The 50,490-nt window shown below is 46.9% G+C and overlaps 1 protein-coding gene and 1 pseudogene across 1 annotated transcript; both read left to right on the top strand.

The window, feature by feature from the left end:
- The first annotated feature begins 6,050 nt into the window (after window positions 1–6,050).
- SLC25A43 (solute carrier family 25 member 43) lies at window positions 6,051–39,478 on the top strand. Its single transcript, XM_021686248.1, has 5 exons — window positions 6,051–6,183; window positions 7,039–7,280; window positions 10,487–10,659; window positions 37,944–38,078; window positions 38,696–39,478. Exons 2-5 carry the CDS (start codon window positions 7,094–7,096, stop codon window positions 38,894–38,896), a joined length of 696 nt encoding a protein of 231 aa, XP_021541923.1. The 5' UTR covers window positions 6,051–6,183; window positions 7,039–7,093; the 3' UTR covers window positions 38,897–39,478.
- LOC123323565 lies at window positions 11,706–11,797 on the top strand (annotated as a pseudogene).
- Window positions 39,479–50,490: the final 11,012 nt, after the last annotated feature.

Here is a 50,490-nt window from a genome sequence, read left to right as displayed (position 1 = left end):
GGGGGGGGCGGGGAAGGAGTCAAGACCTCTCCAGAGAGATGGCTTCCTGACCATTCCCACCGTCCACTAACTTGGAAATTTTTTTGCCTTGGCTGGCGTAGGGGAGAGAGACCCTTCGGAAGGTGTGTGTATGCAGTTGTGCCTTTGTGAGCGAAGCCCACGGAAGAAAGTGCTTGGTAGGGGGAGAGGGCCCAACCCAAGGCCACAGATTTCTGCCCACCCCCCGACCAATGGCGCTTTGCCTTTAGGGCCCAACAGAAGCTGCTAACAGGTCCCTCAGCTTACTGCCTCAGCCCACCCTCTGCACACTGGCCTCCTCCTTTGTGCTTTTTTCACCTTCTCCCAACAACAGCTGCCTCTCGGGAAACTATCTAAATATGCAAATGCCAGATGAGTCTTCAAAGGTTCCTCAGAGCTCAGAGATCTTTGCATTTTAACTGAAAACAAGCCCAGAAGAATGAAATGGTACTGATGGAGCTTCAGGGAGAGGGGATGTTTCTGGACTTGGGGGGAGGGTCCCTGTGCGCCTCGTTCTGTGGGCACAGTGCCACCTCCGAGGACTGGCCTTGGCTCTGAATTAGACCACTCACAGTCTTCACCACCCAGCTGAAGCCTTGGAGGCTACCAGGCAGGATTCTCAGCTTTGCTGCTGGCAATCCGGATGGAATCATCCTTCTCACTGAGCCCTCTGGGCCAGCGCGAATTTCACCGAGGCTTGGGGAGGAAAGGTCCTGAGATCCTGGGGCATTTGTGTCAACGCTCTCTTTCCCCCTCAGCAACACCTGGCCTGATGTCTGTAAACAGTTCTCCCCACGTCCCTCTCTTCTCCCCAAAGTGGTATGGAAATCTTCCTTTGGAATGTATGTCAAGGATTAGGAGGCAGACCTTTACGAGCGGGTTTAAATATTGTGGCTGTCCTGGTCATCACCGGCTGAATGGAAGACCTTTTCCTCTGTCCAAGGTTCTTCCAGCCGGACTAAGAATTAAATGGACGTGAGACAGATTCACGGGAGAAAATCAAACTTAATTTCCTCCTTGCGGGGAATCCACACACACACGTGAGGTTTCCAAGACAGGCAAAATGAGGTATAGATGTCCTTCTGAACTGAGGAGGAGGAGGTAGGGGTCTGAGACTTCAAAGGAAGGAATGCAAGTCACACCAGAATGAAAGAGAGCAAATGTTTGGTAAACAAGTGTTTGTTGGGCCACTCAGAAACTAGGGGACGTAGAGAGGAATTTTAACCGACTTTGCTAACTTCCTCCCTGTCTATCACCCCTAGTTATTGTGTTATTTAGGGTGATCGCTTTCTTCCTGGAGCAGGTCCTCTAAATGCTTTTCAGGCAGTTGAGGGGGGAGGTCAAAGTTTCTGCCTGAGTCTTGGGCCTTGATTGGTTTCAGCTCAAGATAATCTCCATGCTATTGTTGCCCATCATGGGGAGGCCTGCCCTTGGCCCCGACACCCCCCAGTATATGTACATCATTGCATTTTGTTAACAGCCCTATTGAGATATCTTCAACATATAAAAAATATATATTTAAGGTGCACAACTTGATGTTTTGATGTGCATATACATGATGAAATGATCACCACAGTCAAGCTAATCAATATAGCCATCACCTCCACCTAGTTACCTTTGAGTGTGTGTGTGTGTGTGTGTGCGTGTGTGTGTACATCATTGGATTTCTACAACTCCTGCCTCCTGCCCTGTAAGGTCCATCGGGTGGGAAGTATCATGCCCATTTTACAGGTACAGAATTGGGCTCGGACTGGCCGCACCACTCCTCAGTGATAGAGCTGAGAGCCCCATCACCTGACCTTCTGCCTCCAAATCCATTACTCTACTATATCATGCTGCCTTTCTCTGCATTCATTTGACATTAATATAACCAGGCCTCTTTAAGTACCCACTGTGTGCATGATGCTGGGGACAATGCAGGGGTGAAAGGGGCGTGGTCCCGGTGCCCCAGGGCTTACAGAGGACTAGAAGAACAGAAAAAGATTATTGTGTCTCTAGCATCTGGCTGAGTGCTACAGAAACTCACACTTCTGGGGCACCTGGCTGGCTCAGTCGGTAGAACATGCAACTCATGATCTCGGGGTTGTGAGTTCGAGCCCCACATTGGGTGTAGAGATGACTTAAAAATGAAATCTTTAAAAGAAAACAAAGAAATTCACACTTCTGATGAGGAGGAAGAGATGTGAGGACCTCACAGAGGAGAAAAACCACCTGAGTTTGGTCTGGGGAGAATGAGTAGGAGTTTGCAGGGCACAGATGGAGAGAAAGAAAGATTGCAAGTAACGTCATGAGCCAAGGCACAGAGGTGGGCAGGCATGCAGCAGGACTGGAACACGGAGTGTGTCTACAGCAGTAATGGGAAGTACAGCCAGAAAAGCAGGTTGAAATTTTATCTCAGAGGGCCGGGTTAAGGACTTCGTTCAGTATGGCCAAGGTTAGCTGTGGGAGATTTTTGAGGAGGTGGTGATGGGGGGGGGGGGTGATGATTAAAGCAGCTCAACAGGAATTACCATCACCTGGTGGCAGGGTACGATGACTAGAGAGGAGGGAGACCGGGGATGGCTGGGCCAGTCAGGAACCTGTTGCACTCATCCATGTGGCAGCTGAGGGCACCTGACATAGGCTGGTGGCTGGTGACCGCGAGAGGAAGAAAGAAAGCGTTCCCCAGCCTAAGTTTGCTAATAATGTTTCCTGCAAGATTGTTTTCCTTCTGGAAACTAAAAGGGAGTATTTCAGTGAAGGGCTAAACATAGAAAGCAAAGTGGTTGATTAATCATGGTGTCATCCTTCCTACATAGAGATGGTACCTTTGGTCCGTCGTTATGCTGACTCATCTCTTTCCTGGCCGTGAGTTTGCAAAAACAGTTGGCTGAGGGTAATGGTATATAGCCTAGGAGCAGGGGTTTGAACAAAGCGTAAACATCTGGAACGTTCAGGAAATGGAGTGATTAATTGACTTGTCCCCAAAGAGAATTAATGGCGAGCTGGAGCTTGAAACCGGGTCTTCTGGCTCCTCAGTTCACAGCTCTGCCCAGCATTGTGCTGCTGATATATCTGCTCCCTTGGATTTATGATCAAAAGTCCACTCAGTAGAGTCTCTTAGGAGCTAGGCCTTGGCAATAAATAGCACGTAACACAGTAGCTGGCTGTCAGATACGTCAACCAGTAGATCCTCCTTCAACTTTACGACTGCTTGTCGAGCTGTATAAACATTGGTTTGAGTCCCTGCTGCTCTGGAACAGTTCGTGACCAGCACCACTTTCTTACTGTATAACCACTTCGTGAGCTCGTGTTTGGCTGCCTTGGCGGTTCTAACTACATATACCCAGGGGGTGTGTGTGATAGCCCATGGCTGAAAGGAAGGGGTTACTGCTACTCAACAGCTTAGCCAGTCTCTCTGGGGATTGCATTTGGCTCGTGTGGGGTGGGGCGGGGAGGAGAGCAGAAAGGGGCACGCTGTTGCCCCAGCCAATCAGACAAGACCTGAAGCCGCGGGGGCGGGGAGGGGCAGGATGATGTCATTGATGGCCTATCAGGGCTGCCTGCCTTGACTGCAATTCCCAGAGGAAGGGTTGGTGGTCCTTGTCTCTATCGATGGTAAGAGTCTGAGAAGAAAGGACTTGCTTTGGTTCTTTTGAATTTTGTCTATTTGATAGTAAGACCCTACTTTATAAATCAACCTGACCTAAGACAGGGTTCCTATTCCTAGTCTCCTAGTCCATCAAGTCGTTCAGCAAACTAGGCCTGTTTCCTCCCCCGTTGCCCTTCTGCGCCACAGCTTTGGCAGGACTATTGAGCTCTGTTAGGACCTCTGCTGAGCGCTAGCACAGGGGCGCATGGTAGATGTTCGATGAATGGGTCATGAATTACTTCATGCCCGGGAAGTGGCCAAGTGGGATAGGGAATAGGGCAAGGCGATGAGAAGGAACGGGGTTTCTTCTGGCATTTCAAACTCTCACCGTCGTCTAGATTGTTCCAGCTGGCGGCAGACCACCCCTCCAGTCAAGCATGTCCATTTCCTCTGTCTCCCCTGCCCCTCCTCAGGTTCCCCCTCCAACTCGACGGGCCAGCGGAGAGGAAAGGGAGAAGCAAGGAAGTGTGGAGGCAGTGAGGCCAATGGCCCATTGATGAATGCCAGCTTCAATGACTTGCGTCTTTCAAAAGTAGCTGGTTAAATCATGACTGGGTTTTGGGTTTTTTTTTTAAAGATTTATTTATTTATTTATTTGACAGGAGAGACACAGCGAGAGAGGGAACACAAGCAGGGGGAGTGGGAGAGGGAGAAGCAGGCTCTCCGCTGAGCAAGGAGCCCAATGCGGGGCTTGATCCCAGGACCCTGGGATCATGACCTGAGCCGAAGGCAGACGCTTAACGACTGAGCCACCCAGGCGCCCCTGGGTTGTTTTTTTTTATGACTGTTCCAATTAGTGCAGTTAACAGTAGTCAACAGTAGGCACCCCTTGAGAGAGATGCTTTTAATCAATGAGTGTTTACTTGGGAGCAAAGGAACAATCCTAGGACTCCTTAAATGATTTCACCTGAATACCCACTTGTCTTATTTATCACACAGAGGGCCCTGGCTTGCTGCCAGGATGAAGGAACAGGACACACGCCTCTTTATGGGAGATTTGAAAGCCAAAGAACTGGGGATGGTCTCATTTTTAAAAAGATACAGGGCACCTGGGTGGCTCAGTCAGTTAAGCGTCTGCCTTCGGCTCGGGTCATGATCCCAGGGTCGTGAGATCAAGCCCCACGTCGGGCTCCCTGCTCAGCGGGGAGTCTGTTTCTCCCTCTGCCTTTCCCTCAACTTGGGCACGTGTGCAGTCTCTCTCTCTCTCAAATAAATAAATAAAATATGTAAAAAAGATACAATACTTTTTTTTTAGCCTAGCCCTGTTCACTTTCCTTTTTTTTCAAACCCCTGCTATTCCTTTCCCTCTCCCCTACCTTATTCTCTGGTAGAAAATACTATTTTTCCTGGTTTCTAAGCCCTTCTTGATTTTGTCCTCATCAGCAAGGAGTAAAATTCCTTTGCTTCCTGGGCAGGGAATGTGTACCGTGAAAAAGTGCCCTTAGAACAATTTCTGCCAAGGTAGGTCCTCATGACTGGGGATGTGCTGCTTCCAAAAAGAGGGACTGTAACAGTGGCTTTCTGGCTTGCATTTGGAAAAGTCCACCCAAAGCCATTTTGACCACATTATAAAACTGTAGAGAAACACAAAGAAGAGTGCCCATGTACCCACCATCCAGAAGTAACAGCATGAAAGACGGCATAAGAGATACTTCCAGTATCTTTTTTTAATACAAGAAATAAAAGATTCCAGAGAAAGCTGAAGTCCCGTTCTTTCTCATTCCCAGCCCCTCCCCCCCCGCCCCCGCCACCTTCCTGGAGGGCTATATTACACTTTTTTTTTTTAAGGTTTTTTTTTTTTAAAGATTTTATTTATTTATTTGAGAGGGAGAGCACAAAAGCGGGGTGAGAGGCGGAGGGAGAAGCAGACTCCCCGCTGAGCAGGGAGCCGGACGCGAGACTTGATCCCAGGACCCTGAGATCATGCCCTGAGCCGAAGGTAGATGCTTAACCAACTGAGCCACCCAGGCACCCCTATTTTACACTTTTTTAAATATGTAGCTATATCTATCCATGAATAATATAAGGTAGTCGGAATTCATGGATTTAATCCATGCAGAGCCAATTAGCTTCATTCTATTCCATAGCCACTTTTATGAGTGTGTTTCTTAATTTAAATAGATGGTTGTCCTATACTGTAGGTCACCCTGCAACTTGCTTTTTTCACTCAACTTTATGCTTTTATGATTATCCCTATGAATACATAGTCGCAAGCTCATTGTAACTGTAGTATCCATTGTACGACTACTACAATTTATCCATTCCCCTACAAATGGACTTTTAGGTTGTCCGACTTTTCACACTAACATGCAGTGTTGTGTGTCTTCACATGTCCGTGTGCAAGAGCTTCTGTAGGATATGCACCTAGAAATGGAATCACTGGGGTGAAAGGAGGCGTTCCTTCAGTCGTCCTGGGTACTACAAAGGGGCTGGACCAGTACATTTCTACCAGCAGTGGGGGGGCATTCCTGTCTCCACGTGTCCTCCCCATCACTTGATACTATCAGACTTTTTCATCTTTGCCAATCTGCTGGGTGAGAAATGGTATCTTGTTTTTATCTGTCATTTCCCAGACAACTAGTAGGGTGGCACATCTTCCCTTATAACTGTTAAACCAATACTTTTCTTTAAGATTTAATGTATTGAGAGAGAGAGAGAAAGAGCACAAGCAGGGGGGAGGGGCAGAGGGAGAGGGAGACTCCCTGCTGAGTGGGGAGTCCTACGCAGGCTCAATGGGACCCTGGCATCATGACCTGAACGGAAATCAGATGCTTAACTGACTGAGCCACTCAGGCGCCCAAACCAATACATTTTTTAAACTCAGTTACTGGGGGCGGCAGGGGGTGTGGCACCTGGCTGGCTCAGTCAGTAGAGCATGCGACTCTTGATCTCGGGATCCTGAGTTGTTCAAGCCCCACGTTGGACATAGAGCTTGCTTAAAAAAAAAGACTAACATAAAATAAAAAAAAAACACCTCAATTACTGAGGATGATCAAAGTCATCATTTCAAGCAATTTCATTTAAGTTTCAACAGAACCAAAGGAGCACTTTCCAGTTCAGTATTTACCAAGTACTCCTATTAATTTATACCCCACTGGCAAGCCAGGATTGACAGTTATACAGATAAAGGGGAAAATGCTTAAAATGAAGTGGGAAGAACTTAGGGTAGACATAAAGAAGAGGGTCGGACATCTCCTTATAGCTAACAAAATTCTATAAATATAGTAGAATTGAATGTGCTATTCATGAATCCTAATACATTAGTGTAGTAATTTTTACCTTGTAAAACATTTCCAAATGCTGGGAGATATTGCAAGAAGTAGTATAGAACACTCTAGCACAATCCATAGCTGATTCTCTTGGGTTTTTCCTCCTTTTTTTTCTCCTAGGTTTGTCATACTATTCACGGATGACCTGGGCCATATTTCCCAGTGGAGCTCCATCATGGCTGGGAGTCTTGCAGGCATGGTTTCCACCATTGTGACATACCCTACAGACCTCATCAAAACCCGGTTGATTGTGCAGAACCTGCTGGAACCATCTTACAGAGGGATCCTCCATGCTTTTTCTACCATTTATCAACAGGAAGGGTTCTTAGCCCTGTATCGAGGGGTTTCCCTTACTGTTCTAGGTAAGATGGAACTTTTCACCTTGTCCAAGGAAAGGTGGTGTTCTTTGATATAGATGAAGATTGTATACCTTTGTTTGTAACCAGTTAAATGAGGTTTTTTGAGGTCAAGGTCCTATGGATTCAATCCATGTAGAGCCAATTAGCTTCATTCTATTCCATAGCCATATACCCCACTCCTAACTTTGGCCCGTCTCATCCCAGGGAGGGGAGGAAGAGAGAGGGAAGGTGGCTCAGCTGAAACTGATAGGAGGAAGATAATCCCACACACCCCATCTGACTGTGGGAAGGAGACTGAGCATGCATACACACATGTGTGAGCATAACCAGGGTCGCAACTGTAGCTTCCGTGGTCTCTGGAACCTTTGCCAGGGCTATACATGCACGAGTCACCAGAGTCCCCCCCAGCTGCCAAACCCGGCAGACTCTCACCCGATATTGGACATTTGTTGCAGCATTTACTAAGACTGACCACCCCTTCTTCTGGAAATCTGGCTTCTAGGACCCCACCAACTCCTGGATGTCTTTCCCAGCTCTCTGGCAGCTCTGTCTTATCTGGCTCATCTGATGCTGCTAGCCCCCCGCCCTCCACGTGTCACTGTTCCCCCGGGGCTCCTTCCTTGGCTTTCTTTACACCTCTATCCCCTCCCCAGGTGGCCTCAGCTAAGCTCGTGGCTTAACCAAGCATCATGATACTCTAAGGACTGCCGACGTCAACTCTGTAACAACAGTGACTAACATTTATTGGTGGCTCGCTCTGTGCCCGGCACTGTGCTGAACGCCTCGCATACGGTTTCTCACTTAAGCCTCAGCTTACAGACAAGGAAATAGATGCTTAGGGAAATGGAGAGGCTTGCCCGAGATCACATAGGGAGAAAGTGGAAGAACCTAGCGATGTGACCCCAGAGCCCTCTGTCTTAACCACTGACTGCTACCAATTCCCAATGGCAGGATGAATACCTGCTATTGGACACCTTCACCTGCTGCTCCCTGGGCGCATCCAGCTCAAGATTAAACCTGACGTCCTCGTTAGGCTCATACCTGCTCCTCCTGGGTTCCCTAAAGGATGCGACCGCCTGCCTTTCACCCAGTGGCCCAAGCTGGAAGAAACCTAGAACCGCTTCAGCTCCTCTCCTCTCTCCGCTGTGGCTTCCGTCACCAAGTACTGTCAGTTTGACCTCTCCACTGTCAGTCTGTCGCCCTCCATCTCCACCTCCTCTGCCCTTATCCTCATCCTTCCCGCAGACACTTACGAGAGGTTCCCACCGGGTCCCAGTCCCAGGCACTGCTGCCAGGGCCTGGGGACCCTCCGAAACTCAAGTCGGTCATTTCACCACCCCTCATTCCAGTGTCCTCCATTCCAGCCCTCCCTGACTCCTGAGCTACAGGGAAAGGCCCAAATTCTTTATGGCACACCATCAGATCCTTCAGACCTGGCCGCGGCCGACCCGTCCCACCTCACCTCCTGCCGTCCCTCTGCCGGCACTCATGCTCCAGCCATCCAGAAACACTTGCAATTTCCTGGAAACACCAGTCCCTTTGTACCTGCTGTTCCCTCTGCCTGGACTGCCTGTCCACTCTCCCGGTGTCTGACGAACTCCTACTCAATCCTCAAGGCCAGTGGGAACGTTCTCTCTTCTGTGAAGTCCTTCCTGATTCCCCTAGGCAAAATTAATCCCTCTGGTCCTCGTGTGCTTAAAGCACTTTGTATTGCCCCCCCCGCCCCCGACCCTGCCCAGTTCTGGCACATATCAGCTGCCTGTCTCCTCCAGGAATTAGCCTACACCTCTTTATATTCCCAGCACCAGGCATAGGGCCCAGCACATCACGTAAACTCCACAAATACTTTCCGAATGAAGGTAAATGGTGGGGGCTGGTACTTCATTTGTAATGTGTTTTTTTCTTCTTTTTTTTTAAAGATTTTATTTCTTTATTTGAGAGAGAAAGGGAAAGACAGCACATGCAAAGCGGGAGGGGTAGAGGCAGAGGGAGAAGCAGACTCTCCGCTGAGCAGAGAGCCCAACGTGGGGCTCCATCCCAGCACCCTGGGGTCATGACCTGAGCTGAGGGCAGACGCTTAACCGACAGAGCCACCCAGGCGCCCTCTAATGTGTTTATTAAATAGATAGTACATTTTCCTAAAGACAAGCAACCCCACTGATGCTAGCCCCTCTTTTAAATCTTATTTTGAGGGAGAAATTTAGCCCCTCTGTAAACTTAAGATAGCTCCCAAAGTTTCTGGAAGTTTCTTAAAAGGGCCACCTACAGCACACCTGCTTGCCATCTTTTCCTGGGCCCTGATACTGCCACATCATTCCCCAAAGCAAGGTCAAGTGCCCTCCTTCACCAGTACAGTCTTGCTTTCTAGTTCGCACAGAATGTCTCCTTCTCAGCCAGAGACCAGTCCCTCCCAGCCTCCGAAACCTGACAAAGTGCCACTCGCTGACTTTCCTCTGTGGGAGTGACTTTTTTTTCCCCAAGATTTTTTTTTTTAATCTTTTTTTTTTTTATTTGACAGAGAGAGACACAGCGAGAGAGGGAACACAAGCAGGGGGAGTGGGAGAGGGAGAAGCAGGCTTCCCGCCGAGCAGGGAGCCCGATGTGGGGCTTGATCCCAGGACCCCGGGATCATGACCTGGGCCGAAGGCAGACACTTAATGACTGAGCCACCCAGGCGCCCCCCCCCCCCAAGATTTTATTTTTTTAAAAATTTCTAACACGCAGAAAAGTTACAAGAATCGGAAACACCCGTATGCACACCATCCGGATGCTCCAATTAACACGTGGCTTTATCATGTATGTGTCCATCCCTCCGGCCATTCATCAGTCCATCTTACACATTTCTGGATGACTTCCATGTAATTTGCAAACATCAATGTTCTTCACCCCTTGGCCATTCAACATGTGTCTCATGAACTAGAGTTCAATATTTGTTTGCAGTTCTTTGTAAAGTAAAATTTGCATACAGCAAAGTGCGCCAACCTTGAGTGAACCGTTTGATGCATTTTGACAAATAACACACCCCCTATCAAAATGGAGCACATTATCATCACCGAAGAAAAGTTGCTTCTGGCGGCTCTGGCTGGTGTGCCTGTCAGGAGCTCGGAGCCAGTCCTGTTTACTTCACCCGGATTCCCCACAGGCATTTACCTTCTCGAGCCAGTAGCGCCCAGGACATCAGCAGCCTCTGTCTGGCCTTCTTTTTGCAGGTGCTCTCCCCTTCTCCGCTGGCTCCCTTCTAGTTTACATGAACCTGGAGAAACTCTGGAATGGACCCCGAGATCGGTTCTCTCCCCTCCAGAACTTCGCCAATGTCTGCCTGGCCGCTGCCGTAACCCAGACGCTCTCCTTTCCTTTCGACACGGTGAAGAGAAAGATGCAGGTGAGGAGCTCTTTGGGGGAATGGGGTGGGGGGGACATCAGGTAGAAGGAGTGCCTTGCTGTGCTTGCGGGCGGTAGCAACTGCAAAGAACAGTGACTCTGAGTGATGCCAGGTTTCCAGGGAGCTCACGAAGGCTCACACAAAAACGATGCGACCCCCCCACACACCCACAGACACACGGACACACACTCCATTGGCATTTCTGCTGCTAAACTCGGGGCTGCTGGCTCGAGCCCAAGCGGCCTCCCTGTTCCCATACTCTGCTCTTTTAGGTCTTTGATGAAGTCTCCAGATGAAGCCCGCTTTTCTTTCCTCTCTTCCTTAAAGCTGTCTCAGTGAGAGAGACTGGAAAGAACCAAAGTTGGCCAGGAACTACCGATCATAATTCAGTTGAATCCCATTTTAAATGATCAGTCCCAGCTGAGTCTGTTTGCTGTCTCTAACTCGTCCCTCTGCTGCCTCGGTTGCCCCTGGCTTCTCCTTGCGGCTTTCTTGGCTAGGCTTGGGCCTCACCTTCCTCAGCACTAAAAAGTCTGAAAGGACCCATCTCAACCTATAAAGAAAAACTGCCTTCAGAATAATACACATCACAATGACCCCCCAGTTCTGCTGCCCCCATCCATCAGACTTCATCTGTCTGGGTTGTATTCATTTCCTGTCTTTTGTCCAAACAAATAAATGATGGTCACATTATTGTAATTATAATGTAGGTGTAAGTTTAGCACCTGCTTGGTGCGCATCTATTCACAAAAACTATTATTCCTAATTTTTTAAAAGGTTTTATTTATTTGAAAGAGAGAGATAGGAAGAGAGTGCACGAGTTGGGGGGAGGGGCAGAGGGAGAGGGAGAAGCAGGCTCCCCGCTGAGCAGAGAGCCCCATGCAGGGCTCCATCCCAGGACCTTGGGTTCATGACCTGAGCCATACGTAGGCAGCCGCTTAACCAACTGAGCCACCCAGGTGCCCCCATTATTCCTAATTTTAAAAGTAATGTACATGTCATACCCTTAAAATGGTCAATTTTATGTTATGAATGTTTTTACCACAATCACTTCTCGGCCTTTTGGCTAAGATCAAGTGTAGTATGAATGTTTTTCCACAATAAAAAAAAAGTAATGTACATAGATTATAGAATATTTGGGACACACAGAAAAGTATAAAAAAGAAAATAATTACTTATAAACCCAACACCTATGCACTATGATTAATGGTTTTTCTGCATGTTTGAATGCGTGTGCATGTATATATATGTGTGTGCATAAATATATATGATGCATGTATATGGAAGGGTTTTTTTTTAAAGATTTTCTTTTTATTTATTTGACAGAGACAGTGAGAGAGAGGGAACACAAGCAGGGAGAGTGGGAGAGGGAGAAGCAGGCTTCCCGTGGAGTAGGGAGCCCGATGCGGGGCTCCATCCCAGGACCCTGGGACCATGACCTGAGCCAAAGGCAGACGACTAACAACTGAGCCACCCAGGCACCCCGAGAATACCTCTTTAAATTTTCACGTACTATTCCACCATATAGGGACGCCTGGTTGGCTCAGTCGGTTAAGCGTCTGCCTTCGGCTCAGGTCATGATCTCGGGGTCCTGGGATCAAGCCCCGCATCAGGCTCCCTGCTCAGCGGGGAGCCTGCTTCTCCCTCTGCCCGCCACTCTCCCTGCTTGTGCTGTCTCCCTCTCTCTCTCTCTGACAAATAAATAAATAAAATCTTAAAAAAATATATTCCACCATATTGGATGTCCCATAGATATTTTTTTAAAACAAAGATTTATTCTCGCAAAGTTCTGCTGGCTTGAATTTTAATATCAAGGTGTTGGCAGGGCCGGGACCCATTTGACGTTTGTAGGGGAGGATCCTTCCTTGTCTCTTCTAGCTTCTAGTTGCCCTAAGCATCCCTTGGTTTGTGGCTGCAGAACTTCAATCTCTGCCTCCACTGTGCATTCAATAACAGTTTCTCAGTTTTTAAATACTTAGGCTATTTCTAATTCTTCAGTATGAGAATATTGCAGTGAAAACCCTTGTATTTTTTTCACATCTGTGATGGCCCCCTTCAGCTATATTCCTACAAATCGACTTACGGGTCACAAGATAAAAATAATTCTGGGACACCTGGGTGACTCAGTCAGTTAAGCATCTGACTTTTTCTTTTTAAGATTTTATTTATTTATTTATTTATTTGAGAGAGAGAGAGAGAGCACAAGAGGGGGGAGGGTCAGAGGGAGAAGCCGACTCTCTGCTGAGCGGGAAGCCTGATGTGGGGCTTGATCCTGGAACTCCAGGATCATGACCAGAGTCAAAGGCAGACGCTTAACCGACTGAGCCACCCAGGCACCCCAAGCATCTGACTCTTGATCTTAGCTCAGGTCCTGATCTCAGGGTCATGAGTTCGCCCAGTGTGGAACCTACTTAAAATAAATTTTAAAAGAAAATTTTAAAAAGATAAAAATAATTCTGAGGCTCTTAATGAACTTTGCACTCCAGAAAGGTTGTAAGTTTACACTTGCACCAGCTGTGAGTGAGTGGTTCATCTCCTCAACAATCATCAGCAGTGATTACTATCACTTTTCAATTTTTTTTTTTTTAACCACAACACTACTATAAACCAGGGTAAGATACACTAGAAGTGGGTATTTGGAAGTAAACTTGATCATCTTTTCCCTGGTATGGAAACCTTCTCGTAATAGATACACAGAGCTTCAACAAGATGCTTTAAAATAAATGCAAAGTCATGGTGGTTATAAAAAAAAAAAAAAAATCCCAAAGAGGTAATTGCATGGTTTTCATAAAATATGATCAGCATCCAGTTATGAATAACATCACAAATACCATCCAAAGATGTAGGAAGTGAATTCTTAGGGTTGCGGCCAAAGTGTTATTTTACAGGCGTTAATAAACATCATAATACCTCGTCCACCCTATTTTAAAAAAAAAAAATTCGCTAGAACCGCAGGCTGCTTTTCAAAGAGAACGTGCAGTACTTCCTCTGGCCATTAGATGTCGCTGCAGTAAGTGGAGCGTTTCTGAGCCCTCTGAGGGGCTTAGCCTGGCGGCCAGTGATCTCTGTCCAGTCAACATCCTCCTTAATCCCTGCTTGAAATACACCTTCAGTTTAGAGGACAAGGAGCCCGGAAACAGCAGGCTAACCCTAAATTCTGCTGTGGGTTTTTTTTCCTGCAAAGCACACAATCCAGCTTCTCCGAGAGAGCTTTAGTAGCCGTCTCCCCTCAACGGGAGCCGGCAAGTTTTGCCAGCAGAATTTATAACGAGGGAACTTTGCAGGGCAGCCAGGCTGCTCAGAATTGAGCACACTTAATGGTAATATTTGCATTCCCCTGGCTTTCCTCCTTGCGCTGCCCGTCAGGAAGCAAATCAATGTCAGGTGTCTGTTAGATAACCAGCTAGACGGGGAATCTTCCCAGCTCTCGCACCGACTGGCCACTTTGTCTGAATGTCTCATTCTCCTAATACGCTTTTGTCCAGACACACACACACACAGTCTGCCCATTTAACGCCACAGCAGGTTGGGACTCTCTTAAACATTAATGACAATAATTAGAAGTCTTGTTTAACCAGCTGAGCCCTTCCTTCACCATGCTTCCACTCATTTTATTCCTTTCTCTTTTGCCCTGGTTCCTGGCTGGCATGCTAGAGAATGGAGAGGGAAATAAATTATGTATGTGCGTGTTTTGATGCAACGGTTTCTGGTGGGAAAGGGGTGCGGGTGGATCAGCCCTGTGCACAAATGGAATGAGGTGCCCCCCACACACAGCTGGTGTGCTTTCTCGGACCCCGCTTTCACCGCGCTTCAGTGCCTCGTGGCTCAAGCTCTTTCAGGTATGGCCTGGGCTGTTCATCTTCATTATCTCCCACGCCTGGCCCAGAGCGTGGGCCTGAAATGGCGGCAGCGCTTAGTGTATTGAGAGCACCAGCGGGAAGGGTGAAATATTGATGGAGGTTAATTTGTCTGATTAATCTGCGGGCCCCAACTAAGGACCAGGGAGTCCTGAGCAAAAGGTTCTCTGGACAGGTGCATGTGGAAGAGAGAGGGAGAAAAGCTGCTTTGAAACTCCAGGGAGCAGCCGAGAATGTGGGAGCCGTGGAGCCCCCGGTGGGCCCTCGGAGAGGATCAGGTGGGAAGCACCAGGCAGAAGCTTGGTGTCCCTGCCCCCACCCACACCCCGCAACTCTGGCACCCTCCCCTGTGGCCCATGTTAGGTGTCTCCATTTCATCAAATATAAAACCAAGTGTCCACCTGTTGCTCGCTACCCCAGGGGACTTTGACCCCATCAAGACTCACAAGGCAAGCAGGATTGGGCCAGGTCAGCATTTGAACTGAAAGTACATAAACTGAAGGACAAAGGTAGTATCCAAGGGGCACAGCTGACCGAGCAGAATACACACAGTCCCTGAGCGAAGAGAGGCCCCAGCCCTGTTCAAACAGAGATGCTTAACACCTCAGGCTGCCCTCGCCAGACTGGGCATCCTCCTGGTTTCTCATGCTCAACTCCACATCCTCAGCCCCAACCCAACACTTCTCACTGCCTGCTGCGCGGCGCCATCTTGGCGAGCACCTCTACGCTGTCTCCTCTGACTTAATGTGTATCAAACTGACCTCCCCTTCCCCTGAAATTCGCTGCCCAGAGTTTTCGTTTCAGTACCATCACCCCACCACCCAGTCACCCAGGCTGGAAGGCCAGAATTTGTCTTTGACTCTTCCTCTTGCCCCTCCCCCAGGCAACCTTGAGCCCAGTTGGTTCTTGGTGCCTACTCCGCCCACACTGGTCTTTCTTTGAGTCGCTGTCCCTGCCTAATCTAGGACCTGTTAACTCCTAACCAGGCTATGGCAGCCATCCTCTCATTGGGCTCCAGGATTAATTCTAAAAATGAACATAAGGAATGCCTGTGTGGCTTAGTCGGTTGAGTGTCTGCCTTCGGCTCAGGTCATGATCCCGGGGGCTGGGATCGAGCCCTGCATCGGGCTCCCTGCTCAGCGGGGAGTCTGCTTCTTCCTCTGCCTGCCGATTCCCCTACTTGTGCGTGCTCTGACAGATAAAATAAAGGTAAGATAAAATAAAAATAAATAAAAATGACCATAAGCATGGAGCACTAATGTACCAGGCACTGTGCTAAGTGCTTTATGCTCATTATCTCAAGGAATCCTTAAAACAACCCTACGAGGTGGGTACCATTCATATCAAGCCCAGTTTACAGATGAGAAAACAGAGGCACTGAAAGGGTCTGTAGCCTGCCCAACTCCACCCGCCCAGTACCCGAGCTGAGATTTAAGACCGGGTAGCTTGTCTCCAAGGTCAGTACTCACTTCAGTTCCTCCAGCCCCGGCCCGTGGCTCCTGCCAGACTAATTTTCTTAAGATCGGCCTGTGTTCTGTCCTTCTGTATTGCCCCAAGAGAGTAAAGGCTGAGGCCCTGCCCCTTGGCCTGGCATGTGGCCCTTACCCACTTTGCCACCCTCGTTGCACAGAGGTCTTATATTAGTTGTTGCAAAATCAAATATATTAGTTGTTGCAAAGTCAAACGCCAACAAGAACTTGGCAGTAACAGGAAGAAAAAAAACCGCCAGGAAACCGGCATTTCTGAGCCATCACAGGCTTTTGGCTTGCAAAGCATTCTGGAGAGCTAACTTGCTCTGTGCTTGCAAAGTGTGATTAGCATCTAAATACCGATAGCAGGAAGGAATAAAGCAGGCCAGTGGAGGCAAAGCAAGACCAGCTCCTCTTCTCCAAGGGTTGGTTGCCATTTTGAAATGTGGGCCCAGTTTTTCAAGGGAGATGAAAATCCCGATTTTTATGTAAAATCTCCCAATTTTTCAATGTTGGCAAATACAAATTGTCGAATCTTGCGTGGGCTAACTAAAAGACGCCTTTTTATAAACTCTGCTCTATTCAAGCCTCCAATTCCGCCAAAACGATCTTCGTCCCCTCCCCCCCAGCCCCCTAAAGAATAAATGAGTGTATTTCACATTCCTGTCACCTCCACCTGGAGTATTTGTCTTCATCTTAAAGGCTCCACTGAGATTTGCCTCGGTGGCTGCCTCTTCTCACTGAAGGTAGCATATATCTGTTGGTTTTGTCTGATAAATGAGTTGGCTTTTTCCCCACCCCCAAAACAACTATCCTATCCTGATGGATAAAGGCAGGTGTTTCGCCCTTGCAGAACCACAATGGGGGCATTCCAGACCACAGAGGGGGAGGGGACTGTGGGGCAAGAGAAGCCGAGTTAACTCACAATGTGCTCTATCAATATTTGCAGAGACTCTGTTTTCACTTTCACACACACACACACACCCAGGGTATAGTTATTTTGTTGCAAGAGCTTTGTGGGTGAGTAATCCCTTTTAAATGATGCCTTTAGTCTAGAAGGGCCCTCTGAGCCAGCCAGTTTAATTTCCTTAGCCTTTCTCTACGTGCCCCACCTTCTCCAGTGTCCACACCATTGTCTCCACCCCGTCTCAGCACCAACCCCTTCTGAATGCCCATAGCTCACTCGCGCACTACGGCTCTCTTCTGGCTCACGTCACATGCTTCCTGGTGTTATAATCTTCGGTGCCATGATTCCCTTGATTCTGCAAGCTCTCTGCCTTTGGGAGGCATGGCTTACCCATTTGTATATCCCCACAGCACGTAGCCTCATGTAGCAGGCACTTGGTACTTGTTAAAAAATAAATGAAGTTCAGGGCCGGCTTAGGAGATCTCACTGTCTGTGAGCACAGAATTGAACCTTAGCTGCTGTGGGGCGAGCTCCAAGTCCTGTGCTTATCCCTACCCATGGTGAAGGTAAGAACAGCCTTCCCCTCCCCCCGGCCTGCTGCCCTAGGTAAACCTCTGCTAGTCCCCTCTCTCAAAGTGCCTCTCATCCTCGCTCTGATTCCGCACTATCTTCCTTCACCTACCTTAGCGGTCAGGTTCTGCGTCCTGCAGCCCAAACAGCTGTGCATATTTCAACATAGGCAAATAGGCGCAAAGGACAAAGGAAAACCATTTTGACACCATTTTGATGTACAGCCCCTCTTCACGGCAACCTCCCACTGCTTTGTATGGTGCCTGCAAGTGCTTGACACATCACAGCATCATAGAATTTCTATTTGTTTTGTTTGTTGATTTCAGCAAAGGTGACCCAAGGTAAATGAATGGGGTCTAAATCTGTGCTCTCTTGCGATGGGGAGGCTTTCGTCATGGGTAAGGGTGGGGGCAAAATATGTCAGGAGGAGGGAATGAAAGGAAAGCCTTCCCTGGGATTGAGAAATTACAAAAACCTGAGAGTAACTACCATTTATTTGTCATTTAATGTGGGCAAGGCAGTTTATTATCCCATTTCATCCTCTCTATCGACCCTATGGAATAAGTGCCGGTATTATTCCTATCTTCTAGATGAGGAAGTGAGGCACAGAGAGGGTCAGTTACTTGCCCAACAGCCATAAAGCCAGTAAGTGGTGGAGCTGGGACTGAACACCCGTCTCTCCTTCCTCCGGCCCCTGGAAGGAAGTACAGTGCCTTGCTCCTAGATGCTAGGTAATCAGTTCATTTCTTTCCGTTCCCTTGCCCTGGGTACAGGAGTAGAGGAAGAGAAAGGAGGAGACCAGACCTTGGCAATTGGGAGCTCTCAGGCTCAGTGCAAGAGGGGTTGGGGGAAAAAAAAAAAAAAAACCAACAATAATGGGCAAGCTCAGAAATGGACAGGCAAGAGCCTGGCTTTGGTCAGGAAATGGTTAACTCAAATTAAAGGGGGGGGCAGTCTTCAGAAAACCAGGGCCCACTTTTAGTCCCTGGCTGCCTGACAATGGAAGGCTGGAAGCCAGCAGATCGGAATGAGGAGCATAGATCATTCCGCAGCCACGGCCCTCTGGCTGGCCACAAACTGACCATGGTTGTTGGAGGGCACTGGGAAGAAAACCCCACTGGCTCTCCGAGCCCCTGGGGAGAAGGCACAAAATCCCAGGAGGGAAAAGTAAATTATCACCACACCTCCTAAGAAGTGCTAACAGGTTTCAGGTTTTCTGCCTAGCTCAACATTTCTTGGTTGACATAGCATCTATTTTCAGTAGGGACAGAGCCCCATTTTCCCAGCAGAGCCGCCTCACCTGTCCCGAAGTGCAAACACTGCTGAGTTCTAAGCTCTGGGGAGGGTGGGAGAGGATGGGAACATTACCTTTACTTTGTTGCAATTTCAACTCCTTGTGGTCTGCGGGCTTACTTTGGGGTCTGGCCCCTCTGGGGACTAACCTCTGCCTCTGTCCATAGCATTGCCTTGGCAGTCTGCAAAAAAAGGCACTTTTCGGATCCAGGTAGGTGTCTGGATTTCCCTTAGGCCAGGTGGCTCTGTCGGAGCTTCGTTGTTTGGGTGTAGGGAAAGGAGAACTCTCCCCCTTGTGTTCCCAAAAGGTAGAGTGCCCTAAATACTTGAGGGATGGCCGTTGTTGATCATGGAAACAAGACTGTCCCTAGAGGACAGGCGAGGAGGGAGGAGGGAGGAGCCTGCCTAATTCCACTCTTGTAAAATCACTCCGTCCTTTTCTCCTGACCTGAGCTGGCTTACTCCTTCCAAGCGATCAAGGCTGGGAAGCCAAATGGCCGCCTCGTGCTAAGCAGGCTTCTCTGGGCTGCAGCCCAGCAGTAATAGCAGCTGGGATGGGAGCTGACCCCCCCCCCCCGCTCACCCACCCACCCCCTCCGCAATGGGGGTGAAGAAGGGGGTAGGGGAAAGGGAAAGAAAGGTCCCAGAAGAGGCCTGCTGTCAGCCAGGAGAGACAGTAGGTCCTGCTGAGGGACCCCCACCTCCCCCCAGCTGGCCTCAAGCCAGCTCGGAAACGCACGCAGCCCCGGTTGTCCCCTCCTTTCCCCGTGCTTGTTTGGTTTTGACAGCTGGGCTCATCAGAAAGCTCCAGCGGGCACAGGTGCTCGGCGGTCAAGGGCGGTGCGGTCAAGGACGGCGCGGTCAAGGGCGCGGGCTTCGCATGCCGGCCCTGCCCCTCCCCCGCCGCGTGAACCCGGGTGAGCTGCCCGGCCTCCCTGAGCCTCCTCCTCCTCATCTGAAAACCAGGGGCGTGAGCGCCGTGCCTCCCTGGCACACGGGACGGACGCGGCTTCACGCAGATACAGAGCTGGGCACGTGACCGACACTCGGTGCGGCCGAGGTGCTAGTTCTATTGTTCCTGAAGCATCTCTTCAGAATCTAGGCATGGCTCCGGGGGCCTGATTAGAACCACAAAAGCCAGCCCAGGTGTGTTTCTGTGTTTTCCATGAATGCTGGAAGCACAAAGGAACTCTAGCTAGCCTCACAAAACCTCAAAGGACCCTCGATCTCTATAGATAATGCTGAGCCGGGAAGGGAGGGGAGCTCATTATTCATCCGTTCGGTGAGCTGAACAGGCACTTAGCTAGAGGCCACCCCGTGCAAGCACTGCCCAAATCTGTATCTTGCCAGCCTCCTGAAAACGCCCGTGCGGTCTCTTCCCTGAGCCCCCCTCGGGGGGGACACTAGAAGTGGGCGCTTCGGGGTTACTGCTGCTCTGTAAGCGGCTCCCTTGGCCTCGGCCTGAGCGGCTCCACTCGCCTCTCAACGGCTTCCTGCAGTCTGGTTTCCCCACCCGGCGCGCACACACGCCAGCCAGCTGTCTTCTCCTCTCTCGCCCCAAGCACAACGCTAACCTGCGGGCCCTTGGCTCGCTTCCCCACCGTTACCGCTGCCGCGGGCTTCCTGAGCCACGAGTTGGTCCCCTGGTCTGCTGAGAGGTGAGGCGTGTGCAGCCGCAGGGCTGGAGGGTGGCTGGCAGGCGGCCCATGCTGGGGACAGTCGCCCACATCCACGTGTGCAGACACCCCCACCTCGGAGCCGGGGCGCTTCCCAGCTATGCAAGGACAGCTCCTGGGGGTCTGGCTCTGCCAAGAGAAACTTGGGCCATGTGGTTCCCAGGACAGAAAGGTCCTTTTACTGGACGCCTGGGTGGCTCAGTCCTTAAGCGTCTGCCTTCGGCTCAGATCATGATCCCGGGGTCCTGGGATCGAGCCCGGAGTCGGGCTCCCTGCTCGGTGGGGAGTCTGCTTCTCCCTCTCCCACACCCCCTGCTCCTGCTCTCTCTCTCTCAAATAAATAAAATCTTTTAAAAAAAAAAAAGGTCCTTTTACTCCAACACGATTGGCCTGTGTGACTATTGGGGATGGGCCAAAAGACAAGCTTCCTACCGCAACTGCTTCAGATGGTTTGGGAAGTGGGCAGCTTGGTCTTCAGGTTGTGTCTTATGCGTCTACGGAAGATAAAGTTGTTTCCAATAACAATCGAGAGGTTCTGAGCTCCTGTTTGCTCCAGCTAGAAGACTCCTCTTGTTTCCCTTTCCTTTCTTTTGTCTCTCCTCTTAAATACTCTTTTTTAAATTAAGACTTGATTTTTTCGAGCAGTTTTAGGTTCAGAGCAAAATTGAGAGAACGGTACAGAGATTTCCCATGCACCCCCAGCCCCCCCACACGCACAGTCTCCCCCACCAGAGGGGTAAAGTTTATCACAACTGACGAGTCTACACTAACACATCATTGTCACCCAAAGTCCATAGTTTACCTGAGGGTTCACTCGCGGTGTTGGACATGCTATGTATAATGATATATATCCATCATTCTAGTGTACAGAGGATTTTCACTAAATCCTCTGTGCTCTGCCTACTCATCGTCCCCCCAAACCCCTGCAAACACTGATCTTTTTACTGTCTCCATAGTTTTGCCTTTTCCAGAGTGTCCATATAGTTGGAATCATACAGTATATACACTTTTTTTCTCATTTTTAGAGTAAACTCTACCCCCAATGTGGGGCTCGAACTCACGATCCTGAGCTCAAGAGTCACATGCGCTACCGACTGAGCCAGCCAGGCGCCCCACATTATATAGACTTTTCAGACATGCTTCTTTCACGTAGGAAGACACATTTAAGGTTTCTCCATGTCTTTTCATAGCTCGATGCCTTATTTCTTTTTCATGCTAAATAATATTTCATTGTCTGGATCTACTTTATTTCTCCATTCCCATACTGAAAGAGGCCATCTTGTTGCTTCCAAGCACTGGCAATTGTAAACAAAGCTGCTTTAAACATCCATGTACAGGCTTTTGTGTGGCCATAAGTTCTCAACTCCTTTAGGTAAATCCCAAGGTCTGATCTGATCAGTGCAATCGCTAGACCCTGTGGTAAGAGTATGTTTAGTTTTATGAGAGACCCCCAAACTGTCTTCCAAAGTGGCCGTACCATTTTGCATTCCCACCAGCAGTGAATGAAATCCACTCCGCATCCTCAGATGGCTCCATAGCCTCAGCATCATTTGGTGGTGTCAGTGTTCTGGATTTTGGCCGTTCTAATATTGACCATTCTAATACACGTGTAGCAGTATCTCATTGTTGCTTTAATTTGCATCTCCCTGATGACATGGGATAAGGAGCATCTTTTCATATGCTTATTTGCCACCCGTATATCTTCTCTGGTGAGTTGTTAAGGCCTTTGGCCCATTTTTTAATTGGGTTTTCTTATCGTTGAGTTTTTTTTTTTAAGGTTTTTTTTTTTTTAAGATTATTTATTTATTTATTTATTTGACAGAGAGAGACACAGCGAGAGAGGGAACACAAGCAGGGGGAGTGGGAGAGGGAGAAGCAGGCTTCCTGCCGAGCAGGGAGCCCGATGCGGGGCTCGATCCCAGGACGCTGGGATCATGACCTGAGCCGAAGGCAGACGCTTAAAGACTGAGCCACCCAGGTGCCCCTCTTATCGTTGAGTTTTAAGAGTTCTTTGTATATCTTGGATAATGGTCCTTAATCAGATGTGTCTTTTGCAGATATCTTCTCCCAGTCTGTGGCCTGTCTTCTCATTTTCTTTTAAAATTAAATTATTCTACCTTCTGCATAGGTAACATAGGCATATGGTGGAAAATTCATAAGGTGCAAAGAGTATACGTTGAAAAGTAAGTCTTCCCCGACCTTTGTTCTCTGCAGACAGCACTTCCCAGTATCTCGTCTGAATCTTTCCAAAGATGGCCTATGCAGAGATACACATAAACGTGCACATTCATGTTCTTTCCGTTTTTAGATCATCAGCTACATAGACTCTTCTGCACCGTTTTTTTTTCCACCTCAAAATGTATCTTGGAGATGGCACCATATCAGTTAGATGGAGCCGCCACATATTTTTAAATGGTGACATAGTATTCCACGGTACGATGAACTCTTTCTTTAACTAGCCCCCTATTGGTGGACATTTAGATTATTTCCAATTTTCTGCTGTTACTAACAATGCCGCAACAAAAATCCTTGTAACACACACATCATTTCCCACATGGACAAATATATCTGGAGAATAAATTCCTAGAAATAGGATTGCTTTGGTCAAAGGGTGTATGAGTTTTACATCTTTAGAAATACTGTTGACTTATTTCAGTGCTCGTGGAAAGGATGAACAACCTAAAATGTTACCTCTTTTGGAAGGCCTCTGTGGACTTTTTCAGAGAAATAATCACGTGCTTTGCTTTGAAATATTTATCTTTCATTTTCATGTACTGCAGGTCTGTTCCTTCTTTCCTTCAATATGTCTTAAGCACATACTGTGTGCCAGGCATGTTGGTAGGTTTCAGGGATAAAACCACAAACACGACAGACACGGTCACTGCCCTCGTGGGATTTCTGGTCCTGGAGGCGGGGTGGGGAGAATACACGTGGCAGAAATAATTATGCACTAAATCATTACAAACTGTGTCACGTACCCTGAAGGGGACGTACAGAGGGACCAAAAATGTTTATTAGGCTCATGACTTAGTCTGCGGGGTCTGAGAAGATGTCCCTGAGGAAGCGGTATGTATTCTTTTTTTTTTTAATATTTATTTATTTGAGAGAGAGAGAGAGAGAGCACGAGCGGGGGCGAGGAGGGGCAGAGGGAGAGGGAGAAGCAGACTGCTCGCTGAGCAGGGAGCCCGATGTGGGGCTCGATCCCAGGACCCTGAGATCATGACCTGAGCTGAAGGCAGTCACTTAACCAACCAACCAACAGCAATGTGTATTCTGATCACTCAGAGAGACTTAGCTGAGCAGAGAGGCAGGAAGGAGCATGGAGTAGGACCAGCAGTATGGATCAGAGGATGGTGGATTGGTGCCCTCACGAGGGGAGACACCAGAGAGATGATCTCTCTCACTCCACCGTGTGCAAACCAGGATGAGGGTTCTTTTTTTTTTTTTTAAGATTTTATTTATTTATTTGAGAGAGAGATGAGAGAGCACACACAGAGGGAGAAGCAGGCTCCACAATGAGGAGAGAGCCAGAAAGGAGCCAGAAAGGCCCTCAGGGCATCTAGTTCCAGTCTGCGCACTTGACATGGGAGGAAACCAAGGTTCAAAGAACTTCAGGAGCTGAGCAAGGTCGTCCAGATAGGGGCAGAGCCAGACCGAAGAGCTGGCTTCTCTGGGTCTTTCTAGATGGTGCCATGGCGCGTTCTGCGGCACGCCCGTCCTGGGAGCGGTGGGCCTGAACTAGAGAGTACGGGATAGTCGCTCAGGTTTATGTGGAGGGAAGTTGTAAGTTCAGGTCCTCGTGATTAGCAGCCTGACACGTTTTGTTTCTCTTTACTAGTAAGATGCAGTTTGGGCAAATGGCAGTCTCACGCGCCAGTCCAGTGGGTCAGTTTGGTCTTCAGTGTCCTTGTCTCTTCTCCAAGTTTAGATAATAAATAATAATGGCATTCATCATGACGGTTACTTTTGTAGCGCTTGCTATACGTTGAATGCTGTTTGAGGCACTTTACATGTATTTCATTTAATCTTTTTTTTTAATATTTTATTTATTTGACACAGAGAGAGACAACACAAGCAGGGGAAAGGGGCAGAGAGAGAAGCAGGCCTCCCGCTGAGCAGGGAGCCCGATGCGGGGCTCGATCCCAGGACCCTGGGATCATGACCTGAGCCGAAGGCAGACACTTAACCCACTGAGCCACCCAGGCGCCCGGATTTCATTTAATCTTGACAGCACTCCTATAAGGTGGATATTCTGATTACCCCATTTTACAGATGAGGAAACTGAGGCTAGTGAGTGGCCCACGTGCTGTCGGAGTCAGCACCCTGAGCTGCCTCGTGCAGTGGCGTGCCTGCAGCAGCTTGCCCCGAAACTGTTCATGTCCAGCCCTCACCCCGGGTCAGTTAAATCACAGTCTCTGGCGGTGGATCCCAATCCCGGATGGTTTTGAAAAACTTCCCCGGTTAGTCTCATATGCAGCTGAGGGTTGAGAAACACTGGTATGTGTCATTTGCATTCCTTCTTCCTTTGGGGGTATCTTTGTCTGGGCTGCAATCACAGAATACCATAGACCGGCTGGCTTGAACAACAGACACTTCTCACGGTTCTGGAAGCTGGGGAAGTCCGAGATCAAGGTGCCGGCAGACTGGGTGTCTGGTGAGAACCGTCTTCCAGGGGACACCTGTGTGGCTCAGTCGGTTGGGCATCTGCCTTCGGCTCCGGTCCTGATCCCAGGGTCCTGGGATCGAGCCCCATGTCGGGCTCTCTGCTCATTGCGGAGCCTGCTTCTCCCTCTGTGCCTGCTCTCTCATCTCTCTCTCAAATAAATAAAATCTTAAAAAAAGAAAGAACCCTCATCCTGGTTTGCACACGGTGGAGTGAGAGAGATCATCTCTCTGGTGTCTCCCCTCGTGAGGGCACCAATCCCATCATGAAGGCTCCACCCTCATGACCTAATCACCTCCCAAAGGCCCCACCGCCACATACCATCACACGAGGGCTTCAACATAATGTTGTGGGCACAGAAACATTGTCCATAGCAGGGGACAGCCAGGAATCTGTGCTTGCCTTTATAGTCCTTTAGTCTGACACGGATAGTGGCATTTATTCAATAACACCATGAGTCCCGGGGCGTGTGGCTGGCTCAGTTGGTGAAGAGCGCTACTCTTGATCTCAGGGTCGTGGGTTCGAGCCCCACGTTGGGTGTAGAGACTACTTAAAAAAATTTTTTTTTAATCTTTTAAAAAACTACCATGAGTTCCAGTTTTCGCCTAGAGAATTCATTCCGGGTACACGCTGTGGTAGCCACATTCAGTGATGATTGTATAGTAAGTGTGCCAAGGGCTAAGAGAGTATTCTCAGTCCTGGGTATCAGAAGACAGTGGAGCTGACTGGGATAGAGCTTGATTCTGAGTCAAAGAGACCCAAATTCAAGTTGATGCTTTGTCTCATGTTCTGTGATTTTGGAGATTCATCCTTTCACAGACTCTATTTTGTCATCTGCAAAATAGGGCTGATAAGGTCATACTACCTATTTCACGAGGCTTTTGTGAGGATTAAATGAGATGTAGGTGTCACGGGCTCAGCATAATGCCTGACACCTAGCACTCGGGAAATATCACTCATTTTTTTGCGTCATGACCATCCATGTGGCTTATTTGAGCCTGATCACAAGAAAACAGTTGTATTTGGGAAAAGCTACCAGTGACACAGATACTAAGGGGAATTTGATTTGACATTTGATGAGTGCCTGCTATGTGAAATGAAGGGCGTTAGACCCTGAAGAGGTAGGACAGAAGGAAGGCCTGTGCCTGATCCCATAGGCCCATAGGCTGCCAGCCCAGATTTGCACGCAGGTAACTCATACTAGGTAGATCGTCCCAAAGCAGAGGTCCAAACAAGTAGCTAAGAGAGCACAAGACAGAGAAAGAACCTCGACTCAAACATAGAAGCTATAAAATAATTACAAGGCAATGAAGGAAATGTGAACACTGGATACGTGATATTAAGGCATTATAATTTTAGGTGTGATAATGGTATTATATATATTTATATTTTAGAGAAGAAGCCATTATATTTTAGAGAAACATAATTACATATTTACAGATGAATTGAAATGATGTCTCATAGGGGTAGAGATGAAAAAAGATTGGCCATGAGTTGCTAATTGTTAAAGCTGGGTGATGGAACTTTGTGTTCATTTTACCCCTTTTGTATATGATTGAAATTTTCTACGATAAAAAGTGTTTTGTTTTGTTTTGTTTTTTAAGTAAACTCTAGGCCCAACGTGGGGCTTAAACTCCTGTCCCTGAAATCAAGAGTCACATGCCAGGCATTGGGAATGCAAACTGGTGCAGCCCACTCTGGAAAAAGTATGGAGGTTCCTCAAAAAGTTAAAAATAGAATTACTCTACAATCCAGCAATTGCACTACTGGGTATTTACCCCAAAAATACAAAACACTAATTCAAAGGGATACATGCACCCCTATGTTTATTGCAGTATTTACAGTAGCCAAGATACAGAAGCACCCCAAGTGTCCATCAATTGATGAATGGATAAAGAAGAGGTGAGATATATATATATATATATATATATATATATATATATATACACACCCATATTTTTATATATATATAAATACCCATATATATATGTGTGTATGGGTATATATATATAAATACCCATACATATACAATAGAATACTATTCAGCCATAAAAAAGAATGAAATCTTGCCATTTGCAAAGACATGGATGGAGCTAGAGAGTATTATGGTAAGCAAAATAAATCAGTCAGAGAAAGACGAATGTCGTATGATTTCAGTCATATGTGGAATTTAAGAAAGAAAACAAACAAGCAAAGGGGAAAAAGAGTCAAAGCAAGAAACAGACTGAACTCTAGAGAACAATCTAATGGTTACCAGAGGGGAGGAGGGTGGAGGGAGGGGGCATAGGTGATGGGGATGAAGGAGGGCACTTGTGATGAGCACCAGGTGATGGATGGAAGTGTTGAATCACTCTATCGTACACCTGAAACTAATATAACACCGTGTGTTAACTGGAATTTAAATAAAAACTTAAGGGGCGCCTGGGTGGCTCAGTTGGTTAAGCGACTGCCTTCAGCTCAGGTCATGATCCCAGAGTCCTGGGATCGGGCTCCCTGCTCAGCCGGGAGCCTGCTTCTTCCTCTCCCACTCCCCCTGCTTGTGTTCCCTCTCACGCTGTCTCTCTCTCTCTCTCCCTGTCAATTAAATAAATAAATAAAATCTTTAAAATAAATAAAATAAAAACTTAAAGTAAAAAAATATATTAAAAATGTTAATTTCGTCTTAAAAATACCTCTACAGTGGGGCACCTGGGTGGCTCAGTCATTAAGTGTCTGCCTTCAGCTCAGGTCATGATCCCAGGGTCCTGGGATCGAGCCCCGCATCGGGCTCCCTGCTCAGTGGGGAGCCTGCTTCTCCCTCTCCCACTCCCCCTGCTTGTGTTCCCTCTCTCACTGTCTCTCTCTCTCTGTCAAATAAATAAGATTTGAAAAAAATACCTTTTCAGCAACATCAAGACTGGTGCTTGACCAAATATCTGGGTACCATGGCCTAGCCAAGTTGACACATGAAATGAACCATCACAGGCTGGTAATGGAAAATAATACTGGGAAGACAGGTGGGCGCCAAACTATAGAGGGTTTTGAATTCTGTTACGTTTCTCTTTGGAAAACTTTTCTTAGAAAACTGGGAGTTGGGGGCGCCTGGGTGGCTCAGTTGGTTAGGCGACTGCCTTCGGCTCAGGTCATGATCCTGGAGTCCCGGGATCGAGTCCCGCATCGGGCTCCCTGCTCAGCAGGGAGTCTGCTTCTCCCGCTGACCCTCCCCCCTCTCATGCTCTCTCTATCTCATTCTCTCTCAAATAAATGAATAAAATCTTTAAAAAAAAAAGAAAACTGGGAGTTGGTAAAGGTTTCTCAGCAAAGCAGTGACAGCATCTGGTGAGTTTGGAATGGTAGCTGGCTGCAGTGTGGAGGATGGGCTGGAGAGGGCAGAGACTGGAGGTGTGCGGATGGGTTACGAAACCGTGTCAATCTCTTGCTCACGTTGAAAAGGTGAGCAGGGGCAGATCGTGTAGGGCTTATACCCTTCCAGTAGTGTGGCTAGAGCCAGCTCCTCTTGGCTCAGGAGAGCTGATTTTTTTTTAAGAGTTTATTTATTTATTTACTTACTTGAGAGAGAGGCAGAGCATGAGCATGAACGAGGGGAGGGCAGAAGGAGGGGGAGAGAGAATCTCAATGCGGGGCTCGATCTCACGACCCTGAGATCATGACCTGAGCCTAAATCAAAAGTGGGTCGCTTAACCGACTGAATCACCCAGCTGCCCTGGGAAAGCTGATTGTTAAATGGCAGGAAATCCCGGAGCTGGTGGACCTCACAGTTGGTAGCTTGAAATCGGCCATGTGGGAGTATTGACACCATTGAAATTGGCAAATGCTACAACTCAAGGCTTTTTTTCTCCCCAGAGAATCAGTTGTTAAATATTTACCACCACAGCTTACAGGTAACACTAAGAAATGTAGATTTTATTCTAAGTGTTCTATAAAGCCATTAAAATATTTTAAGCAGATGAGTAAAAAGATGTGATTTTTTTAAAAATCTCTGGCAAATTTTAGAGAATGGACTATAAAGGGGCCAGGCGAGGAGTCTCAAACTCTCTGTCCCAAGGAGACCAAAAGGGAGCTGCATAATGGTCCATAATGGTCAGCAACAATGATGGCTTGGCGGTGAAGGTAGAGTGAAGTAGACATTTGGAAGATGATTAAGGTCCTAAGATTGAATATAGGTGGCCCTTGATTCATGACAAGTTGATTATAATTGCCCTGTTCTGTAACTCATGTAACTTGCTTAGTGTCTTTTTGTTTTAGTTGTGGTGGGGGGCACCGCACCAGGTTACAAAATGATGACCTTGACTCATGACTCAGGGCTTTTTTGTAGTTTTACTGGAAACCAGCAGAAGATAAATCAATCATATGATTTCATAACAGAATAAGAAGGTTAATTTCCTGCATGAACATAATCTCTTTTCATTATGTCAGTCTTACAGTAGCAGGAGGAACTTCAAGTCTTATGACTAGGCAGATTCTTTCTAAAGGGAAGGAAGCTTTCCTTTTTTTTAAAAGATTTTCATTTATTTGACAGAGAGAGAGACAGCAAGAGGGAACACGAGCAGGGGGAGTGGGAGAGGGAGAAGCAGGCTTCCTGCTGAGCAGGGAGCCCGATGCGGGGCTCGATCCCAGGACCCTGGGATCATGACCTGAGCCAAAGGCAGATGCTTAACAACTGAGCCACCCAGGTGCCCCGGAAAGGAAGCTTTTAATACCTGTTTGGCAATGGTGCTTTATCAGCGGGGTGAGAAGGACAGGAGATCAGGTCGCAACAGTGTCCGGGGAAACATTTTAAAGTAAGACATTCACCGAAGACCCCTGACCATTTTGGCTCCTGAAACTCCAGGCTGGGAGACTCAGCTTGTCCATTTCATGTTTTATTTCTCATACTCTGGTATGTACTTGACTGTTTCTGTACCCCAAAAGGAAGGGCTAACCCAGAGGTTCACCCTTCACCTTGATATAGGACTCTGTATGGTTAAAGCATACAACGTTGATCCTTCCATGGGTCACTGGCTGGCTCAGTCAGTAGAGCGTGCGAACTTGATCTCGGGGTTGTGAGTTCGAGCCCCACATTGTATGTAGAGATTCCTTGAAAATAAAATCTTTAGGGGTGCCTAGATGGCTCCGTCGGTTTAAGTGTCTGCCCTCAGCTCAGGTCATGATCTCAAAGTCCTGGGATTGAGCCCCACGTGGGGCTCCCTGCTCAGCGGGGAGTCTGCTTCTCCCTCTCCCTCTGCCCCTCCCCCCTTGTGCTTGTGCGCACTCTCTCTCTCAAATAAATAAAATCTTAAAAAAAAATAAAAATAAAATCTTTTAAAGATTTTATTTATTTGACAGAGAGAGACACAGCGAGAGAGGGAACACAAGCAGGGGGAGTGGGAGAGGGAGAAGCAGGCTTCCCGCCGAGCAGGGAGCCCGATGTGGGGCTCGATCCCAGGACCCCAGGACCATGACCTGAGCCGAAGGCAGACGCCCAACGACTGAGCCACCCAGGTGCCCCAAATAAAATCTTTTTAAAAAAAGAATGTTGACCCTTCAAGCTGGATTAACGAGGAAAGATACAACAGTCTTTCATATATAAAATGAAGTACTGTGGAACCTTATTAATTTGCACGGCACTAAAATTATAATAGCAACCCAGGGTTCAGTAAGGAAATGAATAATATAAACAGCATATGAGATATTATTCTCCCCGTTTTTGCAATGAGGAAATCGAAGTTCAGAGAAGTTAAGGAACTTGCTTACGATCACAGAGCTAATGAGTGGAAGAGACGAGGGTGCAAATCCAAACCTGTGTGATGGTAAAATCCATGCACGTGACCGTGTGGTCCACGTAGGCCCAGAAAGTTTCTCTACTTCGCTGCCCTTCATTAATCCGGTTTCAGTCATATATAATAAAATGGAATATCATCCCAAAATTTCATAATTTAGGCTTCACTAATTTAAACTACCCCCCCCCCACATACACATACATACACATTGGAATTACTGACATTTTTCTGTATTGTTTATCGAATGCCCTTATGGTGGGGATTCACGAGAGAGGCTAGAGTCTGACGAGAAAGAGAATGACTGTCCTTGCCAGGGCCATGCAGCAACAGGTGGCAGGGTGGGGTGTCCTGCAGGGGCACAAGCTAGGTAGGTGTCAGGTACAGCACATGTCATTTTACGTCTTGCAACCTAGAGACCAAGGTCAGGGAGTCACTGGGAAGCAGGGTCCCAGAAGGCAGACCGCAGCAGCCCAGGAGGCGGAGCACCTGGCTTTTGTCACTCTTGGTCACTCTTCCTCTCAAGATCTTGGGTTTCCATCTGTAAATGAAGTCATTGGATCAGAATATCTTTTTTTAAGGATCTTATTTTTAAGTAATCTCTACTCCCAATGTGGGACTCGAACTCACGACCAAGAGATCAAGCATCACATGCTCCGACTGAGCCAGCCAGGTGTCCCCATTGGACTGGAATATCTTTTTAGAACCTTCTTTTTTTTAAGATTTTGTTTTTATTTTTTTGACAGAGAGAGACATAGCGAGAGAGGGAACACAAGCAGGGGGAGTGGGAGAGGGAGAAGCAGGCTCCCCACCGAGCGGGGAGCCCGATGCGGGGCTCGATCCCAAGACCCTGGGACCATGACCTGAGCCGAAGGCAGACCCTTAACCGACTGAGCCACCCAGGCGCCCCTGGACTGGAATATCTTAAGGTCCCTTTCAGATCTGAGTCTGTGGTTTGGGGACTCAGGGTTATGGGGGCCTGGAGTCATGAGATCCAGGAACCAAACCAAGAGCAAGAAAGGGCCAGGCGTCATGGTCAGAGACAACAAAAATCTATAGTCCACAAGGCCTGACCTTCTGGGTAATTTGTTTCAGTGATTAAAATTGAGTTTTAGTGCTACTTCTCTAGTTGTAATTTATTCCTACGTTCTACAGAGTTTTATGGAGGATGGAGAGAAGAGAAGCTGAGTTAAGACATAGTCCCCCCCCCCACCAGGCATCACAGTCTCCTGGAGGAAAGAACGTGAAACAACTAACTCACATGAAATGGAATAAAATGTGTCATTTACTAGCTGTATGACCTTGATCAAAGCCCTTAGCCTGTCGCCAAGCCTCAGTCTCCTCACCTGGAACAGGCACGTAAGCAGTCAATAAACGTCTAGTATTAGTAGCTGCAGTAGCAACATCATTACGGATATTTTGTACTCGGACACTATCACTTCTTAGTCAAATAGAACTATCTATACGCTGTTGTTGCGAAGAGAGAAGAAATCATTTGAAGTGTGAGCCTTGTTTTCTAAAAAGAGTCTATATCATTTTGTATAGGTTTTGACCCACCATTTTTATAATTCGTGCATAGCATTATGTCAAAATGCTTTTAAAATTCCAGACCACTCCTGTACTGAACATTCTCAACACAGCAACCAAAGTGATCCTGTTAAAATATAAACTAGGCTCCGTCACTCTTCCTTTTTTTTTATTTTTTTTAAAGATTTTATTTCTTTATTTGCCAGAGAGAGAGAGAGCACAAGCAGGGGGAGCAGCAGAGGGAGAGGGAGAGGGAGAAGCAGGCTCCCTGCTGAGCAGGGAGCCCGATGCGGGACTTGATCCCAGGACCCTGGGATCATGACCTGAGCCGAAGGCAGACACTTAACCACCCAGGCGCCCCTGCATGGGAATTTCTTTTTTTTTTTTTTTAATTTATTTATTTGAGAGAGAGAGAGAGAGAGTGAGAGCACGAGTGGGGGGAGGGAGGGGCAGAGGGAGAGGGAGCCCGACATGGGGCTCCATCCCAGGACCCTGAGATCGTGACCTGAGCCGAAGGCAGAAGCTTGATGGACTGAGCCACCCAGGCATCCCAAGGCTCTGTCACTCTTCTGTTGAGAACCCAGCAGCATCTCCCATTCTCACTCAGTAATTCAAGTCAAAATACTTACTATGGCCTACCAGCCTTATGGGGTCCAGTCGTGGTCTAGTCGCCAGTTACTTTTCTGATGCCTTGTCCTGTTACTCTCTCTCTTGTTCATTCTGTTCCCACCACATTGGCTTCCTTGTTGTCTCTCTAACACCCCAGGCAAGCTCCTGCCCCAGGGCCCTTGCAGATAACTATACAATTCACTTCCTTCAGACCTTCACTCAAAGGTCATCATCTTCTTGGTGAGTCTTCGGGGACCACCCTAATAAAAACTTCAGCACCCTCCAGGCATTCCCTGTATCTTTTCCCTGCCTTTATTTTCTTCAGAGCCTTCGCTGCCTTTTAGTATTTGATATAATCATTTATTTGTTTTGCCTGTTCCTTCCCCACAACTAGAATTTCAGCTCTGTGGGAACAGGGACTCTTTGTCTGTTGGTTCACTGCTGTAACCTCAGTGTCTGGCACATAGTAGGTACTCAATAAACATCTGAATAAATGAAAAGTCTTCAGAGGGGATAAGGGGAGCTAATAGAAGTACAGAAATATTGCTAAGGAGTGCAGGGGGTGAACAGTGCTTTTAATGCTAGGAAAATTGTCATTTAAGGGCCTTGTATATCATTCTAAGGAGCTTGGATTTCATCCTATAGGTGGTAGAAAGTCGGTGAAGGAGTCAGTGGTCCGCACTGAAATGTTAGAGATGCATTCCGAATGCACAGGGAAGAACAGGACTGGGTCAAGATTCACGCATGAGATGGTGGTAGCCTGAACTAAGAGAGTGGCAGTTGAGAATGTAGAAAAGGAGATGGATCTGAGAAGTACCATATTTAGAAGATAAAATTGATTGTACTTGATGACTGATGGGCTAGGGCAGTAAGAGTGAGCAGATAAGGAATCCCAGGTTCCTGGCTTGGGGCAGCCGCTGAGCAGTTGTGCCATTTACTGAAATAAATACAGAAGAGGGGCACCTGGGTGGCTCTGTCGGTTAAGTATCTGACGTCGGGCTCCAGGCTGGGTGTGGAGCTAGCTAGATAGCTAGCTAGAAATAAATTTGATGTGGTCAAGATGAAAGGCAACACTGGGTTCTAGGTGTGTCAAGGTTTGAGAACCTGTGTGCTATCCCGGTGGAGATGTCCGGTAGGCAGCTGGATGCTTGATTTTGGAGCTCAGGGTGGGGAGGTCAGGGCCAAAGAGAAAGATCTGGAAGTCATCTACCTGTAGATGGTGTTTAAAGCCATGGCTACAGTAGAATTCCCTAGAGAAGTTGTATAAATTGAGGAGGACAAAAAGTTGCTGGTTATTAGTGCCAAACGCTGCCCAAAAATCCAGTAAGAAAATATTAAAAAAAAAAACCAAACCCATCTACTAAATTTGGCAGGTAGGAGGCCCTGAGTGAATATATTTCATCTATTCAAATATTTCTTGAACATTTGCTATGTGTTGAGGATCCTGAAGATACAGTAGTGAACCAAACAGGCAAAAATCCCCTCTTCCACGGAGCTAAAACTCTGGTTGGGAGGAGTAGACAAATAAGAAAAGAAATAAGTAAATTATACCAAATCGTAAAGGGCAGTGAGTGCTCTGGAAATAAAAGAAAATTTAAAAATTAAAAAAAAGAAAGGCAGGGAACCAAGGTAGGCCTGGCCAGAATCAACAAGCAGAGTCACGGACACGAATCCAGACTGCAGTGAGTAGAGCAGCGAGTGGGGAGGGAGGAAGTGGAGTCTGCCAGAGCCTACCGCTGTTTCCGTAAGTGCAGACGAGAAGGGAGAGGGACGTCCATTGACAGATGAGTGGACAGACACACGGTGGTACGGCCACACGATGGAATACTACTCAGCAATAAACAGGAAGAAACTATTGATGAACACAGCAACATGGATGAATCTCAGAAGCATCGTACCGAGTGAAAGAAGTCAGTCTCAAGGGGCGCCCGGCTGGCTCAGTCGGAAGAGTGTGCAACTCTTGATCTCAGGGTTGTGAGTTCGAGCCCCCCATGGGGTGTAGAGATTACTTAAATAAATAAAACTTTTAAAAAATACTTTCAGAAGCTAGTCTCAAAAGGTTACATGCTGTTTGCTTCCATTTGTCTGACATTCTCAAAAGGCAAAACTGTAGGGACAGAGAGAAGACTGGTGGCTGCCCAGGGCTGGGAATGGGGGAGGCCTTGTCAGCAAAGGGGCAGCACATGAGAATGGGGGGGGTGGAAGGAGCAGTTCTGTGTCCTGATGGTGATGGTGGTCACACAAATGGATACGTATGTTGAAACTGCTAGCCCTCCACCCTGAAACCAAGTAATTTTACTGTCTATTAATGTGGGAATGAGAGGTTTGACTGTATCTGAAGGGCAAAGTCAAGATCGGCAGAAGGAATTGTTTTGAAGATGAGAGGGACTTGAGTTTATTCATTTGCTAAGGAGGAAAGTCAGGTCTCTTGGGAAGGGTGCCCAAGAGGAGTTCAAAGGTGTGAGATCCAGGGCACTGGTGGGAAGAAAAGATGTTTATGCGAAGAAGCAAAAGGTGAGGCCCTGTACAGTCTGTTTTCTCTATGAACCAAGAGACCAGGTCACCCACCTAGAGTAGAGGAATGGGTGCGGGGTGCCGGGCGTCAAGGGCTGTGGGAAGGTTCGGCAGGGCCGCCTTGAGGAACAGGCAAGGATGCTCTGAGGGCTCGGTTCGCAGTACGAAAGCCCAGCAGAGGTTGGCAACCTCGAAGCTTTAGTGGTACCGATCTGCCCCTTTGTGGATTCGTCTTCAGTGGCTTGCGGCAGAGCAGGGGTGTGTGGGTGAGAGCGGCTGAAGGACGAGGGGCAAGGATTTTGAGAGTAGGAACAGAAAAAGCTGGGCGAGGATTGGAAAGGGAAGCCACTGAAGCCAGCAGGGAACTGGTGGCCTGCGGAAGACGGGAGGGGGCAAGTGCCTGGGGGCTTGTGGTGAATAATAGGAACCAGCGAGGGAGGGGGCCGGTGAATGAGGACACCATGGTCCCGGGGCTTCTGAAGCCTAAGATTTGAGAGGTGGGTGGGGAGGACTGGTAACGTTAGGTAAGGGATTGTATTGCTATTTTGCATACTTTATTTTCTCTAAGATTTTATTTTATTTATTTGAGAGAGAAAGAGAGCACAAGCAGGGGGAGAGGCAGGGGGAAAGGGAGAAGCAGACGCTCTGCTGAGCAGGGAGCGCAATGCAGGGGCTGGTTCCCAGGACCCCGAGATCATGACCTGAGCCGAAGGCAGACGCTTCACCGACTGAGCCACCCAGGGGCCCGTATTTAGCATACTTTCTATGTAATAGTAATAGCACTAGCTCATACCTACTGATCCTTACCATGCGCCTGACACGGCTGATCGCTTTACATGCATATCTCATTTAACTCTCACAGCAGCCCCATGAAGTGGGTACTGTGAATAAGGAAACTAAGGCGCAGGAGGGTTAGGTAAGTGCCCAGGGTCACGTGGCCCGTATGTGAAGCGGCCAGAGCTAGACTCTGACTTGTCCGACTCCAGAGGTTCTGCTTTTCGGACTGTTAGACTATCCTGCTTCTCCCACATGCAAGATCTTTTTTGGTTGCTGTTTCTTTATTTATTTTTAAGTAATCACTACATCCAACCTGGGGCTCGGAACTCAGGACCCCAAGATCAAGAGTCGTGTGCTCTTCTGACTGAGCCAGCCATGCACCCCTCCTAAGTGGAAAATCTTGATTCCACTTCACTAGAATGCTGTGCTAGTCTCAACTAGACGTTTCAGAAACAAACCAAAGTATGTGCGAAGCTTCATGTGAACTTGACACCGTTATTGAAAGCCAGCTCTGAGGGGCTGTCCCCCTCCCACTGGGCAAGAGGTGTCAGTTTTGTATAGAGATGGTCCACTGAAAAGTCCTTTTGGGGCGCCTGGGTGGCTCAGTCGTTAAGCGTCTGCCTTCGGCTCAGGTCATGCTCCCAGGGTCCTGGGATCGAGCCCCGCATTGGGCTCCCTGCTCGGTGGGAAGCGGGCTTCTCCCTCTCCCACTCCCACTGTTTGTGTTCCCTCTCTCGCTGTGTCTCTCCCTGTCAACTAAATAAATAAAATCTTAAAAAAAAGTCCTTTCACCTGACCCCAAAACTGTCTTCTACTGAAGGACAAAAATGTTACTTTCAGAGATGGAGCATGTTGGTGATCAGTCAGGATTGTTCTGGAAGTCGTGACGAAGTCCATGAAGTGGCCAAAGTTGTGGGTGGCCAAAGAGGCGTAAAAGTAAGGATCACTGAAGTCGAGGTCCAGAAACTGGGTGTGGGATGGGTTGGTTGTCTTATAGATGCTGAAGTTCCCTAAGATGATGGTGAATCTGGAAGAGGGGAAGCCACCAGGTGGCACCGTCTTCAGTGAATGGAGAAGACCTTCATGAGGTCAAGAGATGCGAGCAGCAACAAGGAGTGTGGTTGAGGGACATGAGCCCCAGGCAAGAACTTCTAGCACAAGAGGGAAGGAATCGGGGTCTGGGGACAGTAAGAGGGAACTAGAAGAATGCCGCTATCCCTCTGCTTTTCACCCTGGGACATCTGGGATGTGGGGAAATGAGCAGCCCACGCTTGAGAACTTCACAGAGGAGGCATCAGTTAAGACAAGGAGACCAGGGGAGGAGGGGTATTTAGAAAAGGTTAAGGGCGCGGGAGAACGTTTATCATGTCCAGGGGGCATAGGTTGGGAAGCGACGTTAAGTATGAAGTTTAGTCTGTCCTGAATGGTTGCTTCCTTCCAAGCAAAATAAGCCACAAATAGGTGAACGGGGTGTCCTGACTTCACTGCGCGTTAATATTCATTCTGAGCCCATCGAACAAGCGCCCTGTGGCACCCATTCTTGGCAGGCATCTTGGCCAAGAGCATAACAACCAGAGCCCAGACTTGAGACCCTGGCTTCCCTGACTAGAACATTTCTTTCCTGGTGACCAAATCACCGCGTCCCATCTTCTGTATTTCCTGCCAGGCTCAGAGCTCGCACCTTCCCCACCATGGAGGAGTGGATGTCCATTTCTCAGGAGCAGTGGACTGCTTCCGGCAGATAGTCAAAGCCCAAGGGGTCCTGGCACTCTGGAATGGACTGACAGCCAACTTGCTGAAGGTGAGAAGGGCGGTCCATCCCTTGCTTCCCCGCCTCTTTGGATTCTAGCCCTTTCCCTTGCCGCACCCCTACAGGTTGCCTGGGGACACCCCCGTCTAGCACTGACCCATGAGCGCGGGCTGGCGGTCAGCCCGGAGACAGGGGGACCCTGTGCAGTGGCAGGGCATCTGACACCCCATCCTGGAGGAGCTGAGCATTCAGCGTAGAGGCTCCTGACATGGGGGTTCATGGACTCCTAAGGGGAACCTAATCTCCCAGCCTAACATCATATGCAAAAATGTATAGGTATGTGCATCTCTCTGGGGAGAGGATCCATAGCTTTCATCATATTCCCAAAGAATTTCATGACTCCCCACCCCCCCCCAACAAAAAAAGGTTAAGAACTCTGGACTAACCTCGAACAAGTGTCAGGTTGTCCACAGGCATATTAATCCAGACCATGCCTCCCCAACCCACACCGGGTCAGCTTTCATTCTGCCATCTTCCCCGACTCCAAAAAGAATGATGTTGTATTGTCCACAGCCTTTACCTCAGTTTACCCTGGTCCAGGTTGACTGCAGATGCACTGACATTTTCTTTTTAAGATTTTAACCTGATCTTCATTTCTTTTTAAACAGATAGTTCCATATTTTGGAGTTATGTTTGGCACCTTTGAGTTCTGCAAGAGAATCTGTCTTTACCAAAATGGTTACATTGTGTCTCCTCTGAGCTGTAAATTGACCCCAGGGGTGGATCAGAGTTTGAAGCCCCAGGAATTGCGGGAACTTAAAAAGTTCTTCAAAACTGGACAGCTGAAGTCTAAAAAACCAACTCTTTAAAACTGAATGAAACAAGAAGTGCACTGCCCGAAGGCGTGTTATAATCATAAAAAAAAATGTCATCTCATAACTGTGTGTGCGCGGAGTGGCGAGAGGATACTCCCATTTGCTGCTCTTGGAAGTGAGAAGATTCAGCCACAGAACCAGCTCCAAGCTCCAAACTGATGTCCTGGTGATTACCTGTGCCCTGGAAGAGCTTCCCAACACAACTGCTGCATGGTGGCCTTCCACCAGATTTTATAACAAAAGCTAGCATTAACGAAACATGCGATTACACTCCGTAAATGTGCAACTTACACGACACCAAAGAAAGGGCATCACCGTGACCTCAGAGTCTCATGTCCTCGAAGCAGCTGAGCAAGTAGCACATCAGGAGCTCAGCCACAGGGCTGCAGCTTGCACTAACCCACACTGGCCTCGCGTTGTCCATTCGACCCGAGTCTTCCCAACATGCTTGTTTCTGAAACTCCTAATGTTTGCTGACCTCTGCATAAATTACGCCCTATCAGAAGCTAAATGAAAGGGGCGCCTGGGTGGCTCCGTCGGTGAAGCGTCTGCCTCCGGCTCAGGTCATGATCTCAGGGTCCTGGGATCGAGCCCCGCGTCGGGCTCCCTGCTCCGCGGGGAGTCTGCTTCTCCCTCTCCCTCTGTGGGTACTCTCTCTCTCTCTCAAATAAATAAATAAATCTTTTAAAAAAAGAAACTAAATTAAAACCTTTAACATTTAAAAGTCATCACTCTCTCATAGTAGAACCATCCTTTTTTATTTAAATTTGAAGCATCTCAAGCTTAAGAATTTCAGGAATCTTTTTTCAGGAAGGCAGTTTTTACTGTGACCGCTTAATGCCCCAGAAGACCTTCTTCCAATTGAAATCATGTACAGTTGAAGTGGCCTGAATTCCCTGCCTTTTCCACTTGCTTTGCAAGCCTACCCTGAAAATAAATTATTTAGTCAACTTAAATATTAAATAATAAATAATAAACATTCTCACAAGGTGTCCCAGTTGCCTAGAAAAGGATCACACATATCAAAAAGAAAAATAGAGCTGAATGAAAACACTTCAGGCTAATCATCTCTACTCGATTTTTTAAAAATCAAATTTTGGGTTGTTCCACTTTGGGAACTCCATGGCAAGATTATATAACCTTACTTTCAAATAGTGCCTATCTATGCATTAAAAGACAGTAATATTAAATTGTTAATTTATACACACACACACACACACACACACAGGCTTTCAGTATGTTGGAAGTATTTTTCCCTGTTGAATGTAATTTCCAAGGAAAAATGTTGTTTGGTCATTCATCCCTAAGGTGAGTTATAGGGGAGGATCTCGTCTGTAGCCCAAGCTGTTACAGTGCAGAGGGTGGCAACTTCTTTACCCATAGTGAATAGTCCCTATTTATTAGCTCTTCATATTCCTTGAGGCGACCGATTTTTTTAAAGTTCTGAAATCTGCAAAAAAATTATTTTTTTCACTAGCTCTAAAATCCGAGCCTCAGGTTACTTGCATCGTGTTAATATCTTCTGTGTATTCTTCCACCCATATGATGAGATGGATAGCCACACTCTTGCTACTGTCACACACAGGAATGTCCCCTGAGCTGTAGTTTTGGCTTTTTCAATAAAGTTAAGTGGGGAAAAGGAATGCCTCATTTTTCTAATTTCAGGACAACTCTTAAAACTCTGGTTTTGGGGGGCGCCTGGCGGGCTCAGTCGGAAGAGCGTGAGACTCTTGATCTTGGGGTCGTGAGTTTGAGCCCCGCGTTGGGTGTAGAGATTACTAAAATAAATAAATAAATAAATAAATAAATAAATAAATAAATAAATAAAATTAACTTTAAAAAACCTCTAGCTTTGTTCCTAAAATAAACTTCCAGCTTATTTTCATTTTCTCAGGGAGTGTTCTGCTTTTCTGCTTTACGGCTGCAGGTGTGCATCAAACTGGACTAAGTACTTTAGGAGGATTATAAAGAAATGTGATACAACATTAATGCGGGAAAAGCACAGTCTTAAAGATAAAACATCCCTACATACAAGAAATGGCCCTGATTACAAAGCAAGTACAAGCAAAGACATGATAATGTGGTAGCAACTGTCTATAAGACTACCAAGGGGCTCCCTGTATACCTACTGAATCAGTGATTAAAGGGATCATCATAGGGGCGCCTGGGTGGCTCAGTCAGTTGAGTGTCCAACTCTTGATCTCAGCTCAGGTCTTGATCTCAGTGAGTTCAAACCCCTGTCGTGAGTTCAAGCCCCACGTTGGGCTCCACAACAGGTGTGGAGCCTACTTAAAAAGAAAGAAAAAAGAAAGGGATCCTCATAGGTGAGAGGAGCCAGTTACGAGTCTTGAGCTAAGTTTTGAAGGAAAGGAGAGGATATTAGTTGGTCAAGAATAGTTTGGAGATCGAATAGGTCTAAGGATAGGTTGCAGGTTGAAGGGTCATATGCAGTGTCGCAAAGATGGAAGCAAGCAAAAAGTGGGATAGAGTAAGAAGACTGGCTTTCACACATCAATTTGACAACTGTTGGGACCTCTGGACACAGTGGAAAGTAAAGCAGATAAGTTCCTTGCCCTCATGGAGCTTACGTTCTAGAAGGTTGAGAGTCAATAAAAAAGTAATCTGCAAGTCAGGTAATTATAAATTGTAATGGCATGAGGGGAACAAACAGGGTGCTTTATCAGAGAATTAGGTGGGAGTGAGGGAAATTTTTTTTTTAAAAGATTTTATTTATTTGACAGAGAGAGACACAGCGAGAGGGGGAACACAGGCAGGGAGAGTGGAAGAGGGAGAAGCAGGTTTCCCGCTGAGCAGGGAGCCCGATGCGGGGCTCGATCCCAGGACCCCGGGATCATGACCTGAGCCGAAGGCAGACGCTTAACGACTGAGCCACCGAGGCGCCCCTGAGGGAAATATTTTAAGTGCTCTGAGAGGTGATATTTGAGATGAGACCTGAAAGATGACAATGAGCCAACCGTGCAAAGAGCTAGGGAGAAGAGCATTCTGGCAGAGGGAACAGAGGTGCAAAAGTGTGTGTGAGAGATGAGGCTGGACAGAGGGCCAGATCATATGTCACTGTTGGCGCCATAATAAGAAGTTAGATTTGGGGGCACCTGGGTGACTCAGTGGGTTAAGCGTCTGCCTTCGGCTCAGGTCATGATCCCAGGGTCCTGGGATCGAGCCCCGCATGGGGCTCCCTGCTCGGCGGGAAGTCTGTTTCTCCCTCTCTTTCTGCCCCTCCCCACCCCACTTGTTCTCTCTCCCAAATAGATAAATAAAATCTTTTTAAAAATGAAATGATGCCTTAGATTTGAATGGTAGCACTAAAGCTGGAGAGGAGAGAGTATTCAGACATATTTTGGAGTTGAACTCAGCAGGACTTGAGGAGCAATTGAATGTAGCAAATAAAAGGAAGCAATTAAAGATGGCACCTAGGTTTTCGGCTTTTGATTTGATTGACAAGGTGGATAATGTTGCCATGTGACAAGGTAGGGTAGATTTTTGGTGGGGAAGGAATTAAAAGTTCTCTTTTGGACATGTTAGATTTGAAATGCCCATGAAACATCCAAGTAGAGAAGTCAAGCAGACAGTTGTCCAAACCTGGGGTGAGAGAATGATGATCCCTGCCTCAAGGGTATCCACATCCTTATCTCTGGAACCTGTGACTATTTACCTCACATGGCAAAAGGGACTTTGCAGATGTGATTAAGGTTTAAGGACATTGAGATGGAGAGATGATCATGGTTTATCTAGGTGTGCCCAATCTAATCACATGAGTCCTTAACCATGGAAGAGGGAGGTAGTGAAGAGCGGGTCGGAGAGACTCAAGGATGGAACAAGAGGCAGAAGAAATGGGGCATGAGAAGGACTTGACTCATTGCTGCTAACTTTGAAGACAAAGGTGCCCATGAGCCAAGGTGTAGGGTGGCCTCTAGAAGCTGAGAATAACCCTGAGCTGACTGCCAGCAAGGAAAGAGGATTCCAGTCTTACAACCACAAGGAGTTGAATTCAGCCAACAACCTGAATGAGCCAGGAAATGGGCAGTCCCCCAGGGCCTCCAGAAAGGGCCACAGTCCTGCTAGAGCCCTTGGTTTTAGCCCAGTGAGTACGATGTCAGAGTTCTGACCTACAGAACTGTAAGATAATAAATTTGTGTTGCTTACGCCACTGAGTTTGTGGTGATTTTTTACAGCTACAATAGGAAAGTAATACACCAGAACACTATTAATAATTATGTCAGAATAATAACGTATAACCCAGGACCGTCCTGGGCAAACCTGGACAAGTCTGGATGGAGTTCAGGGGAGAGTGGTGGCCGGAGATCGGAATCTGGGTGTTATCAGCAAAGAGATGGCTTTTAAAGCCAAGAGACTGAAAGACACCACCAAAGGAGTGGATGGGAAGAAACTCTTGGGGGAGGGGATGCAACATGAAATGACAAGGAAGAGCTGGTGGCTAAGACCTCACGATGTGAAGGAACTAGAACTCTTGTACTCTGCTGTTGGGGATGTGAAATGCTACAATCATTTGGGAAAACAGTCTGACAATTCCACTTCTAGGTATATACCTCAAGAGAAATGAAAACGGGTCCACACAAAAACTTGTACACGAATGTTTATAGCAGCATCATGCATGATAGGCAAAAGGTGGAAACGACCCAAATGTCTATCCACTGATGAATGGATAAACAAAATGTGGTGTATCCATGCAGTCAAATACTACTTCGCAATAGAAAGGCACTGGCTACTAAATCACAAAAAAGCACAGATGAATCCCAAAAGTATATATATACATAGATATTGATATATTGATTTATATACATACATCAAGTGAGAGAAGGCAGAACCCCCCAAAAAGGGGTACATACTGTATGATTCTATTTCTTCATTTTTTAGAGAGAGTGTATGCACGAGCAGGGTAGGGGGGCGTAGAGGGAGAGGGGGAGAGAGAGAGAATCATGCAGGCTCCACGCCCAGTGCAGAGCCTGACACGGGGCTTAGGCTTGATCTCACAACCCTGAGATCATGACCTGAGCCGAAATCAAGAGTCGGACACTTAACCGACTGAGCCACCAAGGCGCCCCAACCATTTATTCTTTTAAAGTTTATTTTGTTTAGTAATCTCTACAACCAATGTGGGGCTCAAACCCACAATCCTGAGATCAAGAGTCACATGCTCTTCCAACTGAACCAGCCAGGCTGCCCCTGTATGATTCCATTTTATATGCAATTCTAGGAAAATGGAAACTACAGTGACAGAAAGCAGATCAGTGGTTGTTTGGGGAAAGAGGGAGAATTTTTAGTGTGGTTATGGGAACATTCACTATCTTAATTGTAATGGTTTCATAGATGTACACATATGTAAAAAAACTGATCAAATTGTATACTCTAAATAAGTACAGTTTTATTGTATGACGATTACACCTCAATAAGATTGTTTTGCTTTTTTGTCTTAAGCAGCTGCCCCAGGGCTAGAATCCAGCAAATGCTTTCTAAGCCTGCCCAGAGTGGCTAGAAATTAAATCCTTGGGGGAGATGGGAGGGAAAAAGGCTTCGAATGCTAAGCTGAGGAGTTTAGGTTTGACCCACCAAGCAAAGAGGGAGGAATCACTTGTTTCTTGAGCAACACAAGGGATGTGATGAAAACTGGATATGGGGGTGCCTGGGTGGCTCAGTCGGTTAAGTGTCTGCCTTCGGCTCAGGTCATGATCCCAGGGTCCTGGAAGCAAACCCCACATCTGCATCAGGCTCTCTGCTCAGCGGGGAGCCTGCTTCTCCCCCTCCCCCTCCCCCCAACACTTGCTCTGCTCTCTCTTTCAAATAATCTTAAACAAAGAAAGAAAGAAAGAAAGAAAACTGGATGTGAGCAAGACTGTTCCAGAAGCTGAAGTAGTAATGAGAGGCTAGAGACAGGAAGATTGGTTGACAAACCATGAGCATTGTTTTCTCCTCAGTAACTGCACAGCAAACACCAGGGTCTCATCGCAGTCTTCCATATTGCAAATGCAAGCCAGGTCACAAAACCGAGAGTACTTTTTCTGGGTACCTCTTAGACACTCAAATCCTGCTTAAATTGTCTCTGATATGGTTACCAGATTATAGGTAGGGTCCTTGCCTGGGACTGAGAACTGGCTTACAGCCCTACTTAAGCAAAGTTGGAGTGATTTGTTCATTAAAACTCAGAGTTGGTCAACCTAAGTTAGTATTTTTCTTAGTATTTTTTTTAACCTTTTATTTTTTTTAATGTGAGCTCTATGCCCATTGTGGGGCTTGAACTCCCAAACCAGAGATCAAGAATCACAGGCTCTACCGACTAAGCCAGCCAGGCCCCCAGTGTTTTAATAAAATCTAACGTGTACTGAATGCTCACTATGTACCAGACTGTTTATGCATACATTATCTCATTTAATTGTCCCTACTTCCTTCCAATGAAGGAGAGTTGGAAGAAAGGCAGGCAGGGACAAAGGGCCCGGCCCTATAAAGATGACAAAAACCTGGCTGGGTGACAGGCGCATGAGGGTTAATCAGATTAAAACAACCCGCCAGCAAGCCATAAAAAACCCTAGACTCAGAAACTCCCGTGGTAACCCTCTCGGGTCCCCTCCCTCTTTGGGAGCTTTGTACTATCGCTCAATAAACATTGTTTTGCTGCCCACCGCTCTTCATCTGGTCTACCTCTTCATTCTTCGAAGCGGTGTGACCAAGAACTGCAGGCACCGAAGGAAAAGAAATCCTGTAACACTTCGAGATATAGGTACTATTATCATTACCATTTTACACCAGAAGAAATTATAAGTTTGGAGGGTTTAAGCAACTTACCCAAGGCCTGACAGCAAGTGGTAGAACCGGTGTTGGAACTCTAGCAGTGTGTCTCCAGAGCCCACCCTCTTGACCACTGGGCTAAATTACCTCCCTCTTCCTATTTTGTCCCAGATTCCCAAACTCAGATGCTCAAAGCCATTCAAACTTATAGAGAGACAAAGGATACATAAGATACATAGATAGGTACATGAATAAGAATAAGATACATAGAATCTTAGAATCAGAAGGGTGCAGAACTCTTCCCAATCGACACAACAATCTCCTCTACAGTGTCCCTAACAAGGGGTCATTCTGCCTCAACTCTTAACATCTCCAGCGGTGAGAAGTTCCCCACATCATAAAGCAAACCATTCCACCTTTACGTAGCTCATATTTTAGAAAGTCATCTCTTGTTCAGCTAAAGTTTACCTTCATGATACCAGCTGGTGTTGACTGTCCACACAGAATGTCTAATCGTCTTCTCCCTGACAGTCCTTCAATTATGAACACAGTTATTTTTTTAAGTTTATTTATTTATTTAAGTAATCTCTACACCCCACATGGGGCTCGAACTCATGACCCCGAGATCAAGACTTGCATGCTCCTCCCACTGAGCCAGCCAGGCACCCCACGAACACAGTTATGATGTCCCTCCTTGACGCAAAGCTCTTTCCCAGTATCTCTCATTCGAATATTCAGCCATTTCTCATACGACACAATTTACAGGCACTTCACTTTCCTAATGCCTTCTTTGAATATGTTATAGTTTGTTGATGTCCTCTAAAACATGGCATCCAGAAGTGAGCATGAATCTCTCTGGGCCGGCCAGCAGAGGCCCTGATCTGTTCACCACCATCCTCTTGGCCCAATTCAATACTCATCAGCAGTTTTTGGCATTGCCAACTCCCAGTCAACGAAGACCCTCAGTTCTTTATCACACACACTACCGTTAAGCTCTAATACCTCATCCTTAATTGTCCTGCAATTTTATATTTATACAATATTATACAATATTGTATAAATATAACATTAGAACCCTTTATTGTGGTCCATCCCATTTTATAAGCCTGGGTTTATTCTGGACTTTAGCCCTTCTGACTCAGTTCCTAGAGGTTTGTGATACTCTTTGGTCTTTGTCCTTCGAAGTCCAGCCCTCCTGTCATCTATATATGTACTTTTAAAATATGAGCTCTTCAGAGAATAATCTGTAAGGACACTTACATTTATCTCTCCCTTTGTAATTTCTCATTGGAATTTTTCTAAATTGTACAGGTTTGAATTTTATCTTTGGAACCTGTTGCCCTCTTGAGCTATCTTTCTCTTTCGGTATTTGGCCAGGGCATCTATTTATCTTTTCTCTGATCTTTTTGAATTCTACCTGCCCCCACCCCCAACACACACACACATTTCTTAACCTCTCTGACCATGCCCAGAATTCTTCTGCTTAACAGATCCAAATGGCATGGTCAGTGTCCCCAAGATTCTTGTCACTTTCACTTTGCTAACCAGATCTTTCTTATTTATTGTCAGGATTAAGCCCAGTTGAGCAATTTACCTCACTGAGTCTTTAGTCTTCTGAGAACTGCAATTATCAACAAGAGAGTTAAGAATGTATCCAATGTGGGGCGCCTGGGTGGCTCAGTTGGTTAAGCGACTGCCTTCGGCTCAGGTCATGGTCCCGGAGTCCTGGGATCGAGTCCTACGTCGGGGTCCTGGCTCGGCGGGGAGCCTGCTTCTCCCTCTGACCCTCTCCCCTCTCATGCTGTTTCTCTCTCTCTCTCTCTCTCTCTCAAATAAATAAATAACATCTTTAAAAAAAAAAAAGAATGTATCCAATGTGTTGCTATCAGAATAATGAGACTTACAGCAGGTATTCGGATGGTTTATGCCTCTGATCACCATCTCTCGCCTATGTGATGGCTTTATGAAGTATTATTCACAGCTGTTATCTAACCAGGCAGTTCCTTCTATACCTCCACGACCACGATCACTTTCATTTCTCCCTTTCATTTTCACTGAATGCTTTCCCCCCTCCAGCCAATTAATTACTGGTTATACCTTCTTGATATATTGTTACTACACTGCTGTCCTTCTACATGGTATCTCTCTGAAACAGGTTTCCCCTTCCTTTTCCAGACAGAAGTCCTACTCTACCAAGTTTGCACCATACCTATAAAATTGCATTTTCTTGCTTGTATTAACATTTTACATTCACTTTATTACCTATATTCTGGGTGTGTTGGTACATAGATAACTGAGGCCCAAGTATCATTTCTGACCTTCCTCCTAGTTTTTTCTTGAGAATTACTAGGCACTACCTTAGCTTTAGTTCCTCTTTCTTAATTATACATGTATTCTAAAAAGCTTCCAGAAACACAGTAGTTACTAACACAGAGCCCCCACTAATGCTTCACTGAAGGAATTTGTTTTTAATGAATTGACCAGCCATATATCACCACCAACATCATCATTATCATCATTAATATTAGTCTCTATTTTTCCTGGGCTCTTGTTCTTGGTTTCTTCTTCTCTTTTTTAATTTTTTTTATTTTTTTTAACTTTCAGACACAAAAATTTTGCACACACACACACACACAAAGTATAAAGAATTCCTAGGGGCACCTGGGTGGCTCAGTCGGTTAAGAGGATTCCTTTGGCTCAGGTCATGATCCCAGGATTCTGGGATCAAGCCCCACGTTGGGCTCCCTGCTCAGTGGGGAGTCTGCTTCTCCCTCTCCCTCTGCCTCTTGCTGCTCGCTCTCTGTCAAATAAACAAAATCTTTTTAAAAAAAAGAATTTCTAAATTTCCTTCACTCAACTTCTCCAAATGTTACCATCTTACATAACCATTGTAACTAAGAACAGTATTGGTGGACGACTGGTAACGAATCTACAGATACTCAAATTTCACCAATAGTACCATCAATTTCCTTTTTCTGGTCCAGGGTCCAGTCCAGGATCACACATTGCATTAAGCTGTCATTCTCCTTACTCTCCTTTAATTTGTGACAGTTCTTCAGTCTTTCTTTGTCTTTTATGACCTTGACACTTTACATCTATCTGACTCCTTGAAGCATACCTGTTCATAAGCAACTAAGAAAGCTCCCGCCCACAGTGGACTTAGCAAATACCAAATCATGGCATGGAGTTGCTTTTTGTATTTCATCTTCAATAAAACTACACTTAAGCACCCAAAGACTGAGAAGGGACAAATTCTACGTCATTATTTGATCATCTTTTTGCGGTGAGATGGAAATCTGACAGAACAGTACATGTGAAAGTGCTTGAAACAGCAAAAGAGTTTTGGAATAGAAAGCAGTAGGGACAAAGGGAGTAGCAGAGGTGGCCAGTGAAAGACAGAAAAGGGGTACCTAAGTGAAGGCAAGGGGTATCATAGAGTAATTAACATTTCAATAAAAATGCATTAACCAGGACATCAAGAGTTCAAACTGGAAAGGTTTTGAATTCTACTTTGAAATGCATTCTAAAAACCACCTCCATCTCAATAAAATGCTCCGCAGATTTTTGGTTTCGCTGTTAATTCTCTCACCAGTAAAGGTAAGAGGAGGGACTATCACTTCCAGAGAACATACTTCATCACTGAAACTCTACAGCAAGGTCATTTCTGTATCCGGCTGCATCACCGTTATAATCGACTCATGAGAAAGGGAGCGGCTTCTCATTAACATAAGTCAAGGGTCTCAGCCAGGATCAACAAAGCTGGGTTCCAGACTGCTCTTCTTTGAACGCTCTCCGTGTGTGCTCATCACTTCAGATTGCTAGGGTTCCCGGGAAGACTCACAAATTGCAAAGCATAATTAAATGAAGGACCTCACGACGCTGGAGGAACCCTAGAATTGGGCCCTTCAATGGGCAGATCTGGAGAAGGTGGGAGAGGGCAGGAAAGGAAAGTGAGGGATACACACCGTGTGTCTTCGGTGTGCTGGGCGACCTCCGGATCAGCAGCGGTTGCAGTTTACAACAGTATCATTTTTATAAACATTGTTGTGATTACTTAGACATATGATATGTGATTACACTCTCCGCTACTGTTCGGAACCTAAGAGTGCACTCAAGCTAGCAAGTAGGTTTTTAAGGACTTGTCTGGCAAATGCTTACCCACTGCAGGGATTAAGGGGCTCAGTAAGCACTTGTCCATTGACACAATAGCTGTCAATCAAATTCTATTGATTCCTCTAAAAGCTTCTGGAGTTCAGGAATCTACTCAATCCAAGAGCACTTTACTTGGCGTCCAAGGAGCTAAATGCCAACCTAGTTCACACAGCCTCTTAACCTTCCTGGTACGACCTCTTTATTTGGCTTCCGGCTAAAATAATGCCTCCACCCCCAGCCGAGTCCTTTGGCCTCTCCTCTGCCAATTCCCGGCAAGATCTTTGTTAAATCGTTTTTGCAAACCAGAGTCTGGGGCACGCTGACAGTGTCCCAACTCTGCTGTTCCCCCAGTTTCCTCTGGCTTCACCGGGGGAGCTCCAGAGCAGTGCCAGGTCTCGGGTGAAAAGAATGAGGCTCCTGCCCTAGCACAAAATTTAAGGGGCACCAAACAACTCAGCAATCAAATCAAATCAAATGATTTTTAGTGCACCATTTCTAAAAAGTCAAAAATAAGGCCAAGGGGCGCCTGGGTGGCTCAGTCGTTAAGCGTCTGCCTTCGGCTCAGGTCATGATCCCAGGGTCCTGGGATGGAGCCCCGCATCGGGCTCCCTGCTCAGCAGGAAGCCTGCTTCTCCCTCTCCCACTCCCCCTGCTTGTGTTCCCTCTCTCGCTGT

Source organism: Neomonachus schauinslandi, chromosome X (assembly GCF_002201575.2).
Source record: "Neomonachus schauinslandi chromosome X, ASM220157v2, whole genome shotgun sequence".
Taxonomy (NCBI): Eukaryota; Metazoa; Chordata; class Mammalia; order Carnivora; family Phocidae; genus Neomonachus; species Neomonachus schauinslandi.
This window is presented reverse-complemented; position numbering and strand designations above follow the sequence as displayed.

What these genes read in the sequence shown, in the direction of transcription:
- SLC25A43 (XM_021686248.1), top strand. Translation starts at nt 7,094, where the DNA reads ATGGCTGGGAGTCTTGCAGGCATGGTTTCCACCATTGTGACATACCCT. An exon ending in GGTTTCCCTTACTGTTCTAG is followed by an intron (nt 7,281 to 10,486) that starts GTAAGATGGAAC and finishes TTCTTTTTGCAG; the next exon opens with GTGCTCTCCCCTTCTCCGCT. An exon ending in CGGTGAAGAGAAAGATGCAG is followed by an intron (nt 10,660 to 37,943) that starts GTGAGGAGCTCT and finishes ATTTCCTGCCAG; the next exon opens with GCTCAGAGCTCGCACCTTCC.